This window comes from Ochlerotatus camptorhynchus, unplaced genomic scaffold (genome assembly GCF_037179485.1).
Source record: "Ochlerotatus camptorhynchus isolate MF236.1 unplaced genomic scaffold, CSIRO-AGI_Acam_v1.1 ptg000105l, whole genome shotgun sequence".
Classification (NCBI taxonomy): domain Eukaryota; kingdom Metazoa; phylum Arthropoda; class Insecta; order Diptera; family Culicidae; genus Ochlerotatus; species Ochlerotatus camptorhynchus.
This window is the reverse complement of record NW_027040595.1, coordinates 5,364,358-5,436,446: the sequence shown is the minus strand read 5'-3', so window position 1 is coordinate 5,436,446 and position 72,089 is coordinate 5,364,358. Positions and strand designations below refer to the sequence as shown.

The 72,089-nt window shown below is 38.9% G+C and overlaps 2 protein-coding genes across 2 annotated transcripts; one reads left to right on the top strand and one right to left on the bottom strand.

Annotated features, from left to right (window-relative positions):
• Positions 1-15,190: 15,190 nt before the first annotated feature.
• On the bottom strand, positions 15,191-15,928 carry LOC135699274 (antigen 5 like allergen Cul n 1-like). Its single transcript, XM_065219474.1, has 2 exons — positions 15,503-15,928; positions 15,191-15,441 (listed from the first exon to the last, which is right to left on the bottom strand). The coding sequence occupies exons 1-2, from the start codon at positions 15,859-15,861 to the stop codon at positions 15,198-15,200; spliced, it is 603 nt and encodes a 200-aa protein (XP_065075546.1). The 5' UTR covers positions 15,862-15,928; the 3' UTR covers positions 15,191-15,197.
• A 24,315-nt stretch (positions 15,929-40,243) lies between these two features.
• LOC135699273 (antigen 5 like allergen Cul n 1-like) lies at positions 40,244-41,304 on the top strand. Its single transcript, XM_065219473.1, has 3 exons — positions 40,244-40,334; positions 40,391-40,886; positions 40,942-41,304. Exons 1-3 carry the CDS (start codon positions 40,259-40,261, stop codon positions 41,195-41,197), a joined length of 828 nt encoding a protein of 275 aa, XP_065075545.1. The 5' UTR covers positions 40,244-40,258; the 3' UTR covers positions 41,198-41,304.
• The last annotated feature ends 30,785 nt before the right edge of the window (positions 41,305-72,089 follow it).

Genomic DNA, 72,089 nt, shown 5'->3' with positions numbered 1-72,089 from the left:
ATGGAGGTTGACGGTACTGAAGCAAAGGGTTATGTTTAATTTTTTATATTTGCAACGATGATGATTTACTATAGTGACACATATCACCTTCTTAATGCTTCAGTATGCCTCAAACGATTAATTCTTGGTTGTTAATAGAACTTCCTTGATGAAATCGGCTGCTTCACGCAAACTGAGCAATTCTGATTATAGTATCGGAGGAACTGGGAGGGCTTATTAGAAACTTCTCACCAATAAAGTAATGATCTTCTAGTAAATTTTGTATATAATTTTATTAATATTTTATTTTATTTCAGCATATTATTTTTAGCATTAGCATACGATACAACAGATGAATATACATACATACCAGCGTGTTCTGGAAAATGGTCGGACGATGATTGATCTCACCAATACATTCGGACCTACAATTCCACACCTTATATAGAGACCAGGTTGAGCCTTGATAGCTAGCTTGCAGGAAATGTCCAAATAATACTCTTAACAAATTTATGGTGGTCCTGAAACGGACCGTTTTGTAGTGATGGTTGAGTAATGCTGAGCTGAGCACGACGAGCTACTGATTCCGATCCTAGCCTAGCGGTGGGACTTCTTCCTCCTTCTCTATGGTTGCTCATATGAGCTCTGCAGCTCGCTGCTTGCAGGCAGCCTTTCGTTGTTGTCGTTGTTGTTCATTCATTCCTTTATTTAAGGTCGGTCTCTGTTCCGCAATCTAGTGCCAATCACCGACGGACATCGATTGCCATCCATTGACGGCAACCGAATGTGCAGGAAGGCAGCTTCCACACCTGCGTAGGATATCGCACCCATTCACAGCACACATGGGCCGGGACCAACGGCTTTACTTCCCTTCCGAAGACGTGACCAGAGATTTTTATGCCTCAGAAAAATCCCACCGACCTCGGCTGGGGATTGAACCCAGACCCACTGGGGTGTTAGAAAGCAGTCACGCTTACCACTACACCACCGATGACGGCTTGTCGTTGTTGTTGTTGTTGTTTTTGTTGTTGTTGTTGTTGAAAGCACTCCTACTGCTGCTGCTGCTGCTGCTGCTGCTGGACTGGACACCACCACTTACGGTGATTGAATGAGCACCGTTCAGTGGGACCGCATCGAATTCGATTTTTAAGTCTGTGTTAGGGAATGCGCTGTTTTCAGACATTCGGTGATAATTTTGATCACCATTGCAACAGTTGGAAATTTGGTATTTTTCAATAGTGACCTATTGAAAATTAACTAAGTGTTCATTTTAGCAGATTGGTAGATAAATTTCCAATCGTTTGGCTTGTTTAGAATTTAAATCTATCTGCTATTGGTTGAAACCTGACCTCTTTTCGTAATGCTGTGCATTTTGGTTTTTTTGAAATTGCGTGGATTCCATAGATCCTGTGGTGATCTATCTAGCCCTGTGTTCATTCCTAGTTGAGCATTCTGTCGGTTAACAACGTCCCGGTTTCAGTTGCGCGGCATCTTGTTTTTTTCGGTGTTTTTTTTTTCCGCCCGAGTGGTTTTTTTCACCCCCCATTGGGTGCCCCAAGTGACCAGTGTCCAACAGAGGAAGTGGAATTCCATCTGCCGAGCCCCTTGGAGTTACCATCCATCTTTAATTCATCCCGGCAATCCATCACCGGAGCTAACGGCGTCGTCAAGCCCATCATTTTTCACGCCGTCGCGTGGGTGTGCAAGTGATAGTGAAGCGTGTCGTATCATCATCTTGCCGACCCACCAACACCAACCATCACCACCGGATAGCAGCATGGACCAACACCAACGCACCACGTGATAGCAGCGTTTCCACACACACGCTTTGTGCCGGTGTAGTTATGTAGCGAATAAGTTTTATTTATTGCCCCTTTGTTTTCGTTTCCCCCTTCTCCCATCCCACGCAAATATTTTTTTTTTTCTTTTTTCTCTTGTCCCTGTGTGTTCCCTGTGTGTAGTTGTTTTGTATCTATTGCGGTGGCAGTTGCCCCGCAATGGATGGTAATAGTGATGGCGGGGGGAATACCCTTCCTGCCCTTCCCACTGAAGACGAACTGTCCGACGTGGAAACGACAGCCACGGTGACGAAGTACACCGGAACCATCCCGAAGCGACCCAGGCGAAAACGAGCACCGGAGCCCGTACCGCCTAACCCATCTCCTCCTACCCCGCCTAATCCATCGCCACCAACACCACCAGCACCGTCACCCCCCGCACCACCAAACCCGTTTTCCCCCTACCCCACCTAATCCCTCTCCCCCCACACCGCCAAAACCGGCTCCCCCTACTCCGCCTAACCCCGCCAAGAAAACAAAAACTGCCCCCCACCATAAGGCATACCCAGACGCCTCGACAGGCCCATGGGTTGTTTTTTTTCCGACCCAAACAAAAACCGCTTAACGTTAATCAGATCGAAAAAGATCTATTTAAACGTTTCTCGTCAGTGACCGACATTTTGAAGGTGAGGCCAGACAAACTGCGCGTCACTGTTGGTAACCGCAAGCAGGCGAATGAGATTGTTGCCTGCGAGCTTTTTACGTTAGAGTACCGCGTTTACATTCCCAGTCGTGACGTGGAAATCGAAGGAGTGGTCACCGAAGCGAGTTTGACCTGCGATGACTTCTTGAAGAGGGGGGTTGGTGTCTTCAAGAACCCCGTTTAAGAGATGAACTAGCCTATGGCTAAAAATCTCTCAAATAAAGGAAAAAAAAAGAACCCCGTTCTTCCAGAAGTCAAGATTCTTGACTGCACCCAAATGCAGTCAGCATCCCTCGACGGGACAAAAAAAAATCTACTCGCTGACTGACTCGTTTCGAGTGACTTTCTCCGGATCGACTCTGCCGGATTATGTCCGAATTGGGAGGATTAGACCTCCTGTGCGGTTGTTTATACCAAGGAAGATGAACTGCACCAAGTGCAAACAATTAGACCACACCGCCGCCTTCTGCGGCAACAAGCCACGATGCGATCAGTGCGGCGAGAAGCATGCGGAGGGTGCTTGTGGTGCTCCTCCTAAATGTGTTTATTGTTTGGCAAATCCGCATCCTCTCGCAGATTGCCCGAAGTATAAACAGCAAGGAAAAAAACTTGAACGGTCTCTGAAGGCTCGCTCTCAGCGTTCCTTTGCGGAGATCTTGAAGACTTTCAATCCTCCTCCCAAAATCACTCCGGAAAAAGAAAACAATAATCCGTTCCATCTACTCCCAGTTGACGAGGACGACACTGACTCAAAGGGTAATGACGGAAGTCCTTTTGTTTTCAAAGGTCCTTCAAGGAAGCGATCCAAGAATGACTCGCAGAAAACTAAAAAAAACTGACTCCCAAGCCCCCTTGGATAAATCAAGAGGTCACGGAAATAATCCGAAACCCAATCCACCGGGTTTCAAGCCTGTCGATTATGACAAAGAATTTCCGGGGCTTCCGGGAACATCTAAAACCCCAGATATCCCAGTTTCGCAACCAGAACAGCAGAACGTCATGTTCACGCTTTCTGGAATTGTGGACAGCATTCTCGATCTGTTCAACATCACTGACCCTCTACGGAGCAGCATTAACATGATGCTTCCAATCGTGAAACCTTTTCTGAAGCTTCCAAGTGGCCCCTCCTTGCTTCATTCGTATCCTTCGATGGATAATTTTCCAAAAAATGATACGGTATCTCTCCTTCAATGGAATTGTAGAAGCATTTTACCAAAACTAGACATATTCAAATTTTTACTGCATAACATACACTGTGATGCGTTTGCTCTCTGCGAAACATGGCTCTCTCTAGATGTTAACCTTTCTCTTCACGACTACAACATTATCCGTCTCGATCGTGCAGATTCGTACGGTGGGGTGCTCCTAGGGGTCAACAAACAACACTCATTCTACAGAATCGACCTTCCTCCAGTGTCAGGTATTGAAATTGTCGCATGTCAGGTGAATATTAGAGGTAAAACCTTCAGTATTGCCTCGTTATACATCCCTCCGAGAACGGCTGTTTCTCGGCGAGCGCTATCTGACATCTGCTCAGTGCTACCTGTGCCGCGGTTGATCTTAGGGGATTTTAATTCCCACGGTACAGGCTGGGGAGAGCTGTACGATGACAACCGCTCAACCATCATCTATGACCTATGCGACGATTTCAATATAACCATTCTAAACACCGGTGAAGTAACTCGAATAGCCAACCCTCCAGCAAGAGAGAGCAGAATAGACTTGTCACTCTGTTCGAACTCACTATCATTGGATTGCATGTGGAAGGTAATCCAAGACCCCTATGGTAGTGATCATTTGCCCATCAAAATTTCGATTTCCAACGGTTCATCTTCACAGTGTCCAATCAACATCGCGTACGATCTCACGAGAAACATCAATTGGGAAGAATACGCGAACGCGGTTCAGAATCGGTCGACGTTCTCTCTCCGTTGGATGAGTACTCCTTCCTATAGCGGCTCATAGTGGATTGCGCGCTTCAAGCACAAACGAAGCCTGTTCCTGGCACTACCATTCGCAAACGTCCTCCCACTGTGTGGTGGGACCAGGAATGCACCGACGTGAATAACGAGAAGTCTACCGCGTTTAAACAGTTTCGTAAATACAGTACCCGCGAATACTTCGAGCGGTATACGGAGCTAGGGAAAAGTTTAAGAGCTTGGTCAGGGCCAAAAAACGCGGTTACTGGCGTCGGTTTGTCGAAGGGCTATCGCGAGAGACTTCCATGCAAACGCTCTGGAATGTCGGCAGGAGAATGCGTAACGCGGCATCGTAGGTCAACGAGGACAAGGAGTACTCTAACAAGTGGATTTTCGACTTCGCGCGTAAGGTTTGTCCCGATTCGGTTCCGGTTCGATGCAACACTCGCAATCCGCCGCTGGAAAACGATGACATGGACTCCCCGTTTTCGATGGTAGAATTCTCAATTGCTCTTCTTTCATGCAATAACTCGGCTCCGGGAATTGATCGAATCAAGTTCAACCTGCTCAAGAACCTCCCAGAAGTCACAAAGAGGCGATTGTTGAACTTGTTCAATCGATTCCTTGAACTCAACGTTGTTCCGGATGATTGGAGACAAGTGAGAGTTATCGCCATCCAGAAGCCCGGTAAACCCGCGTCGGATCATAATTCGTACCGTCCCACCGCGATGCTGTCGTGTATTCGGAAGCTGTTAGACAAAAATGATTCTTCTTCGTCTGGACAAGTGGACCGAGGCGAATGGCTTACTCTCAGATACGCAATTTGGATTCCGTAGGGGTAAAGGAACGAACGACTGCCTTGCGTTGCTTTCAACTGAAATCCAATTAGCCTATGCTGAAAAACAGCAGATGGGTTCAGTTTTCTTGGACATTAAAGGGGCGTTTGATTCTGTTTGCATCGACATCCTTTCGGACAAACTCCATGCGAGTGGGCTTTCTCAGATTATCAACAATTTCCTGTTTAATTTGTTGTCCGAGAAACGAATGAGCTTCTCTCATGGCAACTTGGAAATTGCACGAATCAGCTACATGGGTCTTCCACAAGGCTCATGTTTAAGTCCCCTCCTATACAATTTCTATGTCAAAGACATTGATGAATGTCTGGCCGAAAATTGCACGCTAAGGCAGCTTGCAGATGACGGCGTGGTTTCCGTGGTTGGACCAACAGCATCGGACCTGCAAGGACCATTGCAAGATACCTTGGATAATTTGTCTACTTGGGCAATGAATCTGGGTATCGAATTCTCTCCGGAGAAAACAGAGATGGTTGTTTTTTCTAGGAAGCTTTATCCAGCACAGTTTCAGCTTCAACTTATGGGTAGATCAATCACTGACAGCATGTCGTTTAAGTATTTAGGTGTCTGGTTCGATTCCAGTGCACTTGGGGAAAACACATAGCGTATCTGAGGCAGAGATGCCAACAGCGAATCAATTTCCTTCGTTCCATTGCCGGCACTTCATGGGGAGCCCATCCGGAAGATCTGATAAGACTCTACAAGACCACCATTCTCTCGATTTTGGAGTACGGTAGCTTTTGCTTTCAATCGGCGGCGGGGACACACATATTGAAGCTCCATAGGATTCAATATCGTTGCATTTGAATCGCGCTAGGTTGTATGCAATCGACGCATACCATGAGTCTTGAAGTTCTTGCGGGCGTCCTCCCCTTAACAAATCGTTTTGCGGATTTATCGTTCCGGTTCCTCATCCGCTGTGAAGTCATGAACCCGCTGGTGATCGAAAACTTTGAGAAGCTGCTAGATCGGAATCCTCAAACACGATTCATGAGCTTGTACTACGAGTACATGACTCTGGAATTGGCTCCTCCTCGTTAAACCTCAATCGAGCTGTCTCCCATCATTTCAGCTATTCTTTCGTGGGATTCGATCTCACAATGAAGCAGGAGATTCAAGGAATTTCAGAGCCTCACCGTTCCCTGATTGTCCCAACTATTTCTGCGAACAAATACCGCCACGTCCCCACCGAGAAGAGATTTTTCACAGATGGGTCGGTGATAAATGCGTCCACTGGTTTTGGAGTATTCCACGATCTTCATAGCGCCTCATACAAGCTTCAAAAGCCGTGTTCGGTATACGTTGCTGAACTAGCAGCTATATCGTACACGTTAGAGCGTATTGCCTCACTTCCACCTGACCATTATTTCATTTTTACGGATAGCCTAAGCTCCCTGGAGGCTATGCGTTCAATGAGGCCGATGAAGCACTCGGCGTATTTCCTCCAGGAAATACGATCGTCATTGAGTGCTTTATCAAACAGCTCGCATATCATCACCTTGGTATGGGTCCCTTCTCATTGCTCTATCCCGGGCAATGAGAAAGCGGACTCGCTGGCCAAGGTAGGCGCTATGGAAGGCGATATTTACGAGCGACAAATCGCCTACCACGATTTTTTCACAATTTCTTGTCAGCAAGTCCTCGCCAACTGGCAACAAAAGTGGAATGATGGTGATCTGGGAAGATGGCTACATTCTATTCTCCCACAGGTGTCGATCAAACCCTGGTTCAAAGGGTTGGATATGAGTCGTGATTTTATTCGTGTAATGTCCAGGCTAATGTCCAATCACTGTTCGTTAAACGCCCACCTTTTTCGTATTACGCTCGCCGACAGCAACTTATGTACCTGTGGAAACGGTTATCACGACATCGAGCATGTTGTTTGGTCCTGCTCCTTGCATCATGAGGCGAGATCCGTTCTGTGTGATTCCCTTAGGGTCCGAGGAAAACAACCCTTTAGGCCAATTAGAGACGTCTTGGCTTGCCGTGATATCGTCTTTATGAAGCTTATTTACGACTTTCTTAAAGCTATTGATGCATGTGTTTAATGTTTTGTGTTTTAGTCATCCTTTACGTTTAAGTTTTAAATTAGTTCAAAATGCTTTCCCTTGTCCTCCCTCCAAATGATCAATAAATGTAATCCCTAACAGGCATGGAAAATTATTTGCATTCATTTCTTGCATTCATTTACATTCATTTGCCCCTAACTTTTTCCATCAACAGAATTCCGTAAATTGGTGTATGGAGCTTTTGTAGGTTTTGTTATTAGCTACAACTTTTGCTAAAAATTCAAATCCGTATCTCTTATGCATGATGAACCAGAGAAAACAGAATCCACTACTGTTTTTCAGTGCATGTATTTTACATTCACTGAAAAACAGTAACGAGTTCTGCCTGCTCTAATTCGTGATGCATAAGAGATACAGATTTGAGTTATTAACAAAAGTTTTAGTTAAAAACAAAACCTACAAAAACTTTATACATTTTTTTGCGAAATGCTATTGATGAAAAAAGTTAGAGGCAAATGAATGTAAATGAATGCATGAAATGAATGTAAATGATTTTCCATGCCTGACCCCTAATCTCGAGTAAGCCGCGAGTAATCGGCCCCCGTTCTACTAACATTAGTTGTAAGAAATGATATTAATGTAAAAATATTCGGCTCCGCAAAGCTAACGCATTTGAGCCTTGATAAATAAATGGATTATTTAAAAAAAAGCCCTGTGTTGGTAGAGGGAAAAATGTAAACTTTGCGGGAGACTATGTCTTAACACTCGAAAGTAATTTTGTGACATATGAAGTAAAACAAATCCTAGCTAGTTCTGCGTGATGATTTTGTTTGATTTTATTTATTTGAAAAGTCGCCGGGACATAACAGCTGGCGATTTGTTTTTTAATGATAACTCCTTACTTGAAAACAAGCAAAAACTCACAAACAGGCTGCTTTTTCATGGTATACAATGGGGTAATTCAATAATCAATAAATTATCTCAACATTTAATGGCAAACCATTCATAAATTTTGGTAACATACAAAAAATTCTATAATCCACATTAAATTTCATATGTAAGCGCCGATTGAAACAATCTTTTCGACGTCACAACAAGGGTGATTGATTAAACGAAAGAAACGAATCGTGCGGAATGAAGGCCGAGGAAAAACTAATTGACCACTTTGTCAAGCAGTTTTGGCATGAATTTCTACCAGCGATTTCCCAAAGCTGGACAAACTAATTTCTATTTTTTTTTATGAAACGCACAAATTTTGGCTACTTTTCTCGAGGTTCTAGAAGAAAAAATCTCAAAATAAAGTTTTATTTCAAAGTTTGAGTGGTAGTAAACGTCATTTTAAGTGCTCGAATGAAGTGGTTAATTGCACCAATTTATTCAGGCCTACAATTCCACACCTTCTGTAGACAGATTGCGCCTTGATAGCTAGCTGCTTGCGGGAACTGATGACCTTGACCAATGTCCAAATAATACTCTTAACAAATTTTTGGTGGCCCTGAAAAGGACCGTTTTGTAGTGATGGTTGAGTAATTCTGAGCTGAGTGTTCAACACGGATGAGGCTATCGAGCTGTATGTCGTTTGGAGCGAGGGTGACACGCATGGCATAGATGACCGACCCGCAACGACTCACGAAGAGCTACTGATTCCGATCCATAGCATAGCGGTGCAGCTTCTTCCTCCTTTCGTGGTTGCTTATGTGGGCTCTGCAGTTCACTGCTTGCAGGCAGCCTTTCGTTGTTACTGGAGAACAATTTTCAACGCCACACGCCGAAAGCACTGCTACTGCTGCTACTAATTTCGACGACCGAACACCACCACACAGTGATGTGGTCGTTGGGAGCGTGTGGTTCGGAGTATGGCGATGAGTGTGCAAAATATTACGCAATTCCATCCTCCCTATTCGCACGCGCACGAGGATCGGAGGCGAATGCCTCTTCGACTTGTTTCGTCTACTTACTATTCTCTGACGACGTGCTGGGGAAGCAGCATATGCACTAGAGTGATGCAAAATTTGAAATTTTCGCTCCACAATACTTAAACGATTCCAAATCGGATCCTGACTAACCTCTCAAAATTTGAACCCATTTGGTGAGAAACTGAGATGGCACAAACCATTTGAAGTTTGTATGGTTTGTATGTAAGTTCGAAGAAAGAAAGTTATCAATGGTTCAATGCGCTGATGTCTTATGATCATGCCCAATCAACTGCTCAGCAGGCAACATTGGTGTTTCTGGGGCGTTGAATAGGACACAAAAATCATGGCTACTATGTCACACTGCAAAATACAGTGTTGCCTACAGAGCAGTTGCTTGATCATGTCATAAGTTTACCAATCTCTTAAATAATTAATAACTTTTTCCTGTCTCGTTTTACATAGAAACGACCTTCGGTAAAGTTGTAGCTGAGAAAATATTCTATAAGAATGGCTATCGAACTGTTTCGCAGCTCAATATGGAAAAACACTAGAAGGCAATGAACAAAAAGTTGAAGTAAAGCCGTTGGTCCCCGGTCCATAAGTTGATGGGTCGATAGGTAGGGTCCAGATGTGGGAGCTGCCTCCCTGACGTCTGTAGCATTGGAACTGAGCACGGGAAACAAGATCGACGGAAAACAAATCAAAGAAAAAAAAAACATTTTTACTAAACGAGCGTGAGACAACTTACGAAAATATGATAAAATGTCGTCCTAAGTGACCCTAATTTTAAGTATTTAGGGGAAGTGGTTCTAATGTTGGCCTATCGATCTAAATTTGCTGTTTATCAATTCTTATCTAGATGCACGCGTCTTTGGGACGGTACTAATGAATATTTTTGGTCACTATTGAAAATTTAGTCGATTGTTGAATTTATGTATGGGCCCAAATTAGGGGCATTTAGGCCGACATACATTTCCCCTACTTAAATTTCGAAGGAAAGCATTTTTTGACAATTTTTCACCAGCAACCAAAAATATGTATTTGTGTTGCCCAAATGACGTATTGTTCTTTGAAAAAAGAAGTACAGGAGATTGTCACCGATGGGCCCAATCTGTAGATCCATAAGCCAACATTATAGCGATTTTCTCTATGTTTTCGAATTTTGGAGTCATTATACCAAAGAAGAATACTAAGATGAAACAGTCGGAAGAAAAATTTTCTATTTTAGTGTCCTCTTTCACGGTCCCTTTCATCCAATGAATACCCACCGTATTCAAGGTAATTTTGTGGTTTTGCTGCCCCCTCGGTAGAGATTAAATTTTGCGCTCTTTTATATCAAAACAATCACACCAAAATCAGAGATGTCCCATGTTTTTTTTTTAAATTATTCGATTAACATCTAATAGACTATGTTTTGTTCGCTCTGCTGTCATTTTTCCACCAATGAGAGTGCGGCATATGCTTGAAACGATGGGTGATGATCCTCTGGAGAAGTTAATCCCATTTGGCATCCACTCTGATTTATGATGGTTTTATAACGGCAAACCATTTAGTATAAATACAGTATTTCAAAGTGTAAAACATTCCTACTTAGTAATTCAGCTTTTTGCTGTTTAAAAAACCTTTTATAGTCTGGCAAGAAAGTCAAAAACTGTTTTAAAAATAAATTTAAAACAGTTCTCAATCCATCCTCAAAACTGTTCTGTAATTCAAGCATTAATGTCATGAGCAATTGTTAATTAATGTCTTGATAAAATACTTTATACACGTGTTCTCTCATTATAAAAGCAACGATAAAACCATTAGGTTTTGCATTAGAGTTTAAAGCATTTCTTGTTGCTTTTTGCAATCTACGAAAAATCTTTTTTCATCTCTTGCATCCCATCTACTTGCATCACTCTCCACCTTTTTGCAGGAAATCTGCAAAATCATAATCAATCGTGTTTCTATCTATTAAGCGCGAGTGCATCTCACAACAGCAAAGCAAAACATTTCCTGCATCTTAGATAGAGTCGCCCCTTCGCTTTTTAGGCTTTTTAAAGTGCATCATAAACTCCCCAATTACTCTGTTTACAAATTGAGATTAAAAGATGGTTCCTCATATTTAATAAAAGCCAAATTTATGACAAGGAAATATCGAAGGATAGACGATGTAGGATGAAATATTCAAGTCGATTTCAGCAAAAATTACTTCTTTAGAAGAACCAGCACATCATCAACGGCTGACCATCTGGTGGAAAAGAGCAAAGTGAGAGGGCCCTCGAATTCATAAATCATTGTCCAAAGTTGAAAAACATACCTCCCTTCTTCAGATCTTGCGAATAGATGACAATCGAAATAACACCCAACAGCAAACCACAAACCACTTGCCTCCATAAATGCTGCCATAAATCTGAACGGGTAAGGATCAAGTAAAATGGCTGTAGATAAATACAATTCAGGCAGCAAGATTTCTTCATAAAAGCCATTTAAAACCTTATGAATTTGTTAAGGGGTTACACCTACCTGCAAACTTTCAAAAAATCGATTTTTTTTATTGTCCTAATCGAAAGTATAGAAAGTCAAGAATATTTCCTCAAAAGATCAAATTGTGAAAGTTATGCGACGTACAAAAATATTCACTTATAGTGGACTAAACCCAACTTGAAACTTTAAACGCGATTATCTCGGAATCATATTTTCAAAACCGGTGCCAAAAGTTTCTCGAAATGTATACATTCGATTCGTCCGATTCGTTTTGATTTCTGTTCAGTACTATTTTGTGCAGTCCACGATCGTTCGGATTTCGTCTATCATTCAATTTCGATTTTTTACAGCCGATCAAAGACAAATTAGGATCAAAAATCGGCACTTCAACTTTGCAATGCCGCCATTTTGTCAAAAAAAATAAAAAAAAACAAACGATCAAGGACTAGTTTAACACATGCTTAACGATTTGACATGGTTTTTTTTTTTTATTTCAGATGATAACATCACAAACCGCAGTTGGCACCGCAAAAAGCGTTTTTTAGAACATCTTCCACGGGGAGCAGCCGTGCGGGGTACCAGGACCTCGTTTTTACAGCATCGACTGATAAATGTACCATTTAATGTGTGTTCAATAAACGGTAGAAAACCGATTTGCAATATGTTGCGTCGTTTTCGAGAAAAAAATATCCAAACTTTCGCTTTTTTCGGTCTTGCAGGTAGGCGTAACCCCTTAAGGATTTCTTGAAAGCAAAACAACTTTTTCACAAATGACCCATGAAAATCAACTTTTATGCCACCACCATGTTACAGTTAGTTTGCTTGTTTTTTACAATCTTCGATTGTCGATGAACTATATTTTTGGCAAATTTAGCAATGAGCAAACATTTGAATGCGAAAATCATAAAAAAAATCTAGGCCTACCTCGATCGGAAGAATAATTTTTTTTTTAATGTAAAATAATTAGTCAAATCGATGTTTTAAGAGGGCGCACGTATTTTTTTTTCGATGTTTTCACTTACATTTCACATAAAATTTCATTAGGTACTTAAAATTAGGCCACTTAATGAAAACTATTGTAATAAATTTGAATATTAAACAAGATTTTTATACCATCAGTTTCTATTTTAATTATTTTGATAAGATCGGGTTCATAAATCCATTTCTATCTTGATTACCCAACTAAAATTTTAAGCTTTATAAGCCAACTTTTCCAGCGTTGTGCTGTAAACTGGCTGAAAAGAAGCTGCAGATACAGCTACAACCAAAAGCTAGCAAAATAGTTTTGAGGAGCGTTTACTCAACTTTTTCACAACCATTATTCAATTTGTCAGTCGCACTGAATAACAACAGCCAAAAAACGCTAATGTCTCTTTTATACACAAACTAATCAACTTTCAACTTGCTACTGCAAAACAAAGCTAATAAAGTGAATATATTACTCATTTGATGTCTTCTACATAACCAACCACTCTTGCTGAATAATATAAACATCAAAAGTGCTTTTTCAACAACTAAACATCTTGTACTCAGCTAATTAATTGTGTTAGAGCAACTTCGGAAGCATTTTCACAGTCAACTACACAGAAAAAAATTCTGAATTTTAACTATCGCGTAAAATCTCCCTTCGTTTAATTTTGAGCTATACTTGATGCAAACAGCGAAATCGTTTACAAGCTTGCATACAATATTGCTAATTTATGTGATATAGCGCTTAAATTTACATGAAATATCGTGTAAATTTATGCCAAATCTAGCGTTAATTTTACGGGCACTATATCTCGCAGAAATTTATATGAATTGTTCAAACGGTGTAGGTTTATTTTTAGACGTGTGCTGTTTTACATCTTTTACTCTGCTGAAGTAACTAGTCGAGAAAATTGAGTCATGTGCACTATTATAAAGCCTCTACTTAGCGATTTTATTGTAGAAGGGAATGTTGATTTGTTTACATAAGTTCAAAGTGTTGGCGTAGCACAGTTGGTAGTGTCAAGGTTTGCCAATGAGGTCGTCTCGAGTTCGATTCCCAGGTTCCGGTGCAGGGTAAACAATTTGTAACTAATTTCGAATAATTTGATTCATAGCAAAATAAACTCAATAAATTCCTTTATAAAAAAGCGTAAACAGTATTTAACCCTGCTTCAAGAGAAAGCTGTGTAGTGATTATTGGATAACCGGGAAAAGGTTGAATAAGCTCCTTTCAAGTTTGACATGTATAGAAGCGTTAATGGATATGCAATAAGAGCTTGTCCCAACCGTCCCAACAGCCATAAGTAGCTGACTAAGTTCGCCAGATTTGCTTGTATAGAGGTTGAGTAAAGGTTGCCTCATATCATATAACGTTTGAATACAGCTTGAGAATGAAATGAGTAAAGCGTTTACATTGTGAAAATTGTTAGTTGGGTAATGCTTTCCTAGTGGATTTAGCAAGTGGCTAGGGAAAATGGCTTTAAAAGGGTTTTATTGTTGCTAAATAGCTTTTGTTGTAGCTTTCAAATGGTTCTCAATGCGTTGTTCATACAACCTTTTGCAGTAAATCAATCTTGAAGAGCTTAGAGAATACACCCTTCAGAACCTTCTCCAGGGTGGGCCAACTAGACATATTCTAGCCTTAATGAGGTTTTGGTGGATGAATTAATGACAAAATAGCCTTGACCAGAGTTTTATGAATGTTGTTTTATAGTTGCTTTGCAGTATTTCATAAAAATTAAAATTTTACTTGGGATGCTTATTTCAGCATGATATAACCGATTACAAATATTTCACTTTTCGGTTCGTTAATCGATTAATCTATTATTCGAATGAAAATCAGCCATCACTAGATGAATGTGAAACGTCATTTCAAATTTAAGGCCATACATAAATAATGATAACATTTGAAAGGGACCGGGACTAATCACAAATTACGTCCCCATGGTAACTGAAATAAATACGAGTGCGGACCGGTTGGTTATACATTTAGGGTTCTGGATTTTTCTCGATAATGTCCTAAGGCCTACGAAAAAATAAGCACAAGGACATGATTTGAATTATTTAAAAAAAAATTGTAGAGGAATAAGATGTAATGTTGGCCTAAATGCCTCTTATTTGGGTCCATACATAAATTCAGCAATCGACTAGATTTTCAATAGCAACCAAAAATATCCATTAGTACCGTCCCAATGACACGTTCATCTAGATACAATTGACAAATAGCAAATTTTTAGCGATGTGCCCAATCTTAGACCCATAGGCCAACATTAGAGCCATTTCCCCTATACCTGGAATTGAATCAAATCTATATGGCTCTTGATGACTCAAAAACAATGAAATAACCCCAGGTATTATATTAACTATAGAAAGCAAACTTTATTTTTATCTGCAAATCCGTGCAAAATTTATTGTGAAAACATGTTTACAGTCCACCTCGAGAAACGTTATGCATAAACACCTTCATCGGTAACGCTTTCTAGCCTATTGAATTTTGAATAGCTGTTTTATGACCCTCACAATAAGAGCAATAAAAAGCTTTATGCGACTCCGTTGGATAAGTATCGCATCACGGTGCTGAACGATTTCCTTTGCATTCGGCTCTCACGGCGTTGAGCTGATCTTTTCACCATCGCCACATAAGCCCGGATATTTACGGCTACACTTGCGTTGGCAACGAGAGCATGGTTTTCCTTTCACATAAACCGGCTGGTGCACAATGTTGGCGAAGGAATAGTTGCACACCAGGTAGTAATGGGTTGCCTCCCGATCAGTGAACCGAGTCATTCCGCAGCCAACAGCCCACGTTCTATCGCTAACCATTTGCGTAAAATGGCCCACGTCCGGTCTGAAAGCAGATGGCAATGAGTTACTTTCTAGAACACAACTTAAACCAAAAGAAAACCCACCCACTGTGGTCTTCCGGGTATGCATCAATCATCGACTGATTGGCATGCTGGTGCTCATCGAACCAAACTTGAACAAACTCCCGAAGCAGCTTTCGCAGCCTAACGCGAATCCGTCGGCCCTGCAGTGATCTCATCGCCAGATTTTGGCCGGAAAAACGGAAAACCCTTGTATTTCGACACGCATCGTGCTCAAATTGACACCGCCTGGCATTGCTCGTAGCAACGGATTGCAGTTCGTCGTTCCACGCCAGGCTGGACATTCGACTGGCTGAGGAAAACCCATCTAATTTTCCACTGGCAACCGATGAACGGAGAAGATTATGTTCGTTAATGATAGTGCTTTTCATCGAAGGCCTCATCTGGATTAGTTTGGGTCGTTTGCCGGAACATCCCGAACCAAAGAGGGAGGATGATTGGCAGCTTATGTGTTTCACTCCAGGTGGACAGAGATTTTTCATTTGACAGTAGTTCGTGCCGGAAGCGCCATCGCCGGGTTTTACGGCGAGGAAAGTCAAAAGAAATACTGGAAAAGTGATAAGATTATAAGCTTTGAAAATTAAATGGCACGTTTGAAGCTTACGAACATATAACAGTGATGTTAGGAAGGATTGTTTGCGCATATTTATTACAAATTCGGAAATCAATGTGTGGCATGACATTTATGTTCGTTTGATTATTTTCAGTGTCATGGTATGCTATGATAGAAACAAGTTATTCGCCCCTATTCTATATTCCGTTCGAAACAGATTTCCCGCAGAGGAAATGTCGGCTTCGGCAATACCTTAACTTACAATCGTCAGGGGGTAAACAAAGTTCTAGAGCCAGGGCTCTACACTTTCGAAGCTCTAAAATGAACTCTCATACATACGTGTTCGACGCTTCATTTTTATAACGCCTAGCTACACAGAAAAACAAAACTACCCACCGCTTGGGTTTTTTAAACTCAAATTTGAGTTATTTGACCTCTGTCCGTTTCATTTCCTCTCGCTATTGTTGTCAAAAATAGAACGAAAAATTCGACTCAACCGTCTAGTTCCGTACAAGAAGCCAAAATTGAGTAATATGCGATATACCCAAATTTGAGTTAATTGAACTTAATTTTGGGTAGAAAAAATTGAAAATTACTTAGCGATGGGTAATTTTTTTGCCGTGCTTAAATGCAAACTACTTTGAGCCGGTTTACCCAAATTTGGCTTACTGTACGGAACATGGGAGATGAGTGAAAAGAACTTAATTTTGGGTTGTTTTGAATTTCTGTGTAGACTATCAGCAAGAAACGAAAATAAAAAAGCAGAACGCTTAGAAGGAAAGGCTGGCTGTGGAACTTCTCGTCGTTGCTTTGCTCATCGCTTTCAATGTAACTAACGTCGATTTTCTAGTTAAACGAAACCTCATTATTGCTTTCAATCCCCTTTCACGAACACTCTATCACCGCTCTTTCAATTTGTTTAAAATGCGTTATGTCCCGTTTTCGATCATTTTTTTTAGATAAATATATGGATGAAAGATAAATTAAAAATATTACGTGTAATCTTCACGTGTTTTCACGTGAGAAATGCTTTAAATGTGTTATTTCATTTTCCGTCATATTCGTCATGAAACTATCAAAGTCGAGCGCTCTTTCGCTCATCCGTTTCACCGAAGCTTGAAAGGAAGACCAATGGAGCGACGGGAGAAAGAGAGACAAGCGATTGAACATTTGTTTGTACACGACTGAGGTTCTAGAATGCTGCGAAGCTGTTCGACTTTAACAGAAAAAGAAAGCCAGCAGACTCTTCGTCGCATAGATTTGGTCGATTGAAGCTGATATTGTGACGCCCGCCTAGAGCACCCAGATTTGGCCAATAGATGCTCTGAAACACAATGTATCCACATGCCAAAATTGAGCTCTCAAGGATGTTGTTTTCCCCCTGACGATAATAGAATAACGTATTGCCGAAGCCGTCATTTACCCTATATACAATGATTGTTTGAATATACGGGTGATTGTTTGAATTTCGGGAGAAATTTTTTCAAATGCAATGACCGATAAATCAATGTGACGTCCATTATGGCAAATCAAGTTAGACTCTTTTTCAATATTTCCCACGCATTGCTCGTTCGCTGATCTAGATTTAGTGTAGGCACAACATACAGGAACGAGTAAAAACTGGCATCAGCAGGGTTCAATAAAATCAATCGATAGAATACACAACTTGAAAGGACGTATCTGCGGCCAAGTAAAATAGGTGATAATAAATCCCTTTCAATCGATACCCATCAAGAAGCCCACGTTGTGGTCTGCGGTCATTGTTGATGTAGCATTAACTGCTCAAATATTTACCGAACCCATCTCTGCCTTCACGGACAGGGAGAAAATGAAGAACTTATTTTTGCTATGTGTAGGCAGTTCTGTTGTTTAATATTTTTTGTCCGACCTTTCCACCCTCGGCTGGATGAGAACCTCAGTTAGAAAACCAGAAACCAATGAAAAGAACGAGCTGGCGAAAATATGACAACGACCATCGTAGGTCAGATTAAACTTCGGAACGGACCTATCAATCTATTCAGACGACCGACCAACCACCACTTACTGCGTGGGTGGATGTTCCTAGTAGAGCTTGTAATAGTAATCGAAGCTTTCGATCTAATGGTTTGATGGAGCTAGGAGCAGACGAAAAGAGGGTTTCACAATCAACCGATGCGTTGTAATGGCCAGCAACATGGGTTCAAGGATCAATTCCGAGGAAAATGTTATTGCTGCTTTAAAACGTTTCGATTACGATTAACGTTCTCGTATTTTGCTTCAATAATGACTTTATTTGCAGCAAATTTTTCGTAATAGGAGCTCTTGACAGCTCCATGAAAAATCGTTTGTGGGTGACCAATGAATGACCACTAGACTGAGGCAAAATTTGAAATTTTCGTTCCACAGTGCTCAAACAGTTTTGCGGCGCCGCGCCGATGGTGTAGTGGTAAGCGTGATTGCCTCTCTTCTTAAAGGTTTGGTCCCCGGTTCATGAGTTGATGGGTCGATGGATAGATTTCAGGGGTAGGCGCTGCCTTCCTGGCGTCGGTAGCATTGGTAAATAAGTACGGAAAACAAATCAAGGAAAAAGAAAAAAAAGTGCTCAAACAGTTTCAAGACGGGTGCTTATTAGCCTACCAAAAAATGAACTCATTGGGTAAGAAACTGAGTTGGCACAAGTTTATGTGGAAAAACCAAACCTTATGTGCATTTTTTTTTCTAGCTTTATTCCATATTACACTGTAAAACAGTTCTATGCCGTGGATGAGAAAACGGCGCCGGTGGTGTAGTGGTAAAAGTGATTACCTCTCACCCCAGCAGGCCTGGGTTCAATCCCAGTCGGCGCCGCCGGGATGTTCTGAGGCATAACATCTCTGATCACGCCTTCCTTCAGATGGGAAGTAAAGCCGTTGGTCTCCGGTTCATGAGTTGATGGGTCGATAGGTAGGGTCCAGGTGTGGGAGCTGCCTTCCTGGCACATCGGTAGCATTGGTGCTCAGCACGGAAAACAAGATCGACGGAAAAAACAAACCAAAGGATTTTTCCTTTTTTTTGGATTGGAACTGTAAAACAGTTCTATGGGAAAATTTCCGACAACCACTGCTGAGCAATTCCACGCCAAATAACGTATCGGAAAACTCGACCTGTGTGTTTTGGACAATCATTCACGCTTTATCAAAAATTTGGTCTTTCTGGATGTTTTAACTTTTAAAAAAATGGAGTCTTTGAAATATTGTAGCACGAAAACGTTACTTTGAAATAACGTCTGAAACAAAGTTGTAGAGAAAAATAAAGCCTTTAATTCAAAATATAGGGGAAATGGCTCTAATGTTGGCCTATGGATCTAAGATTGGGACCATCGCTAAAAATCTGCTATTTATCAATTATATCTAGATGAACGCATCATTGGGACAGTACTAATGGATATTTTTGGTAGCTATTCAAAATTTAGTCTATTGTAGAATTTATGTATGGGCCCAAATTAGGGTCATTTAGGCCGACGTTACATCCATTTTCCCTACATGGTATTTTTGTATTTTTGTTGGTATTTATGCTGAGTAAAAATAAAAAAAATTAGAGTTGGTTGGAAATACTATCTAACATGAAGCTTTAGCGTGATAATTTATTAGCTGGAGAATGGTCTTAGAAGAGGGTAGCTAGATAGTTCCATTATAGTACGGCGGTATGAACATTGTTGAAGTTGAAAAGGAATGATGGGCCATTAATGCGACAGTGCAAGTCAAACGCACACTCTTTGCCGCGTACGATGTACGCGGAGATTTGAAGTATGTCTTCAAATCAAAAAGCAAAAAGTGTGCGCCTGACTTAGCTCAAATACGCTAAGTCTACGCCCCGTAATGTAGGTAGATCACTTTTTCGTGGTACGTTACGAGATGTAAGATCTACCACCGATTCCTAGTCCTGACTACTTCAAACTAGGGGAACAGGATTTTTCAGTAATCCAAGGAACACATCTTAGTCCTTGTTACTTTTTATGCCTTGTTGATAGTGACAAGACTCGGCTTTGTCTACCGAGTATGATCTTGAAAGAAGGAAAAAAATGAGTTAGTTGTCTTCATCTATGTGATTCCTAATCTTCTATTCGTTGTTCCCTAGTTTGAAGTGATTAAGACTAGGGTTCTGATGCATGGTCATTATCGGTGTCATACCTTAATTTTGTTGCGAAGGAAACCAATTTTCAATGGACAAAGGGGCGCGCCTTTGGAGGGTGTTTCAACACTCCGAAGGGTATAAATAGCGTGACCTTTCAATTAGAGTCGGATCCTTGCGATAAATGCAAGTGTGGCAACTGTAAAAAAATCGAATACTTCATCATTTCTCAATAGTGATGGAGTAATACGACATGCACTAAACTAAGGACACGGGATATACTACAATAGATCAATTTACTGGTCGCAGTAGTGTTAGGTCCCGAGCAGAGGAAAAAAAAAGCTCAAATACTGCCTGCGGCTGTGGAATAGTTCTAGCGACGTTTCATCACTACCTAAAGCCCCACGTTGCCGAAAGCATTTCCAGTTGAAGATGTGTTATAAAAAGTATATAGGGAAACGAATGTGTAATGCCTCTAATTTGGGCCCATACATTAATTCAACAATCGACAAAATTTTCAATAGCTACCAAAAATATCCATTAGTACCGTCCTAATGACGCGTTCATCTAGATATAATTGATAATTAGCAGATTTTTAGCGATGGGCCCAATCTTAGATCCATAGGTCAACATTACAGCCATTTCCCCTACATAAAAGCTCATAAAAATGCAAACTTTTGGAATACTTAAAACTATGGGCATGGATACATTAACAAAAGTAAAATTCAAAAAAAAAAATCAGGGTTGCCTATATTTCCGGATGCAATAGCGGCGCCGGTGGTGTAGTGGTAAGCGTGATTACCTCTCACCCCAGCAGGACTGGGTTTAATCCCAGTCGGCGCCTTTGGGATTTTCTGAGGCATAACATCTCTGATCACGTCTTCCTTCGGAAGGGAAGTAAAGCGGTTGGTCCCCGGTTCATGAGTTGATGGGTCGATAGGTAGGGTCCAGGTGTGAGAGCTGCCTCCCTGGCATCGCACAGTGGTCTAGAACTGTGAAAAGACGGTCAAAAGTCATTATCTCATGAATATTGCATTTTAGACTAGTGGTGTCTTCAGGAAACTTTCTGGGTATAAAAAGGCCCTTCATTTGACATTGACAAATCAATGATTGATCCTCCTAGAAATGAGATTCAAAATTTATTTTTCCAAAAATTCAATATTCCGGTTCGGTGTCTTCGCCAAAGTTTAAAAATATCAGATCAAGAAAGTTTAGTCTTCATCTTATTGGAACTATGGAAATATGGAACGTTTTTGGTGGAAAACCTCCTTATAAAAGTTTCTACTTAATAATTAATTTCTTTAAACTTCTACTGGCTTAAAATGTTCTACAAAATTGTTCAAAACAATAATACACATAAGTTTAATGAATATCATAGCACACTAGATCGCTAAATAAGTGAATTATTATTGGTTTTGCTCCAAAAATATAATTTTTAGCCAAATAATTACGATTTACTACCATTTCCCACCACATCCCACGACAAAACCAATAGGAATAGAAGTATTTAAGTGTGTTTTCTTCAAAACATTCAATATTTATTGCAGAAACATGCAGAAACATGAATTATATGTGAAATACTGCAATGGGATGTTTTTTTTTTTTAATGGAAAACCCCTTTAAAAGTGATTTTTTCCTAAATACAACATTCTTTGAACCTCTACTGCTTCGAAGTAGTGTCCAAAATTGATCAAAGCATCAGTATACATACATTTTCTGAATATACACTGAACTGCACTTTATAGATTTGATAGCAATTTGTATTTGTTTAGTATTTGTAATACTTTATCTTGTGTGCTTTTATAAACGTACAGATTTTTTTTTTTTTTTTTTTATAGTCACTTTAACACTCTTGGGTCATTCGTGACTTGTCCGGGGGTGAGATTTGAACTCGTGACTTTGGCGTGAGAGGTATGGATGTTAACCACTACGCCGGGGTCGCCCCCACGTACAGATTGAGACCGAGATATCAAATACAATAAAAAAAAATGCCTTGTTTAATTTCAAACAGTCTTCTGTATTTTTTTTTTGTTTAATTGCTACAAATTTTGCATACCATCAGGAAATGTTTGGGTTAGTTCATATTTCATTGGTCTGCTCATGGACAAAAGGATATCACCTGTAAAAAAAAAATCATTAAAATATTTTAATGGTTATTAAATTGATTTTTTTCTTTTTTCAGTATATTACCTACCCGTTAAAATTAACCTATGTAGCAAATCCGTCATTGAGGCTTGGTGAGAAGTCTTTCGGGTCCATCGAACCGGAATATGGAATTTTTGGAATAATAAATTTTGAATCTCACTTCTAGGAGGATTAATCATTGATTTGTCAATGTCAAAAGAAACTTTTTTGAAGACACCACTAGTCTAAAATGCAAGATTCATGAGATAATGACTTTTGACCGTCTTTTCACAGTTCTAGACCACTGTGCGTCGGTAGCATTGGAGCACGGAAAACAAGTTCGACGGAAAACAAATCAGGGCGGTGGTTACATTCCATTATTCCAAATATTTCTGGATGTAAGTCAGGGCTTCATTCGCGTGATGTCAAGACTTCCCAACAAACAATTCAAAGTCACAAATAAGCATACACATTGAATAAATGCTGTATAACAGTGTACAATGCTGAATAAAACAGGAATTCGAATTATGTGCTGAAAAAAGCTCATTGAGATCGATAGATGCGCCTTTATTCCACCGTTTGCTCTGACATGATTAATTTCCTTATTAAAAGCTTTATAAGCGATGACTGTCTTCCTTATTCAGAACCAGAAGTTTGATCTAATAACAAACTGAATAAGTCTAATTTGCACATACATTGTCGCTTTAATTCGGCTGTTTTCAATTGATTGAATAAAATGCTTTATTAAACGTCTTATAAATGTTTATAGCTAGCGGCGCCGGTGGTGTAGTGGTAAGCATGATTACATTTCACCCCCGCAGGCCTGGATTCAATCCCAGTCAGCGCCGCCGGGATGTTCTGAGGCATAACAAGGGAAATAAAGCCGTTGGTCCCCGGTTCATGAGTTGATGGGTCGATAGGTAGGGTCCAGGTGTGGGAGCTGCCTTCCTGGCGTCGGTAGCATTGGTGCTCAGCACGGAAAACAAATCCAAGAAAAAAAAATTTTTATAGCGCCATTATTAGATTTCATTGCATTGCTTTACAATATTGCTGTGTAAAGGTGAATACACTCAGCAAAATAGCTCTTATACCACCCAAAAAAACAATTCAGAGTCACAAATAAGCATATTTATTGAATAAATGCTGTATAACAGTGTACAATGCTGAATAAAAAGAGTTGTCGAATTATGTGCTGAAAAAGCTCATTGAGATCGATAGATGCACATTTATTCCACTGTTTGCTCTGATCTGATTAATTTACTTATTAAAAGCTGTAAAAGTGTTAAATGTCTTCCCAATTAAACGCAAGAAGTTCGATCTAATAAAAACTGAATAAGTGTAATTTGTTTGATTTAATAACATGCTTTATTAGACGTCTAATAAATGTTTTCCAGCTCCTTTATTAGATTTCATTGCATTACTTTACAATATTGCTGAATAAAGGTGAATACAGTCAGCATAATAGCTCTTATACCACTATGCGTCCATGTTGTAATTACATGATTTGTAAATACTTTATAAACGACGTATTAGATTCATTATTCGACAACACTGATTCAGTCTTACAACAAGGCGAAATCAGTAGAGTAGTGGTTATCGTTTCCGCTTTCCAATTAAAAGGTCGTGAGTTCAATCCCAAGCTCAACCCTTTTTTTATTTGTGTAGAACATAATTAATTTAAATAGTAATCATCGATCACATGACTCACGATAATGAATGCATAAATCTAGTTTAAAATATAACCGAGCATCCTTTCTTTCGACTTGGAGATGTGAAAAGGCAATATTAGTCTCATTGAAAACAACGATGAATGAATTAATCATTCCCACAGGGCCTTGAAGGAGCTAGAGTTGCGATCGGGAGTGCTGATAGGTATTTATTTTCATGCAAGCTTTTATTGACTATTGAGTTGCCCATATGATTAATTCTAGGATAGCTCATATGACAACGCAACAACGACATGTATAAGTATTTAATAAATTTTCTAATATTCTAATATAATGAAATAAAATACACATAAGAAACACACAAACCCTTCCCCGTCCCTCGGGTTAATTTTCCCACAGTTGAATCATCGTTTAATAAATGTATGACGCATTTCGCGCCAAATCGTATTCGGAGCTGGCAGCACCCTCTCAGATTTTAATGAAACTTTCTGGATGTGTGGACCTTGACTAAATATGCCACTTTGCATACTTAGTTTTTCCAAAATTTATCTAGGCTAACATTTGAGAAGGGCCAAACTTTTTCTGCCAATTTTTTTCAAAAAAATATTATGGAAAAATGACAACTCCTACAAAAATGTGTTGTATGGATGACTTTTAGCAAATAGTCCAAGTTATCGAAAAAACTACTGGTAAAATTTTCATTTGAGACCTACATTGGAAAAAAATAATTTTTAAAATTTTAAATAGATTTTAAAAAAATGGCCATGATTGATTTGGATGAAACTTTGTCTCAAGATAGGTAATTATGTTTACTACCAACCGTCCATACATCGCGAGATGGGCACTTTTAAGGAAAAAAAGTTTTTCTTACAAAAGCTTTTTCATGTCTCAACTGATTTTTTTTTTTTTGATTTGCCATTTTCCAACAAAACTAAACCAGTGAAGCTCAAAATCATCTCAGAATCCTATGCAGCTCAATTACCGATTCAATTTTGTCTAATCAGCACTTAAGTTCACTTTGGTTCATCGAGAATTTCATATGAAAAGAGCTCATGATGCATTTCTCGCCAAATCGTATTTGGAATTGGCAGCACCCTCTCAGAGTTCAATAAAACTATTTGGACATGTAGACCTTGTCAAAAAAATATCATTCCTTTATTCCGTTGTCTACTACTGATGCAAAATTTGATAATATGTGAGGGAAAAGACAAGATTTTTCATATATCATTTATTTATATATTTTCAATGTTTTAACCTATTTTCATACATGCTATTTTTTCCTTTTTTCAATCAAGTTAAATATTTTTGGTTCATCTTCTGAATTAGAATACTTTTTTGCCGCTACTTTGTCACCAGTTATAGGCACAAAACTGTGGAATTTCTGTGTTTCAGATATTTTCTTTGTGCTGTTATATAGTTCTTCGAGTTCTTCTGACATTTCGATGTACTGTTCAGTGGATATGTACTCGAAACGTAGTTTTGTGATATTTTTATCTGTTTGTTCAACTGCCCAGTTATATAATTCTCGTGGAGTTGCTATGGTGTTTCCATAATCTCGAGCAAGACTAGCTCTCTTTGCCATTCGCTTGAGAGTGCCACCAATGGCATTACAGGGACCTTTTCCATGAGACGTTGCAAAAACTGACTGCTTTGACTGAAATCTACACAGACTAGAAAATTTATTTTTTTATTTTTTTATTGTGATGCTGCCCCATCTGAAATAAAAGTAATTTTAGAAAAATCTTTCGATTTTTTAGTAAAATCTATCATTTTTTGATATCCTTGAGCAGCGTTTTGGATAATGAATGAATAATTTTCAGAAAAATCACAAATTGCTAGAATTTCGCCTTCTTTTAATGATTCTGTTTTATTTCTTAGAAAATATGACTGTTGTTTGTAAATAAAGTCATGAGTTATAAGTTTGTTAATTTTATCAATGAGATACGGAACAAATTCATTAACAAGCCTTATAGTTTCCAAATTACAACGATCAGTATTCAGCCACTGTTGAAACACAACATCTTGTTTGTCATTTGATTCTAATAGCAAAGTAAGTTCCTCTTCAATATGTTCATTGGAAGCACACTTTTTGCAAGCACGGAAAAAGCAATCAGTTGTTCTAGTAGAATTATTACAAAGCATTTTTTTCTATTATTGCATCTTGTGACATAATTCTTAAACTGTTGATCATTAATTTTACATTTTCATGAATTGTACAAATACATACATTATGTATACCAGTAGAATCAAGCAAAATGCAATGTATTTCGGTTGCATCTCGGATTATTTATATTTAAACAACATTTCAATCTTTTGACCCTTAATTTACTACTTTGGTCCATGATAATAATTTTACTACAACTTGTCTTCACAACTTTTGTTATCAGATTGACGGCTGCTTGTATGAAATCAACCTTAGTTTTATAGTGCTCATAGGTAGAATGAAGTGGTGGTATATAATGTTAATGGTTTAGGTATAAATAACAGAAGGGCATATAGAATTATGATGCGATACGATGACTTCCCAAATCGTTGTTGATTCGAAAGAAGATCTCAATTTAAATTTTATTCATACCTAATTCTTTATGGATAATTTGAGCAAAGAATTCTAAGTTGCTATAGGTGTATCGGATTTTGCCTCAGTAGTAGACAATATAATTAATTATATTATTTTCTAATGATATAAGCCCTTTTCATATGGAATTCTCGATTAATCCAAATGATTACTTGGTGATTAGACAAAATTGAATCACAAATGGAGCTTCATTGGGTTCTGAGATGATTTTGAGCTTCACTGGTTTAGTTTTGTGTACGTTAAAAAAATCAGCTCAGACATGAAAAAGTTTTTGTAAGAAAACTTTTTTTCCTTAAAAGTGCCCATCTCACGATGTATGGACGGATGGTAGTAAACATAATTACCTATCTTGAGGTAAAGTTTCATCCAAATCAAACATGGCCATTTTTTTAAATCGACTTTAAATTTTAAAAGTCGAGTTTATTCAGTGTAGGTCTCAAATTAAATTTTATCCATTATTTTTTTCGATAACTTGGACAATTTGCTAAAAGTCATCCATACAGCATATTTTTGTTGGAGTTGTCATTTTTCCATAATATTTTTTTGAAAAAAATCGGCAGAAAATGTTTGGCTCTTCTCAAATGTTAGTCTAGATAAATTTTGGAAAAACTGAGTATGTAAAAGTGCTTATTTAGTCAAAGTCTACACATCCAGAAAATTTTATTGAAATCTGAGAGGGTGCTGCCAGCTTCGATTCGATTTGGCGCGAAATGCGTCTATAATAATGTCTAATTAAACGTTACTTCACATGAGCATCAAGCGTATACAGAGCATCACTGTTTTAAGGAAGCAGTGATGTCTAATAGACGCTGAATAATCAAAAATTTTATCGTATAACTCTGTTACAACTCATATAAGTCGAATAAAAACTTCTCGACATACCTTATACAACACCAGTAGTTCAATGTTGTGGTTGAATAAATTCTCCAGATTTGTGTGAACAAAGCCTGAACAGAAGTTATTATTAAAAATAGTACAAGTACTATTAAGCATGCAGTTGAATAAAATGGCCAACAAGTCGTTTCTTCAATAGACGATTATTTGTTGGGCTATGTCCAACCACTACTCGCTAGACGCACATATCTACAGAATAAACCTCGTTGACAGTAATATATGTAGGTGCAGTGACATCGATTCGTCCCTTTTCGGAAATTCCTACATTGTAGGATATTTGACAGTTTTTCTTAAAACCGATGGCCGCCATCTTGGTTTTTAAAATGGCGTCTGGCATCGGTTTCCGGCCTCTACACGTCCGGAAATACCCATATTGTAGGGTATTTGACAGTTTTTATTGAACCAATGGCCGTCATCTTGAATTTCAAAATGGCATCTGAAATCGATTTCCGGTCTCTACATGTCATCTCCTATCTGAAAATACCCATAGTGTAGGGTATTTGACAGTTTTTCTTGACCCGATGGTCACCATCTTGGATTCCAAAATGGCGTCTGGCATCGATTTCTGGCCTCTACACGTCGTTCCCTTTCCAAAAATATCCATATTGTACGGTATTTGACAGTTTTTCTTGAACCGATGGCCGCCATCTTGGATTCCAAAATGGCATCTGACATCGATTTCCGGCCTCTACACGTCATCCTTTTTCCGGTTCCTGTTCTCACATTGCACAGCAACATCTTATATGGACAAGCTTTGGAGTCATAACATATTAAGGAAGTTCATGTGCACACTAGTGCCGCGTAGTGTGAGGGTTCTGAAATAATATGACCATCATCCGAAAGGACTTAGTGACCTGAACAACTTTTCTCAAGACAGTAACCTTCTATATGGCCAGGTTCTCGAGATACAGCTTATACAGGAAATTCACTTGCACACTAGCGCCGCATCGTGAGCGTGTTCTGAACTAATATGAACATCATCCGAAAGGACTTGCTCACCTGCACAACTTTGCTGAAAACAGCAACTTTCTATATGGCCAGGCTCTCGAGATACAGTTTATATAAGAATTGCACATGCACACTAGCGCTGCGTAGTGAGAGAGTTCTGAACTGATATGGCCACCATCCAAAAGGACTTGATCACCTGCCCAACTTTGCTGAAAACAGCAACTTTCTATATGGCCAGGCTCTCGAGATACAGTGTATATAGGAATTGCACATGCACACTAGCGCTGCGTAGTGAGAGAGTTCTGATCTAATATGGCCACCATCTGAAAGGACTTGGTCACCTAAACAACTTTGCTGAAAACAGCAACTTTCTATATGGCCAGGCTCTCGAGATACAGTGTATATAGGAATTGCACATGCACACTAGCGCTGCGTAGTGAGAGAGTTCTGAAATAATATGGCCACCATCCAAAAGGACTTGATCACCTACCCAACTTTGCTGAAAACAGCAACTTTCTATATGGCCAGGCTCTCGAGATACAGTGTATATAGGAATTGCACATGCACACTAGCGCTGCGTAGTGAGAGAGTTCTGAACTAATATGGCCACCATCCGAAAGGACTTGGTCACCTAAACAACTTTGCTGAAAACAGCAACTTTCTATATGGCCATGCTCTCGAGATACAGTGTATATAGGAATTGCACATGCACACTAGCGCTGCGTAGTGAGAGAGTTCTGAACTAATATGGCCACCATCCGAAAGGACTTGGTCACCTGAACAACTTTGCTGAAGACAGTAACTTTCTATATGTTCAGGATCACGAAATATTCTATGTTGGAAATATGATCCATATAATATAGCGCCCGTCATAAGTAACATAAAAGTGAAGCGCCTCTAGCGGCGTAGTTCTCAATTTAACCCGAATCCAATGGCACAGGCTTGTTGGTCTAACCCAGTACAGCAACTTTGTCGAAGACAGTATAGTTTTATGTATTGAAACAAATGAGATAATCCACTACAGCCCCCATTAGAGAAAATCCCATAAGCTGTGGGTATCCTTATTCGCGGTTCCTTATTCACGCCCCCGTTACCCCGGCAATAAGGATTCCTGACTGTACTGCTGTTTAAAATGTAAGTACAAATATTACTGATTTTTGGCTCCGCAAAGTGTCACATACGACTGAGCCTAGTAAATACATGAACTAGTTAAAAAAAATCGCTTGGATCTTCAGTATAGCTACTACTCAAATCATATAATTAATTTTAAGTATTCGCAACAAAACGCTTGGATGGGTAGAAATTACTTGATGGTTGGAAGGAATAGATGATGTTTAAAAAATATTAAAAAGGAAACAGACTGGGCTCGAACCATGAACGTTGCGATTATTAGGCCTGTGTCTTCACCACTCGTATGACACTTGGGGAATCGAACAGTCTTAAGGCATATAACAGGGGCATGAAGTAGTTCGCTTCCTCGTGGTGTGCCCTGGAAACGTTAATTATCGAACCCAAGGCACAGTGGCGGACAAAACCTCATATGTTATCCGAAAAAAACCGACAAAACCTCATATGTTATCCGAAATGGCTAAAACTCACAGGTTAAGATGATTTTGGTATCCTGAATGTATGTATTTCTGATATGAAACTTTTCATATATTTTGGTTTTATTATATTAGGGTGGTTCTAAATTATGAAAATCAGCTCATTTTGGGTTAAGTAAAAAGTAATCAATAATAAGCTATCACGATGTGTTAGTTGAATGGAAATTTTGATTAAAAGGGTTATTGGGAGGTTCTGAAATCATTATTGATATTGAAATTAACTTACTTGTGCATTTTTTGCTCTTAGGGTGGTCCAAAAGCTATAAAATCATATAAATTATTAAAAAAGTTCGATTACCTACGTTTTTCATTCAATGGATCGATTCAGCTACACACACATGTTAGCTGACAAAACTGATTGGTATTCTTAGGGACCGTCCATAAACCCCGTGACGTTTTTAAGGTGCGAACTCAGAGCTAAGTAAATGCTGAAGTTGATGTTATATAAGGATTCATTTCTTTTACGATTTACAATGGGATCAGATAGTCTCAAAATGTGAACTACGTAAAATGTGAACTGTCCCTTACCAATCTCATTTCAACGCTTTCATACATACTCCTCTGAGTGTGGGCTATAATATACATTGATCTTTTTTTTCTCACTTGTCGAAGAGATACCATACAGCGCGCTGCAGCGAGCAAAAGAATGATGATACCTCATCTCATTTTACTTGTCGAAAGTGAAATAAATGTCAATACGCATTCGCAATACCGAACGGAGTTGCTGATAAACAATCATCAGTGATCGGTGATCATATTGATAAAAAGTAGAGTTCCAGCAAATACTTTCAAATTGTTAATCACTCTTTGTGTGGTTTAGTGGAAATGTGCTCTAAGAAAAACGGAAGAGATAACACACAATGAAATTTCTAGTTATATTAGAAGTAATATTTGTTTATATTTTATAGAAGTTTACTTAAAAAGAAAAGACGTATTGGAGGGTGCTCTGAATTGTAGCGATGTGCGTGTAGAGCAGAAATGCAAAGCTGTCGACCAATATGTATCGCTTTATGTTGGATGTGCGGTAGAAGGTCGTGATGAGATCGTTTCCAAGCTTTTTAAGGAGTTTCAACGAAGATGGCAGAGTGCGAATCGGAAAAAAGGATCAGTTTTTGAAGACCAATGAGCAATGGTTTGTTTCATGTAAAACGGTTGATTATTTTTGCTTTTATTTAATTTCTTAGGTTAGAAGAGTTCGTCGTTTTTGGTGAAGCAACATCATCTTCAACAATGCGGAATGTAGGTGGTCGTTCTTCAAAAGATTTTGAAGACGTTTGTGATCGAACCAAGCGGCGAAAAACAGAAGTTTTGCGTAAATCATTTACTCCGCAAGAACTGAAATGTGCTGCAGGAATGGCTTTGCAAGCAGAAGGAAATTCAGAATTGGTTTCGTTACTAAAGAAAGGCACCTGCACGACAAGCATTCCGATTGAGCATGCTTTGTCAATATATGTCGACGCAAAACTTTCAAAAAGAAGATACAATATCATTCGCGAACCCGTTAAAAATGTTTAATCCATCTTATGAAAAAATATCTTCTTCGAAAAATGAGTGCTTTCCATCACTTGAGCACTTTGAAATTACGGAGACTGTATGTAACATTCAATTACAAGCATTGCTGAACCACACTTGCTCTCGGTTGATTGTACTTGTTAAAGATAAATTTGAAAATCTAGTTCGTGAAGGTTTCAACGATTTCAGCCTTTTACTAAAATGGGGCTGTGATGGAAGTTCTGGTTTTAACGAATAAAAGCAAAAATTTATGGATCCTAGCTGCTCCGACGCTCACATTTTTTTTAACATCGGTGGTACCATTAAGATTAATTACCGACCGGAAAGTAGTTTGGGATAACCCTCGATCGTCCTCTACGCGATACTGTCGCCCTGTTTCATTGAAATTTGCAAAAGAAACTGTCGAGTTAACAAAACAAGAATTTGAGCGCATGAATGACGAAATTTCTAATTTAGAACCATTCGAATTAGAAATTTCAGGCATCAAGGTGTTAATCACATTTGATCTTATGTTAACTATGATTGATGGAAAGACTGTTAACGCCATCACCAATACAAAATCTTCTCAGAGATGCTACCTTTGCTATGCTACGAGTTCCAATTTTAACGACATTGAAGAAATGTTCAACAGAGCTATCATCTCGGATAATCTGGAGTACGGTATGTGTAGCTTACATTGCTAGATCAGAACATTTGAGTGTCTGTTACATATAGCATACCGACTTAGCTTCCGAAAATGGATAAAAACTGCACATATGGAGGAGTACAACAATGCTAAAGCTCGAATTCAAAAAAGTTTCTTCCAGCAACTTGGATTACACGTCGATAAGCCTCGTGCTAAATTTGGAAATAGCAACGATGGTAAGATGGCATTTTATAAGACTGGCTTTCTTTGATTTGCACGCTAGGATTCTTCAATATTAATACCTTTTACCTGTTAATATTCTAATCGTATCGTTCTTATTATCTACAGGTAACACCGCGAGACGTTTCTTCAAAAATGCTGAGATTTCATCTCAAATCACTGGAATTGATCTTGATCTTATCATTCGATTGAGAACGATTTTGCAAGCCGTTTCATCTGGAGAATCCGTTGACCCAGAAAAATTCCATCAATATGAAAAAGAGACAGCCAAACGCTATGCTTCTTTATATGGAGGGTATAATATGCTTACAACGCTCCATAAGTTGCTTGTCCATGGGTATCAAATAATAAATAACGCATTGCTTCCAATTGGTCGTACGTCCGAAGAAGCCCAGGAAGCAATGAATAAAGAAATTAGGCAGCTAAGAGAGCATCACGCGTGGAAAGGTTCACGCAAGCAAACAATGAAAGATATATGTTGTGGATTGCTTGTTGCATCCGATCCCATTGTTTCAAGTTATCGCCATGGGCAAACGGTAGTGGCAGATGAATTGCCTAAAGAGGTGCAAGATTTGTTGATAGTTGAAGATTGCGATGAATAAATGTTAGTTTGTTTAATAAATGTTTGTTTATAGAAATAAAAGTTAAATTTTAATAATTTTTTGGTGTCCCAAATTGATTACGTAATTGACTGTTTAAACGCTACTCAAACTGTTTATCAAAACTCTCAAATCACTTTTTTCTGGAATGAAACCTCTCCAAAAATAAATGTCTTAACAAACAAAGGCTAAATCATTCTTAGTCATCACTCTCCTCCTTACTGTTTTTTTACCTAATATGTAACACTCACCTCCTTGTGGTCTTTTGTCCGTAGAAAAATTCTAAAATTTGTAAGGGCCGTGGTCATGACAATAGAGTGATTAATTGCATCAATGCAGAGGAGCAACAGGTGCTGTGGAATGGGCAAAAAACTGCGGTCTAGAGGAGTGAAACAGGGTTGTCCACTCTCTCCCTACATATTTGATTTGATTATGGAGGAAGTTCTTTTGACCGTTGAGGATGAACTGGACGGAAGGTTAAAACTAAATCAGACCGGCAGGTTAACGTTCCCAATTATCCTTGTATATGCGGACGATATTTTGATTATCGCTAGGTCATAAGAGGAGTTAGAGAAATTGTTGCCAGTGCTAGAATACAATCTAGGCGAGGTAAACCTTAAGATTAATGAAACTAAATGTCAAGTCATGGTAAGGACGCCTACTGGAGAAGCACCAAAGGAGCTAAAAATTGGAGATCGCATTTTAAAAACAACATCATGCATACATTATTTGGGAGTTCCAATCACAGAACGCTTAAATAGGAAGCTGACGACAAGAAAACGATCTAGAGACGCTGTTGTTGCCTCGAAAGTCATCTTAGACTTTCTTAAGGAAAGAAAGCCATCAGAGAAGTTGGGTTCATTATTATATGAAACCGTAATAGCTCCGACGATGGTGTATGGCTCGCAAGCCACGGTTCTTACGAAGCGGTCTAGGAAATCTTTGAGAAGGTACCAAAAGCAAATCTACGGTCAAATTAAATCACTGTGTCAGGTGGAGGATAACTCGTCTTCAAAAGATGGTCCCAAATCGATAACAAAGTGGATCCGGATTCTTCAGTTAAGGTATTGGGGACACATTATAAGAAGACCTGAGAATCATTTGCTCAAGCTGGCTGCGGAGTATAGATTACCACACAAAAAGAGAGGTAGACCTGCTTTTACTTGGTGGGATACGATTGCTCATTTGAGAACATACCAGTTGAGGAATGGTACGAATTGGCAGACGACAAAGAAAAACTGGATACAAAACTCAAAGAAATATACAATTTGCCCAAATCTGAAACAGATGACGAATGAGGATACTCTCTATCTAACCACCAGCATATAAAACTCAACAGCATATTCACTATCTTTCGGAGAGTGCATCGCTAAGATTTTGGATCACAGCTCTTTCTGCATGATGGGTTTGACATATTTGCTCCGCAGTGTTCGGACGGTCCCGGGTCGGGTCCGGATTGGTCTCCCGGGATTTGGACTCGTTTAGTGGGGGGGCTGGCTTGGCGCAGGCCGTTGGAGGATTGTATGGGGGTTGCTGTGGGACATCCGGACTTCTTGTTTATTGCCTTCTGGCCTTTTCCGTGTTGCATTGTTCAAAAGCTCTGTAACTGTTCTTGTAGAGAATTTTCTCAGCTATAACTTTGCAGAATATAGGGATTGATAGTCTTGTGGCATGGGGCTGCTGTTTTCTGGGCGACACTGTGTTCTGCAGTGTGACATAGTAGCCATGATGCTGTGCTCTATTCTACGCGTCTGAAACACCAGTGTTGCCTGCTGGACAGTTGAATCATGGGGCGGTAGTTGCTTGGATCATTAATAGCTTTTGATGCTTACAGTCTATCGAAAAGTGGTCTTACACAGAGTTGTGGCTGAGAGAGTTTGCTTCAGGCTCAGTTATCGTTTTTGAAGCGGAGCGATATGGTGAATTGATGGATGGATATGAGCAGAATGTTTGGTTTTCCCATAGTAATTTCCATATAGACTTTGGACGGTTGGTGCCGTGTCTTTCTCTTACCGGATGGGTTTCGGTTTTAGGGGCTAGTCAGGGCCCGATCTGGGGCCGTTTGAGCGCTGTGGAGCGGAAGTGTTGGATTTTGCATCAGTCTAATGGGCACTAAGAGAGTAGGTATATCCCATTATTCAGGTTCGTCTGGCATACGTCAGGTATAGATTGGACTTCGTCTTGTGTATTAATGTTGCGTTAATCGGCGGAGCGGCCTTTGATGATTCGAGCAGACGTTTAATATTTTGTGGACAAAAGTCAAACGTTGGTTCCAATCGTTAGGGCTGCTGCGAAGATTACCGAATTTACTTCTATTCATGTCAATGTCAAGAGTAATGCTCGTCTGCCAAACAACGACGCTGTCAATGTCAATGTTAATTAGTTATATAATAAGCTTATTAATAGAAATGAGTGTTAGACAATTCTAAACTTCATCTAACATTACCCAAAACTCACCTTTAAAATTCTATACTAGTTAGTTTGTAATGTGTTTTAAGTAGGTATCATAAGCATAAATAAGAATAGTTAATAATAATTACCAGAATTTACAAATGATACAAATTAGTTTCGATAGACTTTTGATAGGACGGCCTTTAATCATATGTTCATATGTTGGATTTTCATTTTTTTTTTTTTTTCAATAACAAGCCTCAAATTTAACGCACTAAAGTTACATCTCGTATTAGATCATTTCTATAGGAACTTACTTATAAGCTTATTAATAGATATGAGTGTAAATCGATTCTAAACTTTATCTAACCTTACCCAAAACTCATCTTTAAAATATTATACTAGTTTGTAATGTGTTTTAAGTAGGTATCATAAGAATAAACAAAAATAGTTAATAATAAATACCAGAAATTACAAATGATAAACTTTTGATAGGAGGGCCTTTAATAACATGTTTATATGTTGGATCTTCAAAAACAAGCCTCAAATTTAATGCTCCAAAGTTACATCTCGTACTAGATCATTTTCTATAGGAACTTACATATTAATATAAGCAATATTTATGTTTAAGTATCACCTTCTTTCCTATGTGATTTTTTTTTCTCTGCACATGATTACAATCCATCTCACATCACATACAATCTTATTTAATATCAAATCCAACAGCATCGTTAAAATAAGATGATAAATAGCATTTTGAAATCATCACCATAATATACTCTCACATTGACTCCACATAAACAAAACATCAATCATGGTTACACTGTATTGCAGTTTTTGCATACTTTTAATTATGTTTATTGTGATATTGATTAATGCTAATACTAATGTTATCTTTTGTAATTATTTTTATTATTTTTTTATGCAGTATAACTAAATAATTTCTCCTCAATATCATCTACCGTATAACACTACATCGACCAAATTGAATTTGAAATCGGTTGACCATTTTATTTTATTTTTACAGAACATTACAGTTTAATTAACACCCTTATTTTAGGACTGCGATCGAGGCCTCAAACCTTCAAGTTTATTTATCTACTTGGTCTTGTTGGTTTGAAAGTTACACTATTGTAGAAGTATGCAAATAATAGCAAATTTGTTGCAGCATAATTTGTATCTTTCAGATTAATGTCGATCGCGATGGAACCTTGAAGACACCTCAGCGGGAGTTTTGCCATGCCATCTATCGTACATGTCATCCATCATCTTGAATCTGCTAACTTTATTGCTTCCACTTGAAAAATGTTTTATTGTTGAAATTTGTAACTGATTATAATTTAACTGGAAAAGACATAGAGGTTTTGTGCCTACGGGAGAAGAGGTAGTTAAATTATTTTCACTCCCGCGGGTTTTCCCCTCTATCAATAAAAAAATATATTCAACACATCATAATTCCTTCCTATTATTCAGCTACGAATGTAACAAAGATGGTGAGTTCACCATGTCATATCTTCATTTTATTCCAGCAGACAGCAATTTCAAATTTATAAAAAAAAAATCTACATATGCCAGCAACACTGACTGGGTGTATCCTATGGCTTACCTTCCCTACTAACATAATTCCTAAATTCCCGAGACATTTATGAGGGGTCGTAGAGTTCTCTGCATCTCTCTTAAGTAAATGTTGGACTAACATACCTTTCCTATCCCTACCAGTTGTAAGGACGTGGCCAGGACAATCCTTAACTGTTGGAGCGGGATGTTTCTTTATCTGGGAGATAGTATTTATTTCCTACTTACTATCTGTCCAGTTACAGAAATCCGTCTTGCTCTTAATAGTTTTGAATTCGTACCACCTACGATATTGTGCAACTTGTTCGATGCTAATGCTAATGCTAAAAACACCTACAGTATTGTCAGATTATCCAAATTTTCCAATGTTTTACAACGAGCTCATGAAGAAAGCTCATAAAATAAAGAGAATAAAAATTGAAAAACTATCACACGAACCTCAACTTTGAAAAAATCCCCAAGACTCAATTTTTGACCAAATGACTTGAAAATTTAGGATTTTCTTAGAATAAGAAAAATAAAATAATGAAGTCAATTTTTGAGGTTTTGTCCGACTTCCGGCCACTGTAAAAGGGAGAGATATTGCGACTAAACGAACTACAGCAGAGTACGGACGCTGGAGCCCCATCCAGCTCGTCCCAGGAGGTCGATAAGCCCTGCACGAACCCTCGTTGTGCAAAGCCAGGAGTGACACCGGGTTCTTAGAGTGCTAAGCACACGCAGCTGGTAAGCGGTCACATCTGTCCTGTGATGCCATGGACAGTTGGCTGGCTATCACGTCTGCTCTAGAACTCAGGCGAACAATTAACAGCGAACAACAAGTGGAAGGCCCTGCACAGCTGCTCACTGTGCAATAAGCGAGTGTCACGTCTGTGACACACCACTAGTGTGTTGCGCCATAGCGCAACCGGCCCCCTCCCATGATGTAATGCTTTCGGGCGGTTCCGGGGAGGGCAAGGGCCAATAGCACAGGGTAAGGTTTAGAGGGTCGGGAGCGCTACTTCTCCCATCCCCACACCCTGAGTTATCTTCTCAGGTGTCTGGGAGCAGATTCCCCCCTGTATAAAAATAAAGGCACATAAGAAGCGTTTTTTTCACGAAATGTGAAAGCTAGTAACTAGAGAAACATGTAAAAAAGGCCTATTTACCAAATGTAAACAATGACTATGAACATTGTTTTTTTGTGAATATAGACTCAATCTGGCAAACCGACACCAGCATCTGAGAGATAATTTGCTCTATCAGATGATATAGTTAGTTTGAGAGAGCGTGTTGTAATTCAGCAACAACCGACGTTTAAATGCATTACTTACATTTGGCTTGTATGCCTTTGCACATGTTGCTGGGGAACGAGGTATCCAACACGCTAACTTGAAAGTACCCATTAATAAGTTAAAAAGGTCCATTTTGGAGAAAAGTGGCTTAACTAGTATTAGTAGTTTTACCCATTTATGAGCATCTGTTACTGATTAATGAGTAACTGTTACTGTGTTAAGGGCCTCATAGCCTAATCAGTAAAGGCATGGTATTACCAAGCTGGAGGCAGCGGATTCGATTCCCGGTCCGGTCGAGGGAATCTTACGGGTTGGAAATTTTCACGACTTCCCTGGGCATAGAGTATCATTGTGCTTGCCACACAATATACAAATGTATGCATTGGGAGAGGGTATTACTTATGCGTATTTTCAGAAACATATGGGAATTCTGGAAGTGAACCATATTGTTAATTTATAATATTTGGATTTATGTATGCCAAATGGCTTTTATTTTCGTTAAAATATGGCTTTCAAATGGTTCTCAATGCTATCGTCATATGCAGCAAGTCAGTTTTGAAGTGTCTCGAAAATACACTCTTCAGAAGCTTCTTCAGGGTGGGCCAACTAGACAGAATCTAGCCTTAATGAGGTTTTGGTGGATGTAATAAAGGCAAATCTGTCTTGACCAGGTTTTAAGAATGTTTTTTTTAAAAGTAGTCTTGTAGTACTTAATAAAACGTAAAACATTACTTGAGGCTGCACAGATAAAAGTTCTGAATTTTAATAGTGATGTCCGGAGAACTTTGAGATTAGGGCGTAATTGCTTTTGTAAACAAACACGTCAATCGCCAATTTCTCGCAAATTAAAGCTCAATCTAAAAAATTAACGGCACAAACAGGTAGAGAAATGATTCCTTTATCATTTAGTATGGTTTGTTCGCGATAATAAGTTTCAATTTACGATTAATCGGCGATAGACGTGTTTGTTTACAAAAGCAATTACGTCCAAATCTCAAAGTTCTCCGGATGTAAACATTTATTCACGTAAACTTGTATTTCATTTCACGCAACCGAGCAACTTGTAAACAATGTTGTTTCCAAGAATGGGCTTTTGTATACAATATTTGCTACATTTCATGAAATGTCTCAGAACTTTACATGATATATAATGTAAACTTATATGATATGTGACGCTCCATTTATGTGCATCATACTGAACAAAAATTTACACTACTTTTTCGAACTGTGTGGATATCGGGTGGATTCGTTTACTACCCAATAACGGTAAATGTTCTACCGGACGCTGAACACGACACTTAAACTAAATGAAAGGGAAACATTTGGAGAAATTATAACTATCCTATTTACTATGAACAAAGTACAACGGAACCAATCGTCTTATCACACAGTTCGAAAAAGTAGTGTAAATTTCTGTTCAATATGATGCACATAAATGGAGCGTTACATATCATATACGTTTACATTATATATCATGTAAAGTTCTGACACATTTCATACAATGTAGCACATATTGTATACAAAAGCCCATTCTTGGAAACAACATTGTTTACAAGTTGCTCGGTTGCGTGAAATGCAATACAAGTCTACGTGAATGAATGTTTACATCACAATTAAAATTCAGAATTTTTATCTGTGCAGTTTCCTCTTTTTAAATACCAATTCATAAAAAAAATCATTGCCAAATCATAAAACGACTGTGCATAAAAAGAAAATATAAATGAGCAAGTAAAGCAGTCGCTGCATCATCCTCTTTGCTTTACTTTGCATTTGCTGTTTGTGCGTAAAATGCATTCAGTGTTGATTATTTGTCTATTGCATAGCATCACATCTGAGCCGCAAACAGACCAACTATCGCAAATCGTTCTACCAACACACGTGGCGGTGCAGCTGTTCTAAAACAAGTTCAACCATTTCGCATCGGATGAATTTGGTTTCATTTGTAAAACAAACACATTTTCCATATTACCCTGAATTCTGGTTTCGAAAGTAGACACATCCAATCAGTAACAACTTTTAAAATTCATAATTTTATAAAAGTGGCACCATTATTGAAGGCTTTTCTAATCCAGACTTGAAAGGGTGCATGGTAAACACAAGTTCCTATAAAATGAACAGAGCAATTTTCATCCGTCATTCCAGCGATCGTATTAGTCGTAGCTTCAGCATGAGTTCGAAATCAGTTGGTAAATAATTACTGTGCACCTTGCACCACTCATTTTCTAATATCTCAAATCTTCAGTTGTATTTATCACGCTTGCCATATGCGTTGGATCGTGCTATTCAAACTATTGCGATCCAAGTTTGTGCCGACGGGGACAACACATCGCGTGTAATGCTCCTCGGGGATTTGGACAGGCATGCGGCAAGGAGGTGAAGTTTGTACCGATGAACGCCAATATGCAGAAAATTATCCTGAACAAGCACAACGAACTCCGCGCTCAGATAGCTCGAGGAATGTACGGTTTTCCGCAGGCCGCTCGAATGCCGACGCTGGTGTGGGACGAAGAAATGGCTAACATTGCATCGTTCAATGCCAGAAAGTGCATTTTTGCTCACGATCAGTGCAGGAACACTCAACAATTCAAGTACTCCGGGCAGAATCTTGCCATCACCACCTATTACGGGATGAAATTCACGCCAGAGGATCGCGTAGTGAACTTTACTCTGGAATGGTTCAATGAATACAAGGATTGCCCTCCTTCATATGTCGATAGCTATCCGATGAATCATCAAGGGTAAGATATCATATCGCTGGTTTTTCCGTTCTCAAATAACGTTCTCTTATTTCAGACCTCAAATCGGTCATTTCACGCAGATCATAAGCGATCGCACATGGAAGGTTGGATGCTCGCTGACGCATTATATTACCAACGGGAAATTTATCAACTACTACTTGGTTTGTAACTACTCGATGACCAACATGATTAAAGAACCAATCTACAAGAAAGGAAAGACGGGCTCCAAGTGTGAAACCGGTCAGAACCCGCAGTACAAAGGTCTCTGCAGCCCGAGAGAAAAAGTCAAATCGGAATCGTATAACGGCTAACTGCAGCTCAGCGATTGAATTCGTTCAACTGACCGGAAAACTACCCCCGTAAACACCTAAACCCTCTAGCCAATAAAAATCACTATTGATTCAGCTTGCCCGCACAAAGCAATAATTGAAGTTTTTCCCTTTCTTTACGAGCTTAGATTTCCTCACTCTCTTCGAATCGGTAGAGTTGAAGGTGGAGTATTCGACTAGTTTTCTTTATGTTGGTAAATTTCTAACCGAGTCCAGACGACGCGTCCCACTTTCGCTTTCGCCTGACGCCCTCCCCCTCTTTCCAAGGCAGACACCGGAAAGAAATCGGGATCAGCCGATATTTGTGATGCACCGAAATCGACACGTCTGCACTTTTTTTTTTGCTCCAAATTTCCAAATGTTTGTCGATTGCAGTCAGACCAAACAAGTGGAGGAACAAAGGGACATCATCAGTACCGAGTAAGTTCCACAAAGGGCAACTTTTCGGTCACGTAAATGGGAAATGTTTGGTCATAATTTTTGGTGCGACGATGCACTGGGTGCAAGTATTGGGTCCGCTGTTTGCTGCTTTATGGTAAGTTAATGGATATCGATGAAAGTTTCTTTGTGATGGAATGTGTTAAATGGCGCAATTGCTTTACTTGCAAACGGAAACAGTCTAGACTGTTGTGGCTTCGCGGATAAGTGTATTAATTTATCAAGGTGAAGCTACTTAAAATAGAGCTTTGTTATTCGATAGTTGCCCACATTCTTAAGATTTATCTTTCTCTCAACGATATTTATAATAAGCGCCAGGGAATAGGCCAAAAAGGTAAAAAAAACCTGACTTGACCTTCTCAGATTTGCATGAAACTTTGCTTTAGGAAAAGCCTGAACTAATCCACCTGTGGTGATATCTGACACTCATTTACCTTACCAAGCAGACTAAGGCCTTGTTGTCCTTTGCTGTCCGAAGAAGTCGACTCCACTCTCCTCGATCCATGGCCACACTTCCCCAGCCTTGTAGTCTGCGAAGGGCCCGCAGGTCGCCTTCTACTTGGTCGATCCACCTTTCCCGCTGCACGCCTCTTCTTCTTGTTCCTGCTGGGTCGCTTTCTAGAACCATTTTTACTGGGTCGTTGTGTGTCCCAGCCTACCGTAGACGCCAAATTTTTAAATGTGGACGATGGATGGTTCGTCCAGCAGCTGGTGCAATTCGTGGTTCATTCGCCTCCTTCGCGTTCTGTCATCGATATGCACTCCACCGTAGATGGTACGCAACACCTTCCCTTCAAAAACACCAAGGGCGATTTGGCCCTTCACTAGCATAGTCCAGGTCTCGTGGCCGTAGAGGGCCACCGGTCTAATCAGCGTCTTGTATGTAGTAGGCTGTGATATACAGAGGTTCAGAGAAAAGAAAGGGAGAATAAATTCATTAAAAGTGGAACTTTCTCTACAGTAAGTTGTGTTTCTGGTTACCGTCCATAATCCGAAAGCACAAGTGCAGATCACGATTCTACAATTGGCGACGAGTCCGGAGACGAACCAACCGGAAAGTTTAATTCGATCGGAGGAAATCATCCGGAAAAATAAGGAAAGCTGGAAGGCAGAGTGCTGAAGAAATGGCTACGGTAATTAACAATACTATTGATATTAATTTGAGGGGTTGGGTGTTTAAAAAAAATTGTGAAATAAAGAAGAAAATTCTTAATCGGTGAGGGGAAACTATAATGCAGAGCCCATAAGTAAAGTAGAGAGTAAAGGAAATGTCATTAAGCAATTTCGGTCTGCTCTCCGGTTAGAAACGAAGGGAATTTTCCGGCCCGTTTCTGTCCAAGCAAACGAAGGGATTCATGGAAATTTCGGCCCATTTCTTACAAAGAAATGAAGGAAATTCCATGTAAAATAGTCCGGTCCGTAGCGCTAGAAAAAAATAAAACGAAGGGAATACATAATTCCGGTCCGTTAAACGAAACATGGGAAAATTTTGGGCGTTGCTATGACAACTTCATACGAATTGTTGATTACTCCAAAACAGGAGGAAACAGGTTGCTGAGCAAGAATCAAACTTAACGAGTAAACATGTCAGTATTTTTCACACTAATACTAATAAATAAATAATAATTTACAGTTGAATTTCAACATCCACCCATTTTCTGAAATCGACGACGGATCAACGAGTACACGCTGGGAATTATGGAAAGATCAATTCGTTTCCTATTTGATCTTGAAAGGTATCGATGATCACGATGAGATGTTCAAGGCTCTAATGTGTTTCGGTGGGCCAGACGTCCGAAAGATAGCACGGGATGTCACCGTGTGCGAATCGGCTATTCTAGATAACCGCTACAGATTGGCTATGGAAGTGTTGGATAACTACTACTCTCCAAAAATGTCACAGAGATACGAGCGGTTCAAATTTCGTCAGCTTATGTTCAACCCGAATGAGAAAATTGACAAATACGTGATTCGCTTGAAGGAGCAGGCCGCTCAATATAGTTTTGGTGATCAAGTTGACGAGATGATCATGGACCAGATTGTGTTTGCTACACAACATGAAGACAAACTTCGTGCCAAGTACCTAGAAGCTGATTCTACTCTGGAAGACATGCTTAAAATCGCACGCACTCATGAATCAGTGAAATCGCAGCTGCAAGAACTTCGAGGGAAATCCGTTCCTTTGGCTGAACTAAATGCGGTAGGTGTAGTGGGAAACGATTTGAAAAAAGGAAGGTTTGCCTGCTCCAGGTGCATGGGAAACCATTTGGCCAATGATGCTCGTTGTCCTGCGAAAGCTTCTCGTTGCAGCAAATGTGGCAAACTGGGACATTATGCGCGGTGTTGTAAAACACCACATTTCCGAACAAACGAAAACCGATCAACTCAGAAAGCTGGCTACAACAGAATCCAGAATCATCATGACCGGAAGGAGAAATTCGTGCATGAAGTGGATGATATGACAAATACGGTGGAAATCCGTGAGCTTTTTCATCTTGAAGGCAAACGTACTGCGGATGCTAGAATCGGAGGAGTAAGTGTTCGTTTCGTTATTGATACCGGAGCTGATGAAGATGTGTTGAGCGTTGACGATTGGAAAAACCTCAAACGTGTTGGGTTCAACGCTTTTGGTAATACCGCAGAAGCTCTCGGAATCATTAAATTTCTACATGCAGTAGCTGATGAAGTGTTGCCCTGTATTAAAGACTATTGTGCAAACATCAAAATTGACAAATCAATTCCACCCGTAAGGCAGGCGTATCGTCGTATACCTATCCCACTTGAGGAGCTCACTTTACTTAAACTTAAAGAACTTGAGCGCCAAGACGTAATAGAACGTGTCACTGAAGCTTCAGAATGGGTATCGCCTATGCTGGTGAAGCGTAAGAGTGCAGATGAAGTAAGAATAAAAGTTGACCTTAGAGAGGCTAATAAGGCCTGCATGTAATAATAATGTAATAAGTAAGGGAAGTTCATCCTTTACCCACTCTTGAACAAATGGTTAGTCGATTGAAGAATAGCAAAGTTTTCGCTAAATTCGACATTAGACAAGCGTTCCATCAGTTAATGCTCCATGAAAAATGTCGATACATAACAACATTCATTTCACCATTAGGGTTGATGCGTTATAAACGCCTAGTTTTTGGATTATCTGCCGCACCTGAAGTGTTCCAAAAATGTATGGAATCAATGCTAGGAGATTTACCATGGCTAATAATATTAATAGACGACAACTTAATTTTTGCGCCTGACGAGGTTACGTTGAAGCAAAGGTCTAACCTTCTGAAGGACAGGTTGTTCAAATACAATGTGGCTTTAAACGAACAGAAAACTGTAGAATGCGCAAGTGAATTGGAGTTTTTGGGATTTCATTTATCAGCTGAGGGCGTCACTGTTTCACGTGAGAAAATTGAAGCTATTGCCAAATTTCGTTCACCCCAATCAGCGGAAGAACTCCGAAGTTTTCTGGGACTGATAACATTTGTTGGGCGTTATATTCCTCACCTTTCCACATTGTGTAGTCCTTTGAATGCACTTACAAAGAAGGGACAGAAATTTGAGTGGACGCAGGTAAAATAATAATAATAATAATAATAATAATATATGTTCAGAACAGACAACTAATAAACAGAAAATATAAACTTTTTTTTTAGGAACAGCAAACTTCTTTCGAGCAGTTGAAAAATAGTTTAACTAAAGTGGAGACATTAGCATACTTCGACCCTGATCTGGAAACCTTTGTAATAGCCGACGCTAGTCCAGTTGGCCTTGGAGCAGTGCTTTTCCAGAAAGGATCGGACGGTCTATTCAAAGTAATAAGCCATGCCTCTAAAACACTCTCCGAAGTTGAACGTCGATACGCTCAAACGGAAAGAGAAGCTCTCGCCTTAGTATGGGCCCCAGAAAAATTCCATTTTTATCTGTATGGAAAGTTTTTCTGGCTTATTACTGATCATAAACCTTTGGTAACAATCTTTGGGGACAAGTTCAAAACTTGCGCCAGAATCGAGAGATGGAGACTATGATTGATGTCGTATGACTATAAAAAAAATTTATAGACCTGGAAAATGTAACATTGCTGACCCATTTTCAAGGCTCTGTCAGGGAACACCAGATCAAGATGAAAGTTATGACGAAGAGAGTGGAAGAATTGTACGACTAGTATCCATTGATGTTTGTCCCGTTGCTGTCTCGCTTTTTGAGATTATTCAAGAAACTCGGAATGATATTGAATTACAAGAACTCATACGCTGGCTACCATATCCGCAGAAAAGATGGCCTAAAACGTTGATCCGGTACAAATTGATTTCAAGCGATCTCTCTACAGACGGAGAACTGGTTTTGAAAAACAACAAAATTATTGTGCCAAAAGCTTTGCAGATTCGGGTTCTAATGCTTGCCCACGAACCTCATCTAGGCATTGTCGCAATGAAGAAAAGGTTGAGGGAAAAGGTATGGTGGGTTCGGATCGATACGATGGTTGAAAAGTTTGTAAGAGCATGTAACGGATGCTTATTGGTTTCAAATCCAGTGACTGAACCAATGGTAAGAGTACCTTTACCAGCAGGGCCATGGCAGAAATTAGCATTAGACTTTACAGAAATTTCGAATGGTGTACACCTTCTGGTTGTTGTAGACTATTTTTCAAGATTTCCTGAGATAGAAATTATGACAACAATAACCGCTAAGGCAACAATACTGAAATTGCGCACGATTTTTGCCCGGTTTGGTTTTCCAAACGAATTAATTTGTGATAATGGACCTCCGTTTGGATCAGAAGAATTTGTGTTTTTTTGCAAAACATCAGGAATAGATCTCAAACACTCGGTACCATATGCGCCATTCCAAAATGGATTAGTTGAACGCCACAACCGAACACTACTAAAATCCGTAAAAATTAGTGTTGCTCAAGGACGAGACTGGAAGAATGATCTATACGATTTCTTGTTGGCTTATCGAAATACCCCACATTCCATTACCAACGAAACTCCAGCGAAATTAATGTTTGGTCGTTACTTGAAGGATAAATTACCCAACCTTACCGTTGAAAATGAAAGAGAAGTATACGCTAAAATAAAAGAAACCGATCGAACAAAGAAGGAAAAGGGTAGGATATATGGTGACAACCGAAGACGAGCTAAACATTCAGTGATTGATGTTGGAGACCACGTAGTAGTTAAGAATTTCTCGAAACGTAACAAGTTAACGCCTACTTTTGATCCACAGCCGTACATAGTTACAAAGAAAAATGGAACGCGACTGACTGTGAAGAATCTGGAAACCGGTATTGAGTATGACAGACATATCAATCATACTAAACAGTTAACTTGTAGTAGCTGTTTTTTCAACCTTGAAGAACCAGCATTAGTTTTCGATGAAATCGTGAACTTGGATGAAAAGAGATCGGAAGAACCACACGAACAGGAAACAGTAGATACTCCGGTTGAATCAACATCTACTGGACCAATTTGGACTAGAAGACGTCGTGAAGCTGGAAAACCAGAATATTTGAAAGATTATTTAATATACAAATGTAATAGAGTTGGTTAGTATCAGCATGAGAGAATATTATCAATTTCATTAAGAAAGAAGGAGAGATGTAGTAGGCTGTGATATACAGAGGTTCAGAGAAAAGAAAGGGAGAATAAATTCATTAAAAGTGGAACTTTCTCTACAGTAAGTTGTGTTTCTGGTTACCGTCCATAATCCGAAAGCACAAGTGCAAATCACGATTCTACATTGTAGATAGTCAATTCGTGCGGCGGCGAATTTTATTCGTTCGAAGCGTCCTCCGGAGTCCAAAGTAGGCACGATTCCCTGCCATAATGCGTCTTTGAATTTCTCTGCTGGTATCATTTCCGGCGGTCACCAGTGAGCCCAAATAGACTAACTCATCGACCACCTCGATTTCGTCACCGTCAATCTGAACTCGGGGTGGGAGGCTAACATAGTCTTCCCTAGAACCTCTTCCTTTCATGTATTTGGTCTTCGATGCGTTGATGGCAAGTCCAATCCGCCTAGCTTCAGCCTTCAGTCTGATGTACGTTTCCGCCATCGTCTCAAAGTTCCGTGCCATGATGTCGGTGTCATCGGCGAAGTCAAGAAACTGGATGGACTTCCTGAAGATCATGCCACTCGTGTCTATCCCTGCTCTTCTGATCACACCTTCTAACGCGATGTTGAATAGCAGACACGAAATTCCATCACCTTGTCGTAGCCCCCTTTGAGATTCAAAGGGACTCGAGAGTGTCCCTCCCCGATACTCTCACAGCGCACATCCTTCGATCCATCGTCGCCTTGGCCAATCGCTTCAGTTTATCCGGAAATCCGTACTCGTGCAGAACCTACCGAATCGCGAATATAACCCATGAATCCCGCCTGGTATTGCCCCACAAACTCTTTTGCAAATGGTGACTGGCAGTGGCATAGAATGTGATTGTGCGGTAGTTGCAGCAATCCAACCTTTTTGTAGATTGGGCATACGACACCTTCCATCCACTCCTCCGGTAATATCTTCTCCTCCCAAATATTGGCAATTACCCAGTGAAGCGCTCTAGCCAGTGCTTCACCACCGTATTTTAATATCTCGCTTGGTTGTTGATCTACACCAGTTGCTTTGTTGTTCTTCAGCCGACCGATCTCCTCCTCAACTTGTTGAAGATCAGGGGCCGGTAGCCTGTCGTCTTCTGCACGTGCTCCAAGGTCTGTTGCCGTGCCACCTTTGTTTTCTGCTGCATCACCGTTGATGTGCTCGTCATAGTACTGCTTCCACCTCTCAATTTTATGGAGTGACCATTTTACGGAAGTTGTTGATCTTCCAGACGACGGTTCCATGGCTCTTTAGGTACATGTTTATGTCACTACCGAAAATTTATTCTTATATCACAGTTCCTAATGTTTTTGGAAAAAAAGACTGCGGAGCTCTAGGATCAGTTTCATTGATTGAACTCTTTTACGGATGTTCTGGACTTCCCAGAGGATGGCCCATGGCCATTTGGGTCCATGCTAATGTCATGACCCCAAATTCTTTCTTATATCACAGTTCCACATGCTTTCGAAAAAACCTTAGAACTCTAGGATCAGTTTCGATGTTCTAGATCTTGCGGAGAACGGTTCCATGGCCTTCTAGGTACATGTTTATGTCACGACCGCACATCAATTTATATATGACAGTTCCAAGTGTTTTCGAAAAAAAAAACCATGGAGCTCTAGAATCAGTTCCATACATTGACCACTTTTACGGATTTTTTTGATCTTCCGGAGGACGGTCCGATGGCCATCTGAGTCCCTGTTTATGTCACGATCCCAAATTCATTCTAATATCACAGTTCCTAACGTTTTCAAGAAAACCATGGAGCTTTAGGATCAGTTTAGTGAATTTTCTACTTTCACGGATGTTCCGGATCTTCCGGAGGACAGTCTCATGGCGATCAAGGTCCATGTCTTTGTCACGACTCGAAATTAATCATCACACTATCATCTCAGTTCTTAGTGTTTTTCAAAAACTGCGGAGCTCTAGGATCAGTTTCATGGATTGACCACTTTTATGGATGTTCTGGATCTTTCGGAGGACGGTCCCATGGACATCCAGGTCCATGTTTATATCAAAACCCCAAATTCTTTCTATCATCACAGTTCCTAATGTTTAAAAAACGCGGAGCTCTAGGATCAGGATCGTGGATCTACGACTTTTATGGATGTCCCGGATCTTCCGCTGGACGGTCCGATGGCCATCTATGTCCATGTTTATGTCACGACCCCAAATACCTGTTTATATCACAGTTCATAATGTTTTCAAAAAAAAAAACCGCGGAGCTCTATATTAAGGTTCATGGATTGACCACTTTTACGGATGTTCCAGATTTTTATGAGGACCGTTCCGTTGTCTCCAGGATCTATATATGGACTGTATTCTGGCTAATTGTGAACATTTGTACCTATTAATCTAAATTACAGATCTTGCGACACTTGCAAAACCCTATAAACACACCTTTAAAAAAACGTGTAACGACTCTTTTCGCATTTTGAAAAAGTGGACGACTCTATTTTCAATCTTTTTACAATCAAAATCATCTACAGACCCCATCTACCCCAAAATTTTTGAAATTCATTAAGAAATGGCTTCGTTATGTTATTGCAAACTTGCCGTTACACGTTTTTCGGAGGCTTTGTAGTCGGCGTAAAGATTTTTACTGACCGTATTCGGAGTGTTAACTTGTTTTTCTCTGTTTCTCGACAAATTTTCAATAACAATATGCGGTAAGAAACATAACAAACAACATTTTGAATGAACATTAATATAAAAACATCTTGAAAAGATTATTGACAAAACCTTAGTGCCCGACCACACCTGATTGAGATTTTTGGCTCGTTTATACTTCACATCATGACTGATCAAACCATGTTAAATGTGGCTGCTAAAATCTGCAAACTCAAGAGAAAATTTAATTGAAATATTTGTAATATTTTGCCTTTAGCCTACTATACAACTCAAACAAAGCTTTACAAACTACCTTTGTCTTCAGAAAAGTTGTGTATGTGACTGATATTTAAAACTTTGTAGAACATGTCAAACCGTTTAGTTGAGATTATAAGACAAAAAAGTCAAAATAGCGATTTTAAGGTAGTCCTGTCAAGAGTTCACTTAAATATTGTGAAGATAATGATATAGAAGCTTGGTGTCTTGGGCAAAGGTTCATAAAAATAGTTTCTCTACAACATTGCACAAGACATAAAGCTATTATCTCGAAGCAGTGAAAATTTGTTTATGTAAGTGTAATACCAACTTAATAAAAATTTGAGTAGTTATTTTAAACACTAGCGTGCATAGGAATCTTGTGAAAGAGGGGCAATTGTTTTTTTTCTATGGTGCATTTAATCTGGGGATGGGGAGCAGGCGTGGAAAATCATTTGCATTCATTTCGTGAATTCATTTACATTCATTTGCCCCTAACTTTTTTCATCAACAGAATTCTGCAAAAAGGTGTATAGAGTTTTTGTAGATTTTGTTATTAGCTACAACTTTTGTTAAGAACTCAAATCCGTATCTCATATGCATGATGAACCAGACAGAATCCACTACTGTTTTTCAGTGAATGTATTTTACTTTCACTGAAAAACAGTAATGAGTTCTGTCCGCTCTAATTCGTGATGCATAAGAGATACAGATTTGAGTTACAGGCAAAAGTTGTAGTTAATAAGAAAACCTACTAAAGCTCTATACATCATTTTGTGAAATGCTGTTGATGAAAAAAGTTAGAGGCAAATGAATGTAAATGATTGTCCATGCCTGATGGAGAGTACTCCAAAGTGCTTGGGAGATGGTGATGTCCACCCACGACTGTTTCCCTACTGTTCAATTTAGCTAATTTTATTTATTTTTTACTCGGGTGGTGGTTCATCTTCTTCAATGGAAACTGCTTTCAGACAGCCAATGGAATTGGTAATTTAATCCCATCGACAATGTTGCAATAGTAGGGCTTTAACCGAAATGATACATTTGCTGCAATGTTGTTGCCTTTGTGGTTGGATTCTGGATTCAAAAGTCACTTCCGATGGTGATGATAGCACCGGCAAACCGACATGAGTGACCAATAAGAATCGCATTCTTCTTTCTTATGCACACTGCGTCGACAAGTACATGGTTCAAACAGTGCGCATAGCAGTGAACAAACAGTATATTGCTCTTGATCAATCTAATCTTGATCAGTGGTGTTGAGTACTTGGCACTGATGAAGTCTACAAGTAGTAGACGAAATACGCGTATCTGTCAAAAGTTAAGCAATTATAACGGAATTAAAAGGAAATAAACCAACACACTCAAAGCTCTTCATAAAAGTATATTGCTGTTTTCATCCTTGCACTTGGCTTGTACTCCAGCAGTGCTGCCAGCCTTTGGGCTGGCACCGTCAAAATATACTGCCATTACCTGCTCCCAAGAAATCTGCATCGCTGTCAGGACCTCAGCTTTAGAATTGAAGATGGTCGTCGCGTCTGTTTTCAGCACCGTCTCACACCCACGAATGTTTCCGTCGGCCGATCATTATCAATATACCTGATGACAATCACCAACTGCTCGTGGTGGCCACAATCGCTTGTCTCATCTGCAATGATTACCACTGGTTTTCCTCGCAAGGATTTCGCAATGTGCCGCAACATTACATTGTGCAACGACGTAATCATGTCATTTTGAATACGGTTACTTGTTGGCAATTTTTGGCAGCTTCCGCGAAGTGTTTTTCCAGCACAGGATCGTAGTTAGTCACCAACTTGGTGGCACACTTTCTGCTCCTTCCAAATGTTCACGAAGTGGTCGGCCACCTTTACAAAGTATGCGCATAATATCGATGAAACGTTCCATTATATAGCGATTTTGTAGCCGCTTTGCCTTACTAGCAGCAATCATACCTCTTTTTTTGGTGGTCCAGCTCTTCGTCGATACCCTTCCTGATTTTGATCTTCCAAGCGTCCATACTACCAACATGGATATCACTGCGATTGTGTTTGCCCAGCATCTCGGTCGCTTTTTTGCAATTTCTGAACCCTGTAAGAATCGTTGAATTAATGTTTTGCGGCATGCTCTTCTTTACACGTAAAAATATAAACCATAGAAAATATATTCTTCAAGGTACTGGTGTCATCTTTTATGCAGTTACACCTTTATGAAATTTTGTGCAGTACGTTTTTGTATATTTTGAAGGTATCGTTACAGTTTATTTTTGACTATTTCAAGATTTTGAAAGCTCTTATACCCCGAACAGACTATGGTTTATATCATGTAATATAGGCTGTCTTGCAATGAGAACCCATACATATAGTTTTCACTGGAAATCCTATGTATGAGTGCTCATTGCAAGGCAGTCTATATTACATGATGTAAGCTACAGTCTGTACGGCGTATTATATGCTGTTGTAGTTACACTTTACTTTTACCGTTGCGAGCACGTTGAATTTGGTCATTTACAGCGAAAATAGTAGTTCATTTTTATTTCAAATTTCGACCTAAATGCCAAGGTTCATTAAAAATATTTAAAAAAAATATGTAACGAATGACGAATTGTGCAAAAGATTGAGCATGTCAACCCTGTCCCAAAGTACCGCCAGTCGGGGTTACAGGAAATGATGCCGAACATTCAACATGTTTTAAAGATGATATAAAGGACAATCCAGAATGTATTGCACATAAACAGCTTTTTAACAATGGTAACAAATGACTTAAAATTTTCAGAGAAGATTCTTAGACTAGTTCTTAGTAAGGCAACAATAGACCAAGGTTCAATAGCAAACTTATACCCACTTTTCAAGTAAGGAATCCAAAGCCTGTCTTTAAACTTTATACAGTTGCGAAAAAGTCCATCCTCAGAATTCCTTGAGGTTCTTTGAAATTCTTCTCAGAAGTCCACTGGAATTACGCTTAGAACTCTTCATGATTTTTTCTCAGAACACTTTGGAACTCAAATTCCTTTAAAGTTTCAGATTTTTTTTCTCGGATTGAGCTAGAAATTATCCTCGGAATTCACTTGAAATTTTGCTTAAAATATTTTTGGAATTTCACTCAAAATTTGATTTTCTCGGTATTCTTTTCGAATTTATCTTGAACCTATCTGCAAGATGCACTAGAAATTATTCGTAGAATTTTCTTTGAACTTTCCCCAGAAATATTTACGAACTGTCATAAGAATTCAATATCCTTGAGGTTCTTCTCTGAATATTTTAGATTTTTTTTTCTCAGAACACCTTGGAACTGAAATTCCCCTAAGCTTACAGAATAATTTCCTCTGTATTCTCCAGAAATTCTTCCCAGAATGAGCTTTAAATTATCCTCGGAATTCTCTCGAAATTTTTCCTCAACATCCCTTTGGAATTTCAATAAAAATTTGAATCTCTCGGTATTCTTTTCGAAATTATCTTGGAACTATCTGCAGGATTCGCTAGAAATTATTCGCAGAATTTTTTGGAACTGTCCTCCGAATTCAATACCCTTGAGGTTCTTCTCGGAAGTCAAATTTAAGTTGTCCGTGAATTCACCATAACGTCGTAGTTTTTCTACCAGAAATGTTCAATAAAGCTTGCCCCTCCATTCATCAGAACTGTGCAATTTTTACATCAGCAATTTTCAATTCAGCTTGCTCCTCCATGCAGAAGAATGTTGCAAATCTTACACCAGAAATTTTCAGTACAAACTTGCCACCAGAAAATTTTAACTGACCAGAACGATGCAAATTTTCCACCGTTAATGTTCAATAAAAATTGCTCTCCAATCTTCTGATTGGTGCAGATTTCCCTTTTTCCATTTTCAATATAGCTGGCTTCTCCTATCATCAGAATGTTGCAGGTTTTCCATCAAATAAAGTTTGCCCCTATTTTCGGATTTTTTGATCATAAATTTTCAGTAAAGCAGCTTCCCTCCAATTATCACATTTATTATTAAAATTTGTTTCTCTATCCAGCAGAAGGATACAAATTCAAAACCAGCTTGCCCATCGGTTCACCAGAACGGTGCAGATTTTCCACCAGAAATTTTCAATTTTGCTCAATTTTAAATAAAGCTTGTGCCTTCATTTACCAGACTAGTGCAAGTTTTCCACCAGAAATTTTCTGTTCATTTCATTAATCAAAGCGATGCAAATTTTGCCCCAGAAATATTCAATAGAGCATGCTCCTCCATTCACCAGAACGGTGCTCCAAAAATTGTCAGTGAAGTTTGTTTCACCATGCACCTTCAGGCTTTGCATGTTCATTCACCAGAATGGTGCAAATTTTCCACCATACATTTTCAATGAAGCTTGCATTCATCAGAACGATGCAAATTATGCACCACAAAAATTAATAAATCTTGCTTCTACATTCACCACAGTGTTGCGAACATTCCACCAGAAATTTTCAGTTAAATTTGCACCTCCAAATTTTTAGCGCGATTCAATTTTTGAACCAGAGTTATTCATTTTGATTAGTCCCTCCATGCACCACCTTAATGATATTTTTACACCAGAAATATACAATAATAAGCATTTCTTCGATTTACTACCACGAAGGTGAATTTTTTCAACCTTAAATTTACCCTTTTCTATTAACCCTCCATGAACAACCTTGAAAAAAAAATACACCAGAAATATGGTGCGATTTTTTGACCAAAAAATTTCATTGAAGTTTGTCCCTTCATGCACCTTTGTGGTGCAATTTTCAGGCATAATCTCAAAGGAATTGACGCAATAAAAGGTTTTCAATTTTACCTTCAAATCAAGTGATCAAGAAATCAAAATATTTTATATCATAACTTTGAAAATATGGAAATAAAATTTTTATTTATTAATCTACCCCACCCTGTGCACGCCAAAGACGTGGACCATTATTAAGAGAAACTTCTTCTTAGACACCAAGGTTCTAAAAGCACGATAAAGGGGAGAAGAGGTATTGACCTTTTTTATCAGAATGGTCCCACTGTGCGTTGTTGCCAGTATGAACCATTATACCACCACTAGGCGTCCACATAGCGTAAATTACGTCAAGGATGGGCACCTTCCTGTGGAGTGGGATAGCCACCCGGGTACCATTAATACAACTGGCGCGCAGCCGGGAGCATGGTGGCCTGAAGCTGCAATTACCGGTACTTAAGTGTAAGTCGGTCACCATCCACATTACTATAGATCCCATCTTTTCCACGATAATCCATGCCCAGCAATTTCTATAGATCTTCCCGATATCAAATTAATCCTATCAAATTTATCCCACATTCCCCTCCAAATCCAAAGAGATGAACTAGCCTCAGGCTAAAAATCTCTAAAATAAAGATTTAAAAAAAAAAAAAAAAAACCCTCCAAATCCAATATAACCGCTCCACCAGTATTTCGTCCAGCAAACCGTACTGCCAAAGGTGGAACGCAACAGTCCGACAAAAGACTGGCCAAGCACGTGGCGAAACATTGCAGCGAAGCAACTCTCTTCAACGCAGCGGTCGAAACTCTACCTGCTCGTCAATGGTAAAATCGAGCACCGAAAACTACTGTTCGTAATGCAGCGAGTACCGGACGAAAACTGCACACATTGTACTAATCAAACGGCTGAAACTCTTCTACATAAATTATGTGCTTGTGCTCGTGTCGGCCCGGCTTGGACGGTTCTACAACAGAGGATAGCAGGCATTATAAATGGATGGAGGCGACTCTCTTTTGAAGATTTGGTAAGACCTGTCATAGCAGGAATAGGCAGAAGAAATCGTGTGGAAGTGCTTAGAGTTTTTATTGAATACATCTGCTTTGTTTGTAACTGTAACGATAGAACTGATGTAGATGCACTGAAATTTCTCCTAGATCTAGAATAACAAATTGTAAATATTGTTATCAAATGAACTACTAAAAAAAACCCAATTATTTTCAAAATAAAAAAAAATACTGTAGTGCGGTCCTAGATTCGTCTGGAGGTCGTCCGGCTATAGTGACCAGTGGGCGACGATGGGACTCATCGAGATGGGGGGATGAGACAAACAAAAATTAAAAAAGAGATACAAAAGGCAAAGGAATTAAACTCTTATATTAGACGTTTGCAGAAACACATAAATCGACTGTATAAAGCAGAGACTGCCAGTTCCCAACACTTTTTTGATAGAGACATAGCGTTGTCGCTAACCCTAGACATTAAAAAAAACCAGTGATGCAAAATATCATGACACTCACTCGACACTTGTCAACGCATCAACCGACTATCGCTGACAGAACGTTTTGTCACACAGTGAGAGGTAGAGCCATGACAAAAAACAATCACCAGTAATGGTCGCTACTCACAGGCAAAACATAAAATCGCTGCTGATGTAAAACCTATCGAAAACAGTGAAGACCAGTGCTGTGCATTATCATAACAGTTATTGTACCTTGACGGTCATCCTCGCATAACCGTCACATCTCAGAAATGACGGTCATCTAGCATATCACTTGGAAACACCTCTGCCTCACTAGACCGTCTTCATAAAAGCTATCCATGACAGTTAGATTAAATGACAAGAGAATAGCAAAATCATTCACTCACTGATCATCTCTGTTGGGCATTTATAAGTGGGAAGTTAGAATAATGCTCACTCATTTTCCTGTTCTTGCTAAAAGTTGTTGAGTTCAGAACATACGAAACATTTTGAAGAAAACGTTGGATTTTCATTTTCCTAGTAACAAATAAATATGTGGGTGCTAATACGTTACAATATCCGTTTATCTTCAAAAATTAATAAAACAGCAAAAAAAGATTATCTTCCATTTAATTCCACTTAATTAATTTTGGTATCCATGACAGATACGTATTTCGACTACAATGTGCAGTCTTCATCAGTGTCATTCCCACTAAAGAACTTATCAAAATCTAACCCCCTTAAGTACTCATCCCCTAGGTATAAAAGTCAAGATCACAGGTATATAAATGAAACTACAATGTGTTGAATCGGAACCTACCTAACTAATTAAAACCAAAGATTTAAGTAAGCTAAAGGAGAAAAATCTATTCAACTCTCTAATAAGAAAAATCCCAAAGGCTTGGTAGCCATCATAATGAAGTAATGAAATTGGGTTGTCTATCTGTCATGGATACCAAAATTAATTAAGTGGAATTAAATGGAAGATAATCTTTTTTTGCTGTTTTATTAAAGCATTCCGCTAACAACCCAATTTCATTACTTCATTATGATGGCTACCAAGCCTTTGGGATTTTTCTTATTAGAGAGTTGAATAGATTTTTCTCCTTTAGCTTACTTAAATCTTTGGTTTTAATTAGTTAGGTAGGTTCCGATTCAACACATTGTAGTTTCATTTATATACCTGTGATCTTGACTTTTATACCTAGGGGATGAGTACTTAAGGGGGTTAGATTTTGATAAGTTCTTTAGTGGGAATGACACTGATGAAGACTGCACATTGTAGTCGAAATACGTATCTGTCATGGATACCAAAATTAATTAAGTGGAATTAAATGGAAGATAATCTTTTTTTGCTGTTTTATTAAAGCATTCCGCTAACAACCCAATTTCATTACTTCATTCAAAAATTAAATTTCTTAACATGCAAATTAAAGCCACTTTCTCTTTTTTTATGATCCATTGGCAATATCAATTCTCTTTTACGTAAGCGTCATTGATTACGATGCTTAATAAATCTGAAAACTGGCACAACTCACAATTGACAAGCTCACGAGAATTTTACTGTCAAAGACTCCTGCGCTAAAAATAAGTGCACAGTAATATTTTCGCACTGGTCATAAAAGTTAAATATGGAGCTTCTAAATGCTTTCTAGAGCTTTAATTCAACAGTGTAGCTTGCTAGTATTGTTCTAAAGGTGTTACTACTTTCAAATAAGCCGATTTTTAAATCTTCTGGCATGTGCGAAAATATTACTGTGCAATTATTTTTTTGCTCAGGAGTCTAATTTGGTGCAAAATGCGCAATATCTTTTCAACGTTATTACGTTTCATGCGAAAAGTGAAGCGAAAAATCTTAAAATTTAAAATTGCTCCGAAAAATTGCAAGGACCATCATGGAACCAACATGGAACTTCGACAAATCAGTGCGAAACCAAACTTTTTGACAGTACAAACCTCAACCTGAGCGCGGTTTTAAAAGCAAACGATCAAACTGAAGTTTGTCCGAAAACAAGCAGATCCAATCTTGATACCCGATCCAGGTTGGAACTGAATAATAAACAAATTCGTTGTTAATTTTAGCGAAGATTTATTGAAATACATTGCGTTTCCTTACGGACTTCAAAGTAACGATTTGAAGTTTTCTTTGTTGATGGATACCAATGGTTGCTATGATTGCTAGCCACAATTCCTATATTTAGAAGGGAATTCCTATTTAGGAAAGGTTTTTTTGTTATTGGTTTTGCTTTTTACAGATCCCTTGATACTTTGGCTTCGGTAATGTGTATACGATATGCGGTAAGCATCCTTATTCTTGGAGCTCAAGCGACACGGTCAGGCATGGAAAATCATTTACATTCATTTCATGCATTCATTTACATTCATTTACCTCTAACTTTTTTTTTCGCCAAATAATGCATCGAACTTTTGTAGGTTTTGTTATTAAAAAAAAAACAAAAAAAAAAGCAAAAGTTGTAGTTGCCTGTAACTCAAATCTGTATCTCTTATGCATCACGAATTAGAGCGGGCAGAACTTATTACTGTTTTTTAGATAATGTAAAATGCATTCACTGAAAAACAGTAGTGGCTTCTATTCGCTCTGGTTCGTCATGCATAAGAGATACGGATTTGAGTTGTTGGCAAAAGTTGTATTTAATAACAAAACCTACAAAAGCTTCATACATTATTTTGCGGAATTCTGTTGATGAGAATAGTTAGGAGCAAATGAATGTAAATGAATGCACGAATTGAATGCAAATGATTTTCCATGCCTGGTCACGGTATCCGAAAAAGTGAATAGCTGCAAAATCTTTATCCATGAACAGGCATTCGTGACTGCAGGTAGTACGTGTTCATGCAGATATGAATTCTCACTATAATAATTACTGGTTATGATACGATTGTATAACGCAGGATAAGACTTTTTCCTTGATACATCACAGCTATCGCCTCATCCGTGATTTTGGAAGGGGAATGACTGTCATAACCGTATTTATGCTAGAAATGAGATGACGGTCAATTTATATGTCTGTTTATTTTGCCTCGGTGATATGATGGTAATACATAGCAGGTGTTAGTGATATTGCGATTGAGTGAGAAAAGCAAAACAACGGTTGTTGTGTCATACTGGTGAGAAGTTTTACGGAGAGAGAGTTCTCAGTTGTTTTGATTGTTAACCGCAGGAATCTCTTTTGTCAATCTAAATGCTGTCAGTACCGTGGTACAACTCAGCACTGGTGAAGTCTTCTGCAGTACGATGATGAGAAAAAGCGAAACGACAGAAGAACATGAAAACAATGGCTACACATTCCAAGTTCGTCTCGGCACACACGACTGTGTGAGTTACAAACAAAGCTGGCAAAATTTAATGGAAGCTGTTGGGCTCACTCACCAACACACTCACATAAGCAAGCAAAGCAGCAACTGCTTCAAAGCGAGCCCAGATGAGTGTCATGATTGTCGGGAATGACCAGATCGTTGATGGATCACCACCGAAGACGACATTCACCAGTTGCTTTTCACTTCTTTCGTCAACTTGATGGATGATCATGGAGCGTGCTCCGACGAGCATATTGATAGGAATGTACCAAGCGTTACTACCATCTGCTGTTTGACGATCATGATTGTGATAGGCCGCAACTCTGAAAAAAAAACAACTCAAAACATAAACCAATGATTAATCCATTCGCCTCCAGTCGGGTGAAATTTTCTCTTTCCTAGTGACCACGATCTAAAATCAAGGCATCAATAGTGGTCCGATTTGCAGAAAAACAATCTTTTTCATCCGATTGCACGGCGTCAATCGCTTTTTTTTTATTTCCGACTCACCCGACGCTTTTCATCGTTCTGGCCAGCGTCCAATTTTCCCATGATAGCCCATTATGTTTCATTTTACTGCAATCTAATGTCGCCCAATCTGCCCAACTGCGCTGACTGCATATAGTAAAATATCTGTCTGTTTTTTGATGATACCCCACAGCTGCGCCACCGGAACCAAAAATTCTCCTTTAATAGGGTACCTTCGAAAGTGCTATTTTATCACCTTTTCCCCCGATATGCGGAATTGGCTGCAACTGCTCGGCTGCATCCAATCCCAGCCGGAGGAGAAAGACTTCAGTTTCCTTGTTTCTCACGGGCACACAGTGGGGCCGTTCTGAAAAAAAGACGGTCAAGACGGCGATATCTAAAATACCTGGATATACTTGAAAATACTTAAGAAATATTTAGTGTTAGTTTGATACCATCGTGCCTAGACAAATTTCATGTGTTTGTTTACCTGATGTCATTTGGAATTTTGTGTGAATATTTGGAACCCTTTTGCAAGTATCCTCCCTAACTCGATGGTCTCTTCAATTTCATACGGGCGGTAGAACTTTGACAGCTGCGGTAGAACTCTACGATATCCTCCGGACGGAATTTTTTTCTTAAGATCCGCAATATCGTAACGTTCTCATTGAAGTGCAATTTTTCAGAATTGAATTTTAAAGGGTTGGGCATGGACCGTGACTTTACCCGTGTCATGTCTAGGTTCATGTCCAATCACTTTTCGTTAGACTCACATCTCTATCGTATTGGGCTCTCAGACAGCTATCTATGCGCCTGTGGTGACGGTTACCATGACATCGAGCATGTTGTTTGGTCATGTACTTTATACTGTGTTGCCAGATCTGATATATCTGATCTAATATATGAAGTTGATTTACTATTTTGTAAAACGGTGTAACAAGAACGCTTTTCGTTTATTTAGTTATTTAGATATAATGTTGTTTATTTGGACAGAATTCATATTTTTGCAATTTATTCATTGAAGTTACGTTTTTGACAATTAAATCATAAATATGTTCCCCGCCAAGGAATGTGAGCTCATGTAGAGTTACATTTCTCATACACCAAGCAATGAGTTCCCAATACGTTCAGCTAATTAATTCCATTTGACCCGAATATGCTACCTGTTCGCTAAATAAGTGATCGGAGTTCCGAAAATTTCAAAGTAGCCCAGAAATTTCCAGAGAACTTAAGCAACCTTCATTGATCATCAGGAAAGTTTAATGGATGTTCAGGATAGTTCCATTTATTTCAGGGCAGTACCAAGAACTTCAGGGGTATTCAGAGAACTTTAGGGATGCTCCGAGATCATTAGGACAAATCAAAGAACCTATAAGGGCAGTACAATTAGTTTCAAGGAAATTCTAGGAACATCATATAGGGTAGAGCGCTACTTCGTCGTAATCGCCCATTTCCGTTCTATCGATCAGAAAAGATCAATAATATCAATTATTTCACCGTGCACAAATCAATAATAGGTTTGTTCCGATGCGTTAGTTCATTAGCTACAACATAAATCCTGTTAGAGCGCATTGTATGAATATTTACGCTCATTGTTCTCAAAACAAAAGAAGCGCTCCTAGCGAATCCCCTTTTTCTACGTTTATGCGGTAGGACGGAATTGAAACTCGTAGAACGAATTTAGAATCAAGAAGCAGTGTTAGATTTTAATCAATATCTCAACAATTGGTGACTCTTTATCAAATCCAACGGTGCGTATGGAAAGGTGAATAAATTTAGAAGTCATTTTTGACAGAAATATTCCATTTTTTGTTTAAACTCGTTCAGAAGAGTGAGGTGAAGCGCGGAGTGTGCTTAGTAGGACGGAAATTAGATCAAAAACCCTATGACCCCAACATAGAAATGGCTGTATAATTAGATTGTTTATATCACTTATACTCGCTATAGCAATAGCTGGAAAATTTAGGGTTCAGAGGGTTAAAGAAGTACCGAGAAACTCATAACATAGATGAAGTTCCGAGAGATTCATTAAAATTTTGGAAAGAAACATTTACATATCATCCAGAAATTGTGAGCAGATTTTAAGGGAATTTCGTGATTTTCATGGTAGTTAAAAAAAAGACAGAAACCTCAGCGAAGATTAGTAACTTCTGAAAATTTTGGAGATATTTTGGTAGTTTCATTATACTTAGGGAACCTCCGAGTACTTCAAGGACGATCAGATATTTTCAGAGCAGTTTGATAAATTTAAGGATATTTCAGGAGGTTTCATGCAAGAATTATGAGATAATCCAAAAATAAAGGAAACTTCATGGATTTCCAGAGAAGTTTAGCAAAATTTAGAATGTTTAGGTAAGCTCAAAAAAAAGATGAAACTCTTTAGGAAGAATACGGGAACTTCAAGGAATTAACGGTGTCCCAAATCAAATTGCATCACGGAAAAAACGCTGTAGACAATTAGCTAGTTGACCGATCCTTTTCAAACTTTCAGATAATAAAATATAACCCATTAGTAAACTTTTGGCATATTTATTTCATTCAACTTCAATACCATAACCGTACGCTTGCACCTTACGCTTAACTTCACTCATTCTGTACGGAAACCAACTTTTTCTTCATGACTTCCTCAGATTTGACCTCCTTTCCTTGGGATGCTTCCGTAGTGCTTGCTTCATAATACTCCAGTATTTTTTGATGGGCCTTAGCTCCGGTGCGTTGCGGGGTTTCATGTCCTTGGGTACGCAAGTGACCCCACCCCGTTGGCTTCGTACCACTCCAGAACAACATTTGAATAGTGGCATGAACCTAATCCGGCCAGAAGATCGTAGGGCATTCGTGTTACTTCAACAGAGGAAGTAGGTGCTTCTGTATACACTCCTTGAGGTAGATCTCCCCGTTTACAGTCCAGGTAGTCACGAACGGCGCACTCCGTTTGCCACATGAGCAGATCGCTTGCCAAATCATGTATTTCTTGACAAACTTTGAAAGTTTCTGCTTCCTTACTTCCTCCGGAACATCAAACTTGTGCTGGGCGGTGAAGAACAGTAGCCGCGGAAGCTGCCCGAAGTTCGCCTTGACGTAAGTCTCATGATCATCCATGATGAGACAATGAGGCTTCGTCAGTATCATGGTGTACAGTTTCCACCACCGTATTTTGCCGTTCGTCACGATTTGGAGCCTTCTGCACTGCAGTCCCTCCCGGCCCTTGGCTCTCTGAACGAAAGACTTGTACAGATTCAACTTTCTGGCTACTTCCATGACCGAAGCATTGGGATTGCGCTTAAACGCTTTCACGACACGCTTGTGATCCTGATCATTAATAGAACATCCATTCTGACTGCAGTTTTCCTTCCGTTCGATGCTCAAAGTTTCGTAGTAACGTTTAATCACACGACTCACCGTTGACTGCACGATTCCGAGTTTTTTTTTTTTTGCTTTATTATAGATTTCGAGTTGTTTTGCGATGTCCCGATGAAAATTTCTTAAAATTAATAGTTGTACAACTTTGCTGAACACATGGATCCGTTACCTCAAAAGTTCTGAAAGTTAGAATTTGGATGTGTAATATTAGCTGAAAAGAAAATCTGATAACTATTCAATATATGCGGAATAACATTATAATCTAGTTCTTACTAGACCTGTGCGCCGATCAAAAAAAATTCGGCGGCGGCGTGATATGTTATTTTCTGTCGGCGGCTTCGGCGTGGCGGCGTCACACCGTTTGCTTTCGGCGGCGGCGGCGTGGCGGCGTGGGTCGGCGTGAGTTTATTTTTAATGATTTAGAAAAAAAAACTTTTCAAGCCAATCGTACATGTACAAAAAAATTTCAGATATCTCAAAATCGTTAAAACGTAGGTCACTCATAATGTGAATAAATTTTGCGACACTTTCCCGCGGAAAACTTCTTGAATATGGGGAAAATTTAAGAAAATTGTACACAGATTAGAAGTTCACTAGTGGAAAGACTAAAACCATATTCAGTTTTCCTCATATCCGAGAAGTTTTCCTCTGAAAAGCGTCGGAAAATTGACTCATTCTATGAGTGACCTACGTTTTCGCAAATTTGAGTAACCGGTACTCAAATATGAGTAACTCTTACTTAATTTCGAGTCGTTCTCAATTTTGAGATATTCTCAACGTATGTCAAGTGCTTATTAAAATTGCAGGGGGTGGAGTCGTATGGCAAAGTGTTACAACCCTTTTATTAAGTATAAGAAAAGGTAGAGGTGGATAGTACACTCAGGTCTTTTTTTACACGGGGGATACGTACCGTGTAAAAAAAACCGTGTAAAAAAAAACCTACGAGATTTTGATTTTTCACATGCTTAAATGTTTTTAAAAAAATCGGATTTTGATGCCATTTGTAATCATAGCATGCTATGATCCATACAGGCATATTTTAAAAATTTCTGTATTTACACCAAAAATTGTGAATTTTTTTTTTTAAGTATGCCATTCGATTACCTATAGCTTTAAAACGGATAATGTGATTGAAATCAAGTCGATAGGTTGTATCGTTGTCGAGAAATCGTTAAAAACGTACCGTGTAAATCGCGAAAAACCGTGTAAAAATAACCGTGTAAAAAAAAACCGCGTAAAAAAACCGTGCAAAAAAAGACTTTAGTGTATTGAAAAGCAATCTGTTGCATTTCGTAACAATTTAATGGACCCTAGGATTTTTTTTTTCATTTATTTAGCATTACACGTTATTAATATGTTGATAGCAATAAATGATGTGCTTTTATTACTCTGATACATATTTGAATGTACGCGCATTGTAGTCATAAAACTTTTTGTTTATGTATTTGAAGATGATGTCTTTCGGATATACGTAGAATTCCGCACAACTTGGCCTGTAAGAGATTAAAAAAAAAGTTCAAATTTCAGCGTGTTGTTTATAATATAGATACTATAGATTGCATATATAAGCGGAGGCAAAGTATAATGTAACCAAACGAACTGTCAGTTAGTGTAGCCAAACGAGAATGACGTCATCATGGTGTTGTTTGAGGGAGAAGTATTGTTATATTATGAGCACAAAACGCTTTCCACACTCCACATTCAATTTATTTCGCGGACAGCGGAAGAATGAAAGATAAAGCAAACCATTCCTCGGTTCATTGTTGCAAAGATTTGCTTTGTACTTCATTTTGAACTTTTGCGCACGAAACACAACAAAACTGCACAACAAAGAGCTCTATGATGGCATGAACTTTTTTTACGGATGCCAGTAAGATCATTTATTTTTCATGGTTGCCAAAACAACTTTTTGTGCCTCCACTTATCTATGGACTCTATAGTATCTATAGTTGATAATAGTTCCTTATTCACCTTTATGTAAATCCGTTCCTCGTCAGTAAGCCAGTGTTTATTGCAAAACTCTATTTTGACAAATGCTGTACCCAAGTAGCACAATTCTGTCCCAAAAAGTTGCAGCAACTTGTTTATAACTGAAATAAGTCGTATATAAGTTTCCAAGACCAATTTATAACAAGGGTGCAGCTAGGGTAATTGTCGTGAATTAAGATTGTTGATTGCGGATTTCGGAATTTACGCGGTTTTTTACGAGGATTTCGGAATTTACGCGGTTACTTTCGATTCAGTTGCTCCTTCATCCCCAGCTTCATATGTGTTATGATAAGCAAGTCCTCATTGTTTTCACTGATACAAACTTCAATCTGAGATCGCAAGAGCATGGCAATGTAAACTGTTGCATTCTTTTCAACAGCCAACAGGGTTACTATAATCTTTTAACCAAAACGAAATTTTACTACAATATGTTCACCACCACCATGTCACCATGTCTCAGAAACAGACTAGAATAAAATCACATTGGAACTAAAATGAAACTTTTCACATTAGACGTTCGCTTCGTGATCGACTTTTAACTGGCACGTTTTTAACTTGTCCGCTAACTGAGACAATGTTTCAATTAAAGTACATTTTCTGCCAAAATGATGTAATTTCAAAATGTCATGATTAACTGGAAGAACACTGATGCTTTTTAAATGCATTGATATTAGTGAATTCCGTTCCCTAGGTGAAAATCTAACATTATTTTCTCAGCTATCGTCTAGTGTATCAGTAAACAAACATGTGATCTTCAGTGCACTGGTTGGATATTGATTTTCGAACCCTATATGGTCACCAGTCAGTCAGATGGAATTTGTTAGTAGGCTTAGTTGCTCGAGACATAGCAACAATAGTTTACAATAATTATTATAGTTTCAGAACGACTTTAAAAAAAAACTCACTTTAAACGGCTCAAGAAAGTTTCACAAGTCTTTAACTAGCGCCCACTTATGTGCTGTGAATATGAGATCGTGCTTATTAAGACGGTTCAATAAAGCATTCACGCCAGCTCTATTCAGTTCGAGACTTATCATCATCTTAAGTAATTAATGCCAACGTGTTACGCTGACTGTTTTAAATGTTGGGGCTTATTTAGATTCACCGTCAAATTGAACATTGATATTCGTTTCACACAAACTCGCAAGTTGACCATCTAGCTCCTCCTCTATAATAGATAACGGGTGTTGCTCATCCATATCAAGCCAATCTCCAGATTCTTCGATATCGGTTAATATTTTTCTGATTATTTTTTTCCATTTCGAGGTTTTTTCCTCTCGCAGTATCAATCGACAGAAAATTCAAAGGTATTTTATTTAAATTCAAATTCGACATCGTGAATGTTGTCGTGAATGGGAAACAAAACGTCAAAAATAAAATGTGTAACTGAGACGAGACCGATGTGCCGGATCTATAGGTGAGGCAGTAGGAAACTTTAGTCGACTGTTTCATTCATCCAGGGTCCTCGTCGGATCGATAGAAAGAAAGAGTCGGCTATTTTCCTTCTGTCTCACCTATAGATCTCGCCATTCTTGCTCATCGAGACGAAACCAGTGAACTGAGATATTTGACGTTTGATTAGCGCACCAAAACACTATCTCGAACAAGTACGAGCAGGAGGACAAAATAATGATTTATCCAAGGGGTAGGTCACTCCACACACCAATCTTGGGTCATCTTTTTTTAGTGTGCCGCAGGTGTGCCGATTGTGACGGTCATAGAGCAAGCTGTGATTTTTTGTGAAATACTTATCCCGGCAACCCGTTATTTCTGGCACCTGAAATGTTTTGGTTTGAAATGGCAAGGATAAATCGGTATAGCGGCATTTCGGATTTAAATCTATTAGTGAACCAAGAAGTGAACTGCTGGTCTGAGTTCCTCAGGTATATCTCATTAGAGGATGTTCCTGAATATACAACCAAACAGCACGTAATGTTTTGAACAACTTGAGTGACCAGCAGTTCTTTCATTTTATTTACAACAATCAAATGCCTACGAGATTGTGCCAAGGGTGTGCCGATGGATGTGCTCAAGTTGTGCCGAATTTAATTATGGCACAATGTGCTGAGTGACTTACCCCTTGGATTCATCCCTGTGTGCTAGATAGAGGAAGTGCGAACAAACGTCAAAAAACTAAATGACGCTAAATCGCTGCCTCAAACATGAGTCAGACGTATTTATTTTCATAACCTCTTTTTTAACGTCAAAGCATGAGTAGTTGGGATTTTTGAATATAAGTAACATTGACGCAACAATATTTAAATAAATAAATAAAGGTGGATCTCAATTTTGAGTTTTCAGCCCAGCTGTTGATTTAAAAAAGAAACAAAATGGAATTGTGAGTATGCCTGAAAAATCTTATTACAGCTAAACCGCTACTTTCAAAATTATGCTACTATGAGATATTATAATAATATTTTTTATGTAAGATGCAAGAAGAGGAGGTATAGTTTGTGTAGGACACATAAAACCTGTCAATTTTACATTCTTCTTCTTATTCTTCTTCTTCTTCTTCTTCTTCTTCTTCTTCGCATTTCAAGCTTATTGCATATCGCTATTAGCTTATTGCGTGCTCTCAACTTAGTGTTCTTGATGCACTTCCACAGTTATTAATTGAGAGCTTTCGATGCCTGTACCATTTTTGCATTGATATGATTGTGTGGCACGTCTAATCATACTTCTATGCCCAGGGAAGTTTAGAAATTTTCCAACCCGAAAAATTCCTAGACCGGACCGGGAATCGAACCCAGCCACCTCCAGCATGGTCTTGCTTTGTAGCTGCGCCTTTACCGACTGAGCTAAGGGAGGCTCCAATTTTACATTCAGAGGGTTACAATTAGCTATTTTAGCTGTATTGAAATATTTCAATGAGTGAGTACTCTTCGTTATAACTAATAGCTAATTGCGACACTCTGGAAGTGAAATTGACAGGTTTCTTGTCACATACACAAACTTTACCTCCTCTTCTTGTATCTTACATATAAAAAATATTATTAGAATATATCATATCTTCATAATTCATAAAAGTAGCATTTTAGCTGTGATGGAATTTTTCAGTCCTAAAAATTACGAAGTTTGCCGTCGTAGAAGAAAATTCGAAAATTTCGAAAGAAATCATTCGAAAATGGTGCAAATTGCAGCCGGCGTGGTAATTGTGTGAATTGTAATTGTTTTGCAATCTGTTTTATTTAAAATAAAATGCTTGATTCAAATGCTTTTTAGTTTATAGTTTATTAATCCTAAAGAAAAAAAAAAGAAAATAAACGAAATATTTGCTTATTTTCGCCGTTTTACTCAAAGCTTAGTTCTGACTATGTTATTAAATTTTGAGTAGATTCAATTTCAATTAAATTCAGTGGTTTTTCACTCAATTTTTAGTAGCCATGAACGAGCTTTCTAATTTCAACGCGTTCAAGATGCATTTTACCGAAAAGGTATTGCGGATTTTTCATCGGCGTGACATTAATTTATTCGGCGGCGTGAACGATTTTGCTGCGGCGGCGCGCCGGCTCAATTTCATCGGCGGCGGCGGCGTATGAAAATCGTCGGCGGCGGCGGCGGCGGCGTGGTGCGGCAGCGCACAGGTCTAGTTCTTACAAGGAGCGCACTCCAGACGAATCTAGAACTGCACTACAACTGAACCATCCCCAAACTCCTTCCCTGATCCTATTGTTCGACAATGTACCCCTCTAACGTCGGGTAAGCCGCGAGTATTCGACCCAACTCCTACTAGACATAGAGTTAAGTGAATTTTGTTACAAACAAAGAACAATGAATTATCGGTTCCGTAAAGCTTACGCGATTTAGCCATCCAAATAAACGAACTAGATGAACAAAAAGTTCATACAAGACAATTATCTTTGAAACGTCAAAAAAGGTAAGTTGTTGACCGTCTTTTTTTCAGAACTGCCCCACTGTGGGACTGACAGCCAGCCAGACACAGAGAACTGCATTACACACTGCATGCCGTGTCACATTCTAGTCTAGACGTCCCAAAACGATTTCGTGCTTCTTTTTTTTTCTCAACGCCATCCTGTGCTGGTTGGTGTTCGCCGCCTCGTGAATGCAGACAGGAGAAATGGTGGAAAATTTTCTGCCCGACTTCTCCCTGGTCGGGTGTCGAAACTTTATGCTATAAGGAAGACGAGATGCTTCCTGCCTGGAGACTGAGCTGTCTCGTGTTTAAAATAAGCTTTCTTCGAAGGTGCATCTTCGGTTCCGTACCAGATTTGCTTTTGCGGATGAAGAAATCGGGGAACGAAATGAAGTTCAAGATCAACGGTTCCTCCAAGTGCAGCGACAGCAGTAGGATTCTGAACCGGCAATGTATGGGACACTCCGTAAATTCAGCATCAAACTGTTGTTTGTCTAAATAGCGATTGCCCAACTCTAGGCTATTTTGAGGCCCCATTCCCGTTAACGTTCCCACCCAAGTAACATTATCAGTTTTATCGAGGTTTTAAAGCACTCTTCAAACCTGAACCATGGTCAGCAAAAAACTGAATATCAGCTGTCAATTCGAATTCGTCACTTCAAGGTCGAGGAAAAGCTTAGATTTAATATCCCAAAATAAATCCATGGTTGTGAACTCTGTCAACATGCACAATGACATTACGAGCCAGGAAGGTAAGCCACCAACGGATGTAAAAGCCAAACAAAAGCTGAATGTGGGGAGAGGGGCGGTGCATACGTTGAATCGAGACAATAAAGCAACCATGCACAAAAGTTAGCCAGAAACTGGAATAAATTTTCATGTGAAAATGTGCATTGTCGAACACCCATAACTTTACCTTCCTCCTTGTTTTATCTTTCTCCAGCTGTGTTTATAGCTTTTTTGTTTTTCTTCTTCGACGAAAATGTCCAGCTAAGTCTAGGAGAAAATATCTGTCTTCCTGAAATGGAGGAAGGTAGCAAAGTTTCCCTTGAACTTAACCATGTTTCGCTGAGTTGTTTCATTGTCAACATTGGCGGTGAACTTGTTTCCAGCTCGTGTCGGTCCGCTTCGATTATTTACCTTTTCTGGCATCTACATCACCTACATAAGCTTCGTGTATGCAGTCTGGTTCCTTACATACACTGACGATTGGGGTTTTATCGAAAACTGCGACGGGACGACGACGACGACGACGAATTGAACCGTTTAAGAAAGGAGATGAGTATTTGTACAGAGTTATCATTTGAACAGTGCGGATTAAGGAGAAAACAGCCAGCCAAAAGACGGAGGGATATAAATCTAGTGCTTATATAAATTTGATGAAGTCGCTTCATTGTCTTTGCAAGACGGGAGACAAAGGAAGTTCTGTCTCGGATGTGAGTAATATGCATGATGAAAGCTGTCGCATAATATATGTAGACTAAATTTAGGATTAGCGTACAGTACACATGTTGCATGTGGTTTGGAATAGTTGCTTGAATATTGTAGAGCGATCAGTAAATATGCTATCCAAAGAAAGTAGAACTGCATAAAAAAGTGCATTTAAAGGTAGTAAAAGTATAACAACAGATCATCAGGATTGCTAATCTGGTTCTGATCACTTTAAAAAAATGATGATGATGGTCCCATTTCTTACCCCTACAAAGGTTTGTGCTGGACGATTTATCTTTAAGATAATTAAGTATGACATTTTAACCAGGTTAGCAACAAAATCGAACTGGTTATAGTTACAGATATAAATTCCCTCTAGATTTAACAGTTGCGTCACAGCTAAATAAATGTGGAAAAGCTCACCTCTTAGTTCGCCTTTTTGTCCACCTAAAATATTCATAAGTATTACAAACAATCAAGAGTTCATGAACAATCAACAAATCATCCTATTACACTAGCAACCCCACAATCTGATACTATCATAATTTTCAGCAATGTCTGGAATGCTCACGAACACCCGACAATTGCCAGAAAACTTACTACTAACTCAAGGTATCTTGCAAATTAGCTTCAAAATTGCATGTTTTTTATCAAATGTAAAATTTAGTCTTCTATATCCGTAATATGCGCGCGAGGCTCAAACCTTTGTAGACTACCTATTTTTTTAAATCTACTACTATTAAATCAAATATTAAAAATCTATCATCATCATCGTTGCGAACAAAACTAGTTTTTGCAGTGCTACAATAATTATTAAAAAGTCATTTAGACAAAATAATCCGTTAGAGATAACTTCGTCAAGATACATAATTTGTCAATTCATAAACAAAATCACTGGATAACTGTTCAAACGACAGATCTAACGTGTGAAATGCAGTATTTTAAATTCTGCTGTGTTGATGAACGTTTGATATGTCTAAGCATCGAATTGAACACATTTATTCCTTTAAAATATAATGAATTATGTGAAGCACAAGTCAAGAAATGTGGTGATCTTATTTCAACCGCGTTTCTAGTATTATATCTATGAAAGTCACTTCGTCTTTCAATTCGATCATACAAATATCTAGGCAGCCAACCGTTAACTGCTTTGAAAATTAACACCATAGTCAAATATACAATTCTTTGCTTCACCGACAACCATTTTAAGATATCCAGGATTAAAGTTGAGGAAGTGAATCGATTACAGCTCAAAATCAAACGCATTATTCTATTCTGCAAGCGCTGTAATCTCGATATTTGTGTTGCATTGGCCAAAAATAAAATGGAAGGGCAAAAGTCAAGACGAGGAGAGATGATTGATTTGTATAGCTGTATTTTAC

Coding starts and splice junctions, on each gene's coding strand:
- LOC135699274 (XM_065219474.1), bottom strand. CDS start 15,861: ATGAGGCCTTCGATGAAAAGCACTATCATTAACGAACATAATCTTCTC. Junction 15,442..15,502: donor TACCCGGAAGACCACAGTGG/GTGGGTTTTCTT, acceptor ATCTGCTTTCAG/ACCGGACGTGGGCCATTTTA.
- LOC135699273 (XM_065219473.1), top strand. CDS start 40,259: ATGAACAGAGCAATTTTCATCCGTCATTCCAGCGATCGTATTAGTCGT. Junction 40,335..40,390: donor CATGAGTTCGAAATCAGTTG/GTAAATAATTAC, acceptor TCAAATCTTCAG/TTGTATTTATCACGCTTGCC. Junction 40,887..40,941: donor TATCCGATGAATCATCAAGG/GTAAGATATCAT, acceptor CTCTTATTTCAG/ACCTCAAATCGGTCATTTCA.